We start from the raw sequence: 72089 nt of genomic DNA on the forward strand, positions 1-72089 counted from the left end.
TCCTGCGGCAGCAGCAGCCCGGGTAGAAATACAGCTCGCAGCCCAGGTTGAAGCAGACGCGGTCGCCCCTGGTGCCCAGCCCCGCGGGCATGGCCGGTGGCTCCCCGAGGCAAAGGAGGCTGAGGCGCTCAGTGGGCAGCGCGGGTGCGGGCCCAGGGCCTGGGGGCGGCGGGGATGACTTGGGGCCCACGGCGCTGGGGCCGGAGACGGAGGCAGGGCTGGGAGGGAGTTGCGTGGCTGGGGTGGCGCCAGGGTCTGGGCGGAGCCCAGACCGGCCCGCAGGTGGCACCACCCTCCGCGCCACTGGCCGCAATCTTGGGCATCCCCTGGCCCGCAGCCGCGGGCCTCTGCTGGAAGCCGTGGGACCACGCCCGAGGAGTTGGGGTCGTCGCCCCACAATGCCTCTTGCATACAAAGTTGAAATATTTTTAAAATTAAGAGATATGGAGCACAGAATGAGAAAACCTATCAAACCGAAAGTATTAGGAGCAGGTAGGAAATACTTTATATGAAAGTATCATGACTCTGCTTCTCCAATCCCTCTAGCCCAAGGCAAGAAACAGTATTTCCAATGTGTGCCCAGAAGAGTAAGTGACAAGAAATCTACATACAGAGTATAAAGTATAACTTCTTTATGGAAAACAGATATAATTATAAAACTTCCATGGGAAAAAGATGACTGAATAATGAATAACTGGACCAATAGATCAAAAAGAGAAAACAGAGAGCCTTGAATACCATCTTTGAAGTACTGAACACAGTCACTACTGCCCTGCACTTATCCAGAAAGATTAGCTGTCATTATTGACAGTGAAATGAAACCAAGAGATCTTCCTAAGAGGCAGGACATGATTTCAGAAGAATGAGAGGCAAAAATGAATGGTGAGTAGTAAATAAAATGCAAATTAAATCATCATCTATTTGAAATAATAAACCTAATGGCTAATTTGTGGGGCTGAATAAAAGAACTAAATTCTGAATAAAAGCAACTCCAAATCAGAAAAGCAGTGATTACACTTTAAGTATTCTAACAATCCCTACAGTCCTGAGGAAAGAAGTACAAATAATTTAAACTTTTACTTTATTTAGAAAAATCTGTATGGTAAATATTCCAAGATAATGACTAGTAATAGAAAGAGCAAATATGCATCCCCAAAAAGGAAAGGAGAAAAACTCCATACACTAAGAAACAAAATAATTGCTAAAATAACAATAGGAAAAATGGTCCCAGGCTAAGAAAACTAAAATTCTTAATTAGGTGGGAATAAATCTAAATATATTAATGATCATACTAAATATAAGTAGGTAAAATTTTCTCAAAATCACACAAATGGGTTCATTAGACAAAACTGAACATTTTTTAAAAAGCCATTAAAATACAAAGTGAAAACAAAAATGGCTGTGAAAATATTGAAGTAAAGGACTGAAAATATATTTCAGGAAAATATTTTAAAAAGAAAGTCACAATTACTATATCAGGCAAAACAGACTTTAAGGAAGACAAATATGTTTTGGGAAAAAATAATCAACGCATAATGACAAAACTTTTAGTCACTAGGAAGACAGGATCTCGACTTTATGCTCCAAGTTACCTGAAAATATTTAAATCAATTAAAGAACTAAGCTACTGCAAGAAATAAGTAAATCTAAAATCCTAATGGGAAACTTTATTGCAGATCTCTACTGAAAAGCCTTAAGCACAACAACTTAGAACCAAATAAAAGACAAATAAACAAATTCACATAAGTACTGTGTACATACATATAAAATATAGAGCACTTGAACCATTCAGTAATATTCACATTCTTCTCCAGCACTCCTCAAACCTTTAAAAATCCCTATCATGTGTTACACCATAAAGTATGCCCCCACAATATCACAGAGACCCTGTGTTTTTACTGGTGTTTCAATTTAGTGAAAACAAAAAAGATCATATATACTTCAAAATTATTAAATATTCCAACTAAAACATAGGTCAACATGGCTCCTCAATTAGGCTCTTCTAAAAAACAGAGTAAAAGCCTATTATTTCTAGCTTAAGAATAAATGCATTAAGATATATTTCATGTAAGAAATAGAAGTGTTAGAACTGAAGTAATGTGACCACAGGGGAATGGATTAGGATGACAAATGAAACTGATAAGGCTGTATTAGCCATTCTCTGCAACTTTACTTGTCAGTTCTGGGCACATATCCTATTGAGACCTTAAAATGATTTTTAATTTTTATTTATTTTTAATTGTTATTAATATGAAGAGTATATCTCATGTTTTTCATAGCTTTTCATAATTCTTTTTATAGAAAGCTTTTATTTAGTAAATATAAATTTCATAAGTACAACTTTGGGATTACAGCAGTTCTTCCACTTTCCCACCCCCAAGCCATCCCACCTCCTACTACCTCTCCCATACCATTTTTCATTAAGATTCATTTTTAAATTATCTTTATATATAGAAGTTCAACTCTATACTAAGTAAAGATTTCAACAGTTTGCACCCACACAGACACACGAAGTATAAGGTACCCTTTGAAGACTAGTTTTACCATTAATTCTCATAGTAAAACACATTAAGGACAGAGGTCCTACATGGGGAGCAAGTGCACAGTGATTCCCGTTGTTGATTTAACAACTGACACTCTTATTTATGACATCAGTGATCATCATAGGTATAATTCTAAGAAGATAACCATACTTCCCTCCCTTCCTCTTTTTACTCCATCATTCCACCTCTTTCCTTACTTTTTCTCCTTTAACTTTCACAAAAACATAATTTCAGTCCACTCTATAACTGTAGGCCTAAGGCACCAATAACCATAATATTGAAGAAGTCAAAAGTATAAAGATCACAGTTCCACAGGAGTATAAACAAGAGCTAAAAAACTACAATCAAATCATAAGATGTCCATTTTGTTCCTATACAATGTCTTTGTATTTTAACTGGTAAATTAAAAAAATTGAAAAGTATATATTGTTCTTCTATAGAAACCAAATGTAAGCCCCAATTTTTCTAATATTCTAATAAATTTAATTAGATTCACTCCAATTCCCCTCCTTAATGACAAGTGTCACTTTATTGTGGATGATTGAGCAAGAGTTGCAAAACCATACAATAAAACTTATAGATTGAGTTGATTATTTTATGGAATAGTGAATCTTGAATGAAAACTGTTAATATCAGATGACACAATTTTTTAGCTCACTTAATATCTGCCTTCCAGAACCTTCTCCCCTCTCCCAGAGGGTTTGTTAGCATCTGAAACTTCTAACTGGAGAGTAAATATCTTCTCGGATTAAGAATGCTCTGTTTATTGACCCAGCTTCCTGCCTCCTTTTTCTAATCATCACTGGATGGATCCTGGATTACTTGGGGACCTTTGGTTCTGATTCTTATTCAAATTTTGCCTCTATAGAATTTCTTTAAAAATGTTTCCCATGTCTCTCTCATCTGAAGACATCCTCAATCAATTGGTTCTTTCTGCCTTTTCCAGTATCCATTCTAGATAAACCTGTTGTTTCTAGTATGTATGTCAATAAAGGCATTTCAGTTTCATCCAATGTACCCAATACACTGTTACAGTAAGCCTTTGATAATCTCCCAAGATTTGTGTTCATTTTGGTTTTATCAAAACAACATTCTTGTGACTTTATTGAGGCGTCAAATGTTGATAAGTTTGTAACCAATCAAATTATCTTCTACCCATGAAAATAAAAGGCCAAATGTGATACCAAAAGGGGGTATTTCTACATACATGAGTGATTTTAGTTAATCACCTCTCTTTTTCTTATAAGTGATGAACAGGAAAGAAATGTATAACAGATATAGGTGGACATTCAAAGTTGAATTATTTTTCAAAAGAAGTTAGGATTAAACAACCAAGAAACACAACTCAGAGTCTTCCATATCAACATCATTGTGCTAAGCACTGTATGTGTAGGGGGAGGGTGGAGAGTGAAGACATTGGCCATTTGTACTTCATATGTTATCTTATAAAAGCTACAGTGGATGAACCTCTCCTAGAACATTTTTATGAGTATGTTTACTTGTAATCATGACAAGATAATTTCCTGGTTTAGGGTTAAGGCTTCGGTTAGGGTTAGGTCTAGGGCTTGGGTAGGACTAGGGCTAGGGTTAGGGTTAGGGCTAGGGCTAGCTCGATGTCTACAGTTAGCTGATTAGTGTTAGGGCTAGGGCTAGGGTTAGAGCTAGAGTTAGGGCTAGGGTTAGGCTTAGAGGTAGGGTTAGGGATAGGGTTATTGTTAACATGTGGGTTAGGGCTATAGCTAGGTCTAGGGCTAGGGTTAGGTTTAGTTTTAGGGGTAGGGCTAGGTCTAAGGCTAGGATTATGTTTAGGGCTAGTCCTAGGTGTAGGACTAGGGCTAAGGTTATTGTTAGGGCTCAGATAGTTTTAGGGCAAGGGGTAGTGCTAGGGCTAGACCTAGGGCTAGGGTTAGGGCTAGAGTTAGGGTTAGGCCTAGGGTTAGGGTTAGGGTTAGGGATAGAGATAGTGTTAGGTCTATATCTATGGATAGGGTTATGGCTAGGGTTAGGTTTAAGGCTATGGTTTGGGTTAGGGTTTGGGCTAGGTTTAGGGTTATAGTTAGGGCTAGGGACAGGTCTAGGGCTAGAGCTAGGGCTAGGTTAGGTCTAGGGCTAGGGTTTGGCCTAAAACTAGGGTTAGGTTTAGGGTTAGGGCTAGGACTAGGGCTAGGACTAGGGTTAGGGTTAGGGTTAGGGCTAGGCCTAGGGCTAGGTTTAGGGCAAGGGTTTGAGTATTGGTTAGGGTTAGGGCTAGGGATACAGATAGTGCTAGGGTTAGGGCTAGGGTTAGGTTTAGGGTGAGGGTTATGGTTAGGACTTGGTTTAGGGTTAGGGCTAGGGCTAGGAATTAGGCTAAGGATAGGGTTAGGGCTAGGGTTGGGGTTAGGGTTAGGGTTAGGGCTAGGGTTAGGTTTAGGGTGAGGGTTATGGTTAGGACTTGGTTTAGGGTTAGGGCTAGGGCTAGGAATAAGGCTAAGGATAGGGTTAGGGCTAGGGTTGGGGTTAGGGTTAGGGTTAGGGCTAGTGTTAGGTTTAAGGTTAGGGCTAGGGTTATGGTTAAGATTAGGCTAGGCCTAGGTCTAAGGCTAGGTTTAGTGTTATGGCTAGGCTAGAGATAGGGCTAGGTCTAGTGCTAGAGTTAGTTTTAGGGCTAGCATTAGGTTTATGTTTAGGGCTTGTGTTAGGGTTACTGTTAGGACTAGGCCAAATCTAGGGCTAGGGCTAGGGTTAGGGTGAGGGCTCGGATTAGTGTTAGGGCTAGAGCTATGTCTACGGCTAGGTCTAGGGCTAGGGTTATGGCTAGTTTTAGGTAAAGGGCTCGAGATAGGGCAGGGCTATGGTTAGAGTTAGGGCTAGGGCTGGGTTAGGACTAGGGCTCGAATTAGTGTTAGGGCTAGCACTAGGGCTACAGATAGGGCTAGGATTAGGGTTTGGGTTATGGTTAGGGCTAGGGCTAAGGCTAGGGTTAGGGTTAGGGTTAGCGCCAGGCCTAGTGCAAGGGCTAGTGCTAGGTTTAGGACTATGGTTTGGATTAGTGTTAGGGTTAGGGCTATGGCTAGGTTTATGGCTAGGGCTAGGGTTAGGTTTAGTGTTAGGACTAGGGCTAGGTTAGGGCTAGGGTTAGGTTTAGTGTTAGGGCTAGGGCACAGTCTAGGTCTAGGATTAGGGTTAGGGTTAGGGTTTGGGTTAGGGCTAGAAGTAGGTCTATTAATAGGGTTTGGGTTAGGGTTATGGCTGGGATTAGGGTTAGGATTAGGGCTAGTTTTAGAGTTAGGTTTGGCTGGCGCCATGGCTCAATAAGCTAATCCTCTGCCTGCAGCTTCAGCACTCCGGGTTCTAGTCTTGGTCGGGGCACCAGATTCTGTCCCAGTCTCTCCTCTTCCTGTCCAGCTCTCTGCTGTGGCCTGGGAGTGCAGTGGAGGATGGCCCAAGTCCTTGGGCTTTGCATACGCGTGGGAAGACAGGAGAAGCACCTGGCTCCTGGCTTTGGATCTGTGCAGTGGATTGGCCACAGCGTGCCGGCCTCAGCGGCCATTGGGGAGTGAACCAATGGAAAAAGGAAGACCTTTCTCTCTCTCTCTCTCTCTCTCTCACTGACCACTCTGCCTGTCAAAAAAAAAAAAAAACAATAAAGAGTTAGGGTTAGAGCTAGACTAGGTCTAAGGCTAGGGTTAGGGTTAGAGATAGGCCTAGGGCTATGGCTAGGGTTAGGGATAGGGTTAGGGTTCGGATTAGTGTTAGGTCTAGGGCTAGGGCTAGGGCTCAGGCTAGGTTTAGGGCTAGAGTTAGGGTTAGGGCTACGGCTAGGGCTAGGGTAAGGGCTCACGTTAGGGCTCGTGTTAGGGTTAGGTATAGGGTTAGTGTTAGGGTTAGGGTTAGGGTCAGGGTTAGGGCTAAGCTATGGCTAGGGCTAGGTTTATGGCTAGAGTTAGGTTTAGGGCTAGGGCTAGGGCTAGGATTAGGGCTAGTGTTAAGTTTAGGGTTAGGTTTAGCATTATAGTTGGTGCTAGGCTTAGAGTTAAGATAAGGTTAAAGCTGGGATTAGGGCTAGGTCTAGGCCTAGGGTTAGGATTAGGGTTAGCTGTAGGGCTAGTTCTAGGGTTAGGGTTAAGGTTAGGGTTTGGGCTAGTTTCAGGGCCTGGGATAGATCTAGGGTTAGGGTTAGGGTTAGGGTTAGGGTTAGGGTTAGGGTTAGAGTTTGAGTTTGAGTTAGTGCTAGGGCTATGGCTAGGGCTAGGTTAGGGCTAGGGCTAGAGCTAAGGCTAGGGTTAGGGTTTTGGTTAGTTCTTGTGGTAGGGCTTGGGCTATGGCTAGTGCTAGGTTTAGAGCTAGGGCTAGGGCTAAGGATAAGGCTAGGACTATGGCTATGGTCAGGGTTAGGCATAGCGTTAGGGTTAGAGTTAGGGCTAGGATTAGTTTTAGTGTTAGAGCTAGGACTAGGGCTAACCTTAGGGCTAGGGCTAGGGTTATTGTTAGGGTTAGGGCTAGGGCTAGCATAAGTGTTATGGTTAGTGTTAGGGTTAGGGTTAGGGCTAGGGCTAGGGCCAGGGCTACAACTATGGTTAGGTTTAGGATTAGGGCTTGAGTTAGGGTTAGGGCTAGGGCTAGGGCTAGGGCTAGGGCTAGGCTTAACATTAGGACTAGTGTTAAAGTTAGGGTTAGGGCTAGGGCTAGGACTAAGGCTAGGTTTAGGATTAGGGCTAGGCCTAGGGCTAGGGCTAGTGTTAGGTTTAGGTCTAGGGCTAGGATTAGGTTTAGGGCTAAGCCTAGTGCTAGGGTTAGTGTTTGGGCTAGGGTTAGGTTTAGGGCTAGGGTTAGGGTTAGGGTTAGGGTTAGGGTTAGGGCTAGGGCTAGGGCTAGTGTTACAGGAAGGTTTAGGGTTAGGGTCAGGGTTAGGGTCAGGGTTAGGGCTAGGGTTAGGGCTAGTCCTAGGGTTATGTTTAGGGATAGGGTTACTCTTAGGTTAAGGTTAGGTTTAGGGTAGGGCTAGGGCTAGGGTTAGGGTTAAGGTTACTGTTAGGGCTTGGGCTAAGGCCAAGGCAAGGGCTAGTGCTTGGGATAGAGTTCAGGTAAGGGTTAGCATTAGGGCTAGGCTTAGGGTTATTGTTAGGTTTAGGGATAGGGCTAGTGCTAGGCTTAGGGCTAGTTCTAGGCTTAGGGTAAGGTTAGGGTGACATTTAGTGTTAGGGCTAGGGTTAATGGTAGTGTAGTGTTAGGGTTACTGTTATGGTTGGTGTTATGACAAAGTCTTGGGCTGGGGCTATGCCTAGGGCTAGGATTAGCTTAGGGTTAGGGTTAGTGTTAGTTCTGGGCCTAGTGCTCGGGCTAGGGCAGGGTTAGGTCTAGGCCTAGGGCTATGTTTAGGGATAGGGTTACTCTTAGGGTTAAGGTTAGGTTTATGGTTATGTCTAGAGCTAAGTCTTGGGCTTGGGCTTTGGCTAGGGCTGGGGTTTGGGTTAGGGTTACCAAATGGTCTAGGGTTAGGGTTAGGATTAGGTTTAGGGTTAGGTTTAGGGATATGGTTTGGGGTAGGTCTAGGGATAGAGCTAGGGCTAGGTCTACATCTTGGGATAGTGTTAGACTTAGGGCTAGGGCTAAGTTTAGGGTTAGGTTTAGGGCTAGGGCTAGGTCTAGGTTTAGGTCTAGTATTGGGTTTGTGGTTCAGGTTCGGGTTCGGGTTAGGGTTAGCATTAGGTTTAGGATTAAGGCAAGGGCTAGGGATAGGAATAGGGCTATGGTTAGTGTTAGGGTTAGCATTATGGCTAGGACTAGGGCTAGGGATAGGTTTAAGGTTAGGTTTAGGGCTAGGGCTAGGGCAAGGAGAGGGCTTGGGATAAGGTAAGGGTTAGATTTAGGGTTAGGGTTAGGATCACTTCAAGGATTATGGCTAGGCTAGGGTTAGGGTTGGGGTAGCATTAGGGGTAGGATTAGGGCTAGGGTTAAGGTTGTTGTTAAGTTTAGGTCTAGGGCTAAGGCTAGGGCTAAGACTAGGGCTGGGGGTTAGGTTTAGTGTTAGGGCTAGGACTAGAGCTAGGCTTAGGATGTTATAGCTTTAGGGTTAAGTTTAGGGCTAGAGTTAGGTTTAAGGTTAGGGCTAGGGATTGCACTAGGGCTAGGGCTATTGTTATGGTTAGGGCTAGGGCAAGGTCTAGGTCTAGGGCTATGGCTAGGACTGGGGTTTGGGTTAGTGTTAGCAATCAGGCTAGGGTTAGGGTTAGGTTTGGGGTTAGGTTTAGGGTAAGGGTTTTGGCTAGACCTAGGGTTAGGGTACGGCTAGGTCTAGGTCTTGGGATAGTGTTAGGTTTAGGGCTAGGTCTAGGTCTATGGCTAGGGCTAGTATTAGGGTTAGGTTTAGGGCTAGAACTAGAGCTAGGTCTAGATTCAGTTCTAGTGTTAGGTTTGGGGTTAGGATTCAGGTTTGGGATAGGGTTAGCATTAAGGTTAGGGCTAGGGCTAAGGCTAGGGCTAGGAATAGGGCTAGGGTTAGTGTTAGGGTTAGGGTTCTGGTTAGGACTAGGGCTAGGTCTAGGGCTTGGATTAGGGATATGTTTCTGGATACGTTTAGGGCTAGGGCTAGAGCTAGGACTAGAGCTAGGGCTAGGGCTAAGGTAAGAGTTAGGTTTAGGGTTAGGGTTAGGACTACTTCTAGGATTAGGGCTAGGCTAGGGTTAGGTTAAGGTTAGGATTTTTCCATTTTTTGGTATCCTCTTCTATTTCTTTCTTTAAGATTTTGTAATTCTCATCGTAGAGATCTTTAATGTCCTGGTTAAGTTTATTCCAAGGTATTTGATTGTTTTTGTTGCTATTGTGAATGGGATTCATCTTAGAATTTCTTTCTCAGCCTAAGTCAACAACAGAAGTCACTGTGTACTTACTTCTCATGTGGGATCTGTTCTTAATGTGTTGTCCAATGTGAAGTAACACTAAATTAGTACTGAAACAGTATTTTTACACTTTGTGTTTCTGTGTGGGTGCAAACTGATGAAATCTTTACTTAATATATACTGAATCGATCTTCTGTATATGAAGATAATTGAAATTGAATCTTGATGTGAATGGAATGGGAGAGGGAGCAGGAGATGGGAGGGGTGCGAGACGGAGGGAAATTATGGGGGGGGAGCCAATGTAATCCATAAACTGTACTTTGGAAATTTATATTTACTAAATTAAAAAAAAGAATTTCTTTGTCAGCCATGGCATTGCCTGTGTATACAAAGGCTGTTGATTTTTGTGCATTGATTTTATATCCTGCTACTTTGCCAAACTCTTCTATGAGTTCCAGTAGTCTCTTAGTAGAGTTCTTTGGATCGCCTAAGTAAAGAATCATATCATCTGCAAAGAGGGATAGTTTGAGTTCTTCCTTCCCAATTTGTATCCCTTTAATTTCTTTTTATTGCCTCATAGCTCTGGCTAGAACTTCCAGAACTATATTGAATAGCAGTGGTGAGAGTGGGCATCCCTGTCTGGTACCAGATCTCAGTGGAAATGCTTCCAACTTTTCCCCATTCAATAGGATGCTGGCCGCGGGTTTTTCATAAATTGCTTTGATTATATTGAGGAATGTTCCTTCTATATCCAGTTTGCTTAGAGTTTTCATGATGAATGGGTGTTGTATTTTATCAAATGCTTTCTCGGCGTCTATTGAGATAATCATATGGTTTTTCTTCTGCAGTCTATTAATGTGGTGTATCACATGGATTGATTTGTGAACATTGAACCATCCCTGCATACCAGGGATAAATCCCACTTGGTCTGTATGGATGATCTTTCTGATGTGTTGTTGCATTCTATTGGCCAGTATGTCATTGAGGATTTTTGCATCTATGTTCATCAGGGATATTGGTCTGTAATTTTCTTTCAAAGCTACATCTTTCTCTGGCTTAGGAATTAAGGTGATGCTGGTTTCATAGAAAGAATTTGGGAGGACTCCCTCTTTTTTGATTGCTCTGAATAGTTTGAGAAGAATTGGAGTCAGTTCTTCTTTAAATGTCTGGAAGAATTAATCAGTGAATCCATCTGGTCCTGGGCTTTTTTTTGTTGGGAGGGCCTTTATTACTGTTTCAATTTCTGTCTCAGTTATGGGTCTCTTTAGGTTTTCTATGTCTTCCTGGTTCAATTTAGGTAGGTTGCATGTGTCCAGGAATCTATCCATTTCTGATAGGTTTCCCTGTTTGCTGGCATACAAGTCCTTGTAGTAATTTCTGATGATTCTTTTTATTTCTGTAGTGTCTGTTGTTACATTTTCTTTTTCATCTCTGATTTTATTGATTTGAGTCTTCTCTCTCTCTCTCTCTCTCTCTCTCTTAGTTAGTTGGGCCAATGGGGTGTCAATTTTGTTTATTTTTTCAAAAAACCAGCTCCTTGTTTGGCTGATTTTTTGTAATTTTTTTTTTTTGGATTCAAGCCTATTGATTTCTTCTCTGATTTTAATTATTACTCTTCTCTTGCTAGATTTGAGTCTGGTTTGCTGCAATTTTTCTAGATCCTTGAAATGCATTGAAAGCTCATTTATTTGGTGCCTTTCCAATTTCTTGATGTAGGCACCTATTGCTATAAATTTTCCTCTTAGCACTGCTTTTGCTGTATCCCATAAGTTTTGATATGTTGTTCCGTTGTCCTCATTTACTTCCAGGAAGTTTTTGGGATAATCGTAGGGTTAGGGCTATGGCTTTGGCTAGGATTAGGGTTAGTGTTAGGGCTAGGGTGAGTGCTAGTTCTAGTTCAAGTGCTAGGGCTAGGTTTAGGATTAGGGCAGGATTTGGGTTAAGGTTAGGTTTAGGGCTAGGGTTAGGGCTAGGGCTAGGGTTAGGCTTAAGGTTAGATTTAGGGCTAGTGGTAGGGCTAGGGCTAGGGTTAGGGCTAGGCCTAATGCTATGTATAGGGATAGTGTTACTGTTAGAGTTAATGTTAGGGCTTGGGTTAGGGTTGCTCCTAGGGCTAGGATTAAGGCTATGGCTAGGTGTAGGATTGGAGTTATGGTTTGGGTTATGCTTGGGATTACATTTAGTGCTAGGTCCAGGGATATGGCTAGGACTATGGTTAGTGTTAGTGTTAGGGTTACTGTTAGGGGTAGTTTAGTGCTAGGGCTAGGGCTACAGCTAGGGATAAGTAGGGGTAGGGGTAGGGGTAGGGGTAGGGGTAGGGCTAGGTCTATGGCTAGGTCTATGGTTAGTGTTAGTGTTAGGACTAGGGTTAGGGTTAAAGTTAGGGTTAGTGTTAGTGTTAGGGCCAGAACTAGAGCTAAATCTGGGGTTAGGGAAAGGGTTCAGACTAGGCTTAAGGCTAGGGTTAGGGTTAGGGTTAGGTTTAGGGCTAGGGTTAGGATTAGGGTTAGGGTTAGGGTTAGTGTTAGGGCTAGGGTTAGTGTTAGGGCTCCGGTTAGGTTAGGGCTAGGGCTAAGATTATGTCTAGTGCTAGGGTTAGGGTTAGTGTTAATGCTAAGGTGAGGCTTAGGGTTAGGGCTTGTGTTAAGTCCAGGGCTAGGGCTAGGAATAGGGTTAGGGCTAGGCCTAGGGCTGTGTTTAGGGATAGGGTTACTGTTAGGGTTAAGGTTTTGTTTGCAGTTAGGGTTAGTGCTAAGGGTAGGGTTAGCGTTAGGGCTATGGCTAGGGTAAGGGTTGGGTAGGATTTGGGTTATGCTTAGGGTTAGGTTTAGTGCTAGGGCCAGGACTATGGCTAGGGCTAGTGTTAGGGTTAGGTTTATGGCTAAGGCTAGTGTTAGATTTAGGATTAGGCTTAGTGTTATGGCTAGGGTTATGTTTAGGGCTGGGCTCGGGTTAGGGTTTGGGCTAGGGCTAAGATTACATCTAGGGCTAGGGTTACAGTTAGGGTTAGGGCTATGCTTAGTGTTAGGGTTAGGGCTAGGACTAGGGCTAAGCCTAGGCTAATGTTAGGGCTAGGGCTAGGCTAGGTCTAGGTCTAGGACCAGGATAGGGTGACAGTTAGGGCTAGGATAGGGCTAGGGTTAGGGCTATGACTAGGGCTAGGCCTAGGCCTAGGTTAGGGTTAGGTTTAGGGTTTAGGCTAAGGCTTGGGCTAGGGCTAAGGCTTGGGTTACAGTTAGGTTTAAGGTGAGGGCTAGGGCTAAGACTAAGTCTAGGGCTAGGGCTTTGGTTAGTGTTAGGGTTAGCATTTGCACTAGGCTTAGGTTTGGGGTTAGGGCTAGGACTAGGTTACAGCTAGGGGTAGGATTAGGGTTTTGGCTACAGCTAGGGCTAGGGTTAGAGCTAAGGTTAGTGTTTGGGTTAGGAGTAAGTTTTTGGTTAGGTTTAGGGGTAGGGCTAGGGCTTTAGCTAGGGCTAGGACTAGGACTAGGGCTACAGATAAGGTTAGGTTTAGGGTAAGGGCAAGGGTTAGTGTTTTGGCTAGGGTTAGGCTTAGGATTAGTGCTAGGGTTAGGGCTAGCATTGGGGTTGGGGTTAGGGTTGGGGTAGGGTTAGGGTTAGGCTTAGGGCTAGGGCTAGAGCAAGGGCCAGGGCTAGGGCTAGGGCTAGGGTTTGTGTTAGTTTTAGGGCTAGGGCTAGTGCTAAACTAGGGTGGGTCTAGGGTTATGGCTAGGGCTATGTCTAGGATTATGGTTAGGGTTATGCTAAGTTGTATGGCTAGGGCTAGGGTAGAGTTAGGGTTAGTGCTAGGGTTAGGTTTAGGGTTACGGTTAGGGTTAGGATTTCATCTAGGACTAGGGCTAGAACTAGGGCTATGATTAGGGTTAGGGTTAGTGCTAGGGTTAGGGTTAGGGTTAGGTCTAGGGCTAGGATTAGGCTTAGGGCTAGGGCTAGGGTTAGGGTTACGGCAAGGGCTAGTATTAGGGTTTGGGCTATGGCTAGGTATAGGGCTAAGGCTTCGGTAGTGTTAGGGTTAAGGTTAAGTCTAGGGTTAAGTCTAGGGCTATGCCCAGCCATACTATTAGGGTTAGCATTAGAGCTAGGCTTAGGGTAAGGGTTAGACTAAGGCTAGGGATAGGGTTAGGGTTAGGGCTACAGCTAGGGCTAGGTTTAGGGCTAAGTTTAGGGTTAGGGCTAGGGTTTGAGCTAGGCATAGGGTTAGGACTAGGGCTTGAGGTAGATCTTGGGCTGGGTCTAGGGTTACGGTTAAGTTTAGGATTATGGTAATGGCAAGGGTTAGGGTTTGGTCTAGGGTTAGATTTAAGGTTAGGTCTAGGTATAGGGATAGGTTTAGGGTTAGGGCTATGGCTATGGCTATGGTTAGGGTTAGGGTTAGAGTTTAGGGCTAGGATTAGTGCTCTTACTAGGTCAAGTGCTAAGGCTAGGGTTAGGGTTAATGTTAGGTTTATGGCTAGGGCTAGGGTTAGGGCTATGTTGAGGTCTAGGATTAGGGTTAGGGCTAGCCCTAGCCCTAGTGTTAGGGCTAGGGCTAGGGCTACGGCTTAGTTTGGGATTAGGGTTAGGGCTAGTTCTAGGGGTAGGGCTAGGTTTAGTTTAGTGTTAAGGCAATGGCTAGGGCTAGGAATAGGACTGGGCTAGTTCTAGAACTAGGGCTAGGGCTTGGGTTAGGGTTAGGTTTAGGGCTATGGTTAGGGTTAGGGTAGGCTAAGGGCTAGGCCTAGGGCTAGGGTTATGGTTAGGGTCAGTGTTAGGGCTAGGCTTAGGGTTAGGGCTAGAGCTAGGTCTAGGGTTAGGGTTAGCGTTAGGGTTAGGGTTAGGACTAGGGCTAGGGCTAGAGCTAGGATTAGGGTTATAGTTAGGTCTAGGGCCAGACTAGATCTATGGCTATCACTAGGGCTATGTTTAGGGTTATGGTAGGGTTAGTGTTAGGGTTATGGTAGCATTAGTGCTACGTTTAGGGCTAGGTCCAGTGCTAGGTTTAGGGCTAGGGCTAGGGCTAGGATTAGGGTTAGAGCTAGGATTAGGGTTAGGGTTAGGGCTAGAGTTAGGGCTAGGGCTAGGGCTAGGGTTAGGGATACAGTTAGGGCTAGGGCTAGAGCTAGTTCTAGGGCTAAGACTAGGGCTAGGTTTAGGGTTAATATAGGGTAGGGTTAGGGTTAGGTTTAGGGTTAGGGTTAGGGTAAGGATTAGTGCTAATGCTAGGTCTAAGGCTAGGGCTAAGGCTAGGGTTAGGGGTAGGCCTAGGTCTATGTTTAGGGATAGCATTACTAGTAGGGTTAATGTTAGGTTTAGGGTTAGTGTCAGTGCTAGGGCTAGGGTTAGGCCTAGGGCTATGGCTTTGTCTAGGGTTGGTGTTAGGGTTTGGGTTATACTTAGGGTTACGTTTAGTGCTAGGGCCAGGGCTATGGCTAAGGCTAGGGCTAGGGCTAGGGTTAGAGTTAGTGTTATGGTTAGGGTTAGGTCTAGGGCAAGGGCTTGGGCTAGGGTTAGTTTATGGTTAGTGTTTGCATAAGGGGTAGGGCTAGGGCAAGGGCTAGGGCTAGGGTTAGGTTAGGGTTAGGGTTTGCATAAGGGGTAGGGCTTTGTTTATGGCTAAGTCCAGGTCTAGGGTTAGGGTTAATGTTAGTGCCAGAGTTAGGGTTAGGGTTAAGTTTAGTGCTAGGGCTAGAGATAAAGCAAGGGCTGGGGCTAGGGTTAGGGCTAGGCCCAAGGCTAGGTCTAGCATATGGTTATGGTTATGGTTATGGTTATGGTTATGGTTATGGTTAGGGCTTGAGCTATATTTAGTGCTAAGGCTAGAGCTAGGATTAGGGTTACAGTCAGGGCTAGGGCAAGAGCTAGGTCTATGGCTAGGACTAGGGCTAGGGTTAGGGTTAGGGTAGTGTTAGTGTTAGGGTTAGGGTTTTTATTAGGGCTAATGCTAGGGCTAGAGCTAGGGCTAGGGCTAGGGCTTGGGCTATGGCTAGGGCTATGATTAGGTTTAGGGCTAGAGTTAGGGCTCGGTCTAGTGGTAGGTTTAGGGAAACATGGCTAGGGCTAGAGCTAGTTCTAGGGCTAGAAAAATCTAGGTTCAGGGTTAATGTAGGGTTATGGATAGGGTTGGGGTTATGGTTAGGGTTAGCATTAGTGTTAGGACTTTAGTTAGTGTTAGGGTTAGGGTTAGCATTAGGGGTAGGGCTAGGGCTAGGTCTAGTGCTAAGGTTAGGGCTAGAGCTAGAGCTAGGTCAAGGATTAGGATTATGGTTAGGGCTAGAGTTAGGGCTAGGTCTAGGTATAGGGTTGGTGATACAGTTAGGGGTAGGGCTAGAGATATTTCTAGGGCTAGGACTATGGCTAGGTTTAGGATTAATGTAGGGTTAGGGTTAGGGTTAGGGCTAGGACTAGTTCTAGGGCTAGGGTTAGTGTTATAGTTAGGGTTAGTGCTAGTGCTAGGTCTAGGGCTAGTGCTAAGTCTAGGCTTAGGGCAAGGCCTAGGACTATGTTTAGGGATAGCATTACTATTAGGGTTAGGGTTAGTGTTAGTGCTAGGGCTAGGGGTTAGGCCTAGGGCTATGGCTTTGTCTAGGGTTGGAGTTAGTTTTGGGTTATGCTTAGGGTTATGTTTAGTGCTAGGACCAGGGCTATCACTAAGACTAGGGTTAGGGTTACTATTAGGGCTAGGGTTAGGTTATGGTTAGGGTTTGGGTTTGGGGTAGGGCTAGTGCTAGGGCTATGGCTATGTCAAAGACTAGGTCTAGAGTTAGGGTTAGTGTTAGGGCTAGAGTTAGGGTTATGATTAGGCTTAGGGATAGGGCTAGACTAAAGCTAGGGCTAGGTTAAGGGCTAGGGCTAGGTTTAGTGTTATGGTTATACTTATGGTTAGGGTTATGGTTAGGAATAGAGTTAGGGCTAGGGTTAGGATTGGAATTAGGTTCAGATTAGGTTTATTGCTAGGACTAAGATTACATCTAGGGTTAGGGTTAGAGTTAGGGTTAGGGCTAGGGTTAGGGTTAGGGTTAGGGCAAGGTTTAGGTTTAGGTTTAGATCTAGTGTTAGGGTTAGGGCTAGGGTTAGTGTGAGAGTTAGTGTTAGTGTTAGGGCTATAGCTTGGGCTAGGGCAAGGCAAGGGTTAGGGCTATGGTTTCCATTAGGTTTAGGTTTAGGGCTAGAGCTAGGACTAAAGCTAGGGCTAGGGCTAGGTTTAGGGCCAGACCTAGGTCTAGGATTAGGTTTAGCATTAGGGTTAGTTTTATGGCTAGGACTAGCGTTAGGTTTATGGTTAGGGTTAGGTCTAGGGCTAGGGCTAGGTCTAGGTTTAGGGTTAGGGTTAGAGTTAGTGTTAAGGTTAGTGTTAGGGTTAGGGCTAGGTTTAGGGTTTGGGTTAGGACTAGGGCTAGGGCTAGGTCTAGGTCTAGGCTTAGAGCTATTGTTAGGGTTAGGTTTAGTGTTAGGGTTAGGGCTAGTGTTAGGTTTAGGGCTAGTGCTTGGACTAGGGCTAGCGCTAGGATTAGGGTTAGGGTTAGAATTAGGACTAGGGCTAGGTATTGGGCTAGGACTATGGCTAGGGCTGGGGTTCAGGTTAGGGATAGTGATCAGGCTAGGACTTGGTTTAGGTTTAGCATTAGGTTTAGAGTTAGGGTTAGAACTAGGGATAGGGATAGGGATAGTGTTAAGTTTAGGGCTAGGACTATGTCTATGGCTAGGACTAGGGCTAGGTTTAGGGTTAAATTTATGGCTAGGGTTATGATTAGGTTTAGGGCTAGGGCTAGGGTGAGGTTTAGGGTTAGGCCTAGGGCTACTTCTAGGGCTATGGCTAGGGCCAGGGTTAATGTTAATGTTAGGGCCTGGGCTAGGCCTAGGCCTAGTACTAGGGTTAGAGTTAGTTTTAGCATTAGTGTTAGGACTAAGGCTAGGGCTTGGTTTAGGTTTAGGGTTTGTCCTAAGTCTAGGGCTGTAGCTAGGGCTAAGTCTAGGCTTAGCACTAAGCCTAGGTCTAGGATTAGGGTTAGAGTTATTGTTAGGGCTAGGGTTATGGTTAGGGTTAGTGTTAGTGGTGGGGTTAGGCTTAGGGTTTGGTTATGGTTAGTGTTAGATCTAGGGCTAGGACTAGGGCTAGGCTTAAGGTTAGGGCTAGAATGAGGTCTAGGAGTAGGGTTAGGGTTAGGGAGATCTAGGGCTAGGGCTATTGCTAGGTTTAAGATTAGGGTTATGGCTAGTGCTAGGGCTACAAATAGGGCTAGGGCTAGTTCTAGAACTAGGGCTAGGGCTAGAGTTAGGGCTAGGGTCAGTGTTTGGGCTAGGCTTAGGGTTAGGGTTAGGCTTAGGGTTAGGGTTTGGGCTAGGGCTAGGGCTAGGGCTAGGTCTATGCTTAGTGTTAGGGCTAGGGTTAGGGTGAGGGTTAGGGATAGTGCTAGAGAAAGGGTTAGTCTTAGTGTTAGGGCTAGGGCTAGGGTTAGAGCTAAAGCTAGGGCTTCAGCTAGGGTTAGTGCTAGGGCTAGAGCTAGCATTAGGGTTACAGTTAGGGCTAGGGAAAGAGCTAGGTCTATGGCTAGGACTAGGGCTAGGGTTAGGGTTAGGGTGGTGTTAGTGTTAGGGTTAGGGTTAACATTAGGGCTAGGGCTAGGGCTAGGGTTAGGGCTAGGGCTAGGGCTTGGGCTATGGCTAGGGCTAGGATTAGGGTTAGGGTTTGGTTTGGAGTAGAGATAGGGCAAGTTCTATGGCTAAGTCTAGGTCTAGCATTAGTTAGTTAGGGTTAGTGTTAGGATCTGAGTTAGGGTTAGGGTTAGGGCTAGGGCTATGGCTAGGGCTAGAGCTAAAGCTAGGGCTAGTGCTAGGGTTAGGGCTAGGCCTTGGGCTAGTTTAGTGTTATGATTAGTTTTAGGGTTAGGTTTATGGCTATGGCTAGGGTTAGGGTTAGGATTAGGGTTACGTCTAGGTTTAGGGTTGGGCTAATGTTCAGATTAGATTTATTGCTAGGTCAAAGTTACGTCTAGGGTTAGGGTTAGAGTTAGGGTTAAGACTTGGGTTAGGGTAGGGATGCAGCAAGGGCTAGCATTGGGTAATGGCTATGGCTAGTGCTAGGTCTAAGGAAAGGGTTAATGCTAGGGTTAGGGTTAGGGCTAACGCTAGGATTATGTCTAGGGATAGGGATAGGGTTAGTGTTAGGGTTAGGGCTGGGGCTAGGGATAGTGATAGGGTTAGGGCTAAGTTTTGGGTTAGGGCTAGGGCTAGGATAAGGCTAGGGCTAGGGTTATTGCTAGGGCTAGGGTTAGGGTTAGGGTTAGGGCTGGGGCTAGGATTATGTCTAGGGCTATGGATAGGGGGTTGATGCTGGGATTAGTTTTAGTGTCAGGGGTAGTGTTAGGGTTAGGGTTATGGTTAGGGCTAGGGCTAGGGATAGAGATAGGGCTAGGGATAGGGATAGGGTTAGGGCCAGGTTTTGGGTAGGCCTAGGGTTAGGATAAGGCTAGACTAGGGTCAGTGCTAAGGCTAGGGTTACATTTACTGTTAGGGCTAGGCTTAGGTTTAGAGTTAGGGTTAGTGCAAGGGCTAGTGTTAGGCCTAGGGCTATTTTTAGGGTTAGGGTTGGTATTAGGGTTTGGGTTAAGCTTAGGGTTAGGTTTAGTGCTAGGACCAGGGTTATGGCTAGTGCTATTGTTAGGGTTAGGGATAGGTTTAGGTCTAGTTCTACAGCTAGGTCTAGGGCTAGGTTAGGTCTAGGGATAGTGTTAGGGTTAAGGCTAGGGCTAGGGCTAGGTCTAGGGCTAGGGCTAGGGCTAGGGTTAGGGTTAGGGTTATGTTTAGGTTTAGGGTTAGGGCTAGGGCTAGGGCTAGGAATAGGCTTATGGCTAGGGCTAGGTTAGGTCTAGGCCTAAGAATAGGATTGGGTTTATGGTTAGGGCTAAGGCTAGGGCAAGGGCTACAGCTAGGACTAGGGTTCATGTTAGGTTTATTGTTAGGGCTAGGGCTAGGGCTAGGGCTAGGGCTAGGGCTAGGGCTACAGCTAGGACTAGGGTTCAGGTTAGGTTTATGGTTAGGGCTAGGGCTAGGGCTTCAGCTAGGAATAGGTTTTGGGTTCATGTTAGTGTTAGTCTAGGGTTAGGTTACGGTTAGGGTTAAGGCTAGGGCTATGGTTAAGGTAGGGCTGGGTCTATATTTGGGCTAGTGTTAGGATTAGTGTTAGCATTAGGGCTAGGGTTAGGGTTTATGCCAGGGCTAGGGCTATGGTTAAGGCTTGGGTTAGGGTTAGGATTAAGGTTAGGTCTAGGTCTAAGGGTATGGCTAGGGCTAGGGCTTGGGTTAGGGTTAAGGTAAGGGTTAGCGTTAGCGTTAGGGCTAGGCTTAGGTTTAGGGTTAGGGCTAGGGCTAGGTCTACATCTAGGGATAGTGTTAGGGTTATGGCTACAGCTAGGGCTGTAGTTCTTAGGTTAGGGTTTGGTTTAGGGGTAGGGTTTGGGTTAGGATTAGGGCTAGGGCTAGGTCTTTAGCTATTGCTATGGTTAAGGTTAGGGTTAGGATAAGGGCAAGGGTTACTGTTTGGGTTATGGTTAGGCTGAGGATTAGGGCTAGGGCTAGGGCTAGCATTAGGGTTAGGTTTATAGCTATGGCTAGCATTAGATTTATTGTTAGGGTTAGTGTTAGGGTTAGGGTTAGGGTTAAGGTTAGGGCTAGGATTAGGGTTAGAGTTACCACAAGGGTAAGGTTTACTGTTATTGCTAGGTTTAGGGTTAGGGCAAAGGCTGGGGCAAGGGCTGTCACTTCTCGGCCTTTTGGCTAAGATCAAGTGTAGTAGGGCGAGGGATAGGGTTAGGGCTAGGGTTTGTGTTAGTTTTAGGGCTAGGGCTAGGGCTAGCACTAGGGCTAAAGCTATGTTAGGTCTTGGGTCATGGCTAGGCCTAGGACTAGGATTAGGGTTAGGGTTAGGTTTAGGGTTAGTTGTATGGCCAGGGCTAGGGTTAGGGTTAGGGTTAGGATTAGGTTTAGGGTTTTGTCTAGGACTAGGGCTAGAACTAGGGCTAGGAATACTGTTAGGGTTAGCGCTAGAGTTAGGGTTAGGGTTAGGGCTAGGGTTAGGCTTAGGGCTAGGGTTAGGCTTAGGGTTAGGGCTAGGGCTAGGGCTAGGGTTAGGGTTTCTTTTAGTGTTAGGCCTAGGGTTAGTGTTAGGCTTAGGATTAGGGTTAGTGTTATGGTTGGGGTTATGGCAAGGGCTAGGCCTAGGGCTAGGGCTAGGATTAAGGTTAGCATTATGACTAGGATAGGGCTAGGATTATTATTATGGTTAGGGCTAGGGCTAGGCTAGGGCTAGGTCTAGGGCCAAGGTTAGGTTTATAGTTAGGGCTAGGGTAAGGGCTAAGCCTAGGGCTACACCTAGGCCTAGGGTTAGGGTTAGGTTTAGGGTTAGGGCTAGGGCTAGGGCTAGGGCTAAGGCTATGGCTACAGCTAGGGCTAGGGTTCAGATTAGGGTGATTATTAGGTCTAGAGTTATGGTTAGTGTTAGGGTCAAGACTAGGGCTAGGCTTAGGGCTAGGGTTAGGGTTAGTGTTAGCGTTAGGGCTACAGTTAGAGTTCGGGCTATGGCTAGGGCTAGGGCTAAGGCTTGTGTTAGTGTTAGGGTTAAGGTTACGGCTAGTGCTAAGGCTAGGGTTAGGGTTAGGGCTAAGGCTAAGTCTGTGGCTAGGGAGACAGTTATTGTTAGCGATAGGTTTAGGGTTAGGGTTAGCCTTAGATCTAGGGTTAGAGTTAGGGTTATGCTAGGGCTAGGCTAGGGTTAGAGCTAGGTGTAGGGTTAGGGCTAGGTTTAGGGTTAGGGTTAGTGTTAGGACTAGGGTCAGGGTTCAGGCTAGGGCTAGGACTAGGGCTAGGACTAGGGCTTGGGTTAGCATTTGGGTTAGGGTTAGAGCTACAGCTGCAGCTAGGGCTAGGGCTTGGGTTAGTGTTGGGGTTAGGTTTAGGGTTAGCATTAGGGCTAGGCTTAGTGTTAGTGCTAGGGCTAGGTCTATGGCTAGGGCTAGGGTTAGGGTTAGGGCTAGAGCTAGGGCTGGGACTAGGGCTAAGGTTATGTTTAGGGTTAGGGTTAGGCTTAGGGCTAGGGCTAGACTAGGGCTAGGGCTAGGAGTATGGTTAGTGTTAGATTTTGGTTTAGGGCTAGGGTTAGGGTTAGGTCTAGGTTTAAGATTAGGTTTAGTGTTATGGTTTGGGTTATGGCAAGGGCTAGTGCTTGGGCTAGGGCTAAGATTAGTGTAAGGGTTATAGCTAGGGCTATGTCTAGCGCTAGGGGTGAGGTAAGGGTTATGGTTAGGGTAAGGGCTTGGGCTAGGCTGGTCTAGTGTTAGGGGTACAGTTAGGGTTAGGGCTAGAGCTAGTTCTAGGGCTAAGACTAGGGCTAGGTTTAGGGTTAGTGCAGGGTTAGGGTTAAGGTTAGAGCTAGGACTAGGGCTAGGGCTAGGGCTAGAGTTATGGTTAGGGTTAGGGTTAGGGTTAGTGCTAATGTTAGGTCTAGTCTAGGGCTAAGTCTAGGATTATGTCTATGCCTAGGGCTATGTTTAGGGATAGCGTTACTGTTAGGGTTAATGTTAGTGTTAGTGTTAGTGTTAGTGTTAGGGTTAGTGTTAGTGCTAGGGCTACGGTTAGGGCTAGGGTTATGGCTAGTGTTAATGTTGGGTTAGGGTTTGGATTATTCTTAGGGTTACGTTTAGTGCTAGGGCCAGGGCTATGGCTATGGCTAGGGTTAGGATTAGTGTTATGGTTAGGGTTAGGTCTAGGGTGAGCGCTAGAGCTAGGGTTAGGTTAAGGGTTAGAGTTTCAGTTAGGGATAGGCCTAGGGCTAGGGCTATGGCTAAGTCTAGGTCTAGAGTTAGGGTGTTAGGGCTAGAGTTAGGATTAGGGTTAGGACTAGGACTACAGATAAAACTAGGGCTAGGGCTAGAGTTAGGGCTAGGCCTAGGGCTAGGTTTAGCATTATGATTAGGGTTAGTGTTAGGGTTAGGGTTAGGTTTATGGCTAGGGCTAGGGTTTGGATTAGGGTTAGTAATCAGGTTAGAGCTAGGATTCGGGTTGGAGCTTGGGTTTGGATTAGGATTATTGCTAGGTTTAGGTTTAGGGTTAGAGCTAGGGCTAAAGCTAGGGATAGGTCTAGGGTTAGGGCCAGGCCTAGTTCTAGGATTAGGGTTAGGGTTAGGTTTAGTTTTATGGCTAGGGCTAGGGTTAGGTTTAGCATTATAGTTAGTGTTGTGGTTAGGGTTATTTCTACAGCTAGGCCTAGGCTTAGGTCTATGGTTATAGTTAAGATTAGTGTTATGTTTGGGGTTATGGCAAGGACTAGGGCTAGGATTTGGGTAAGGGTTATGGCTATGGCTAGTGCTAGGGATGGGGCAAGGGTTATGTTTAGGGTAAGGGCTAGGGTAGGCTGGTCTAGGGCTAGGGCTAGAACTAGTGCTAGGCCTAGGTATAGGATTAGGGTTAGGGTTAGGGTTAGTTTTATGGCTAGGGCTAGGGTAAGGTTTAGCATTAAAGTTAGGGTTATGGTAGGATTTTGTCTACGGCTAGGGCTACAACTAGGGCTAGGGTTAGGTCTAGGGTTACGGTTAGGATTAGTGTTATGTTTAGGGTTATGGCAAGGGCTAGGGCTGGGATTCTGGTAAGGGTTATGGCTATGGCTATGGCTAGCGCTAGGGATGGGGCAAGGATTATGTTTAGGGTAAGGGCTAGGGCTAGGTTGGTCTAGGGCTAGGGCTAGGACTAGTGCTAGGCCTAGGGCTATGGTTAGGGCTAGGAATAGGGTTAGGGCAGGGCTTAGGGTTCTGGTTAGGGCTATTGTTAGCCTTAGTGTTATGGTTAAGGCTAGGGTTAGTGTTAGGATTAGTGTTAGGTTTAGGGTTGAAGTTGGGACTAGGGCTAGAGCTACGGCTAGGGCTAGGGCTTGTGCTTGGCCTGGGGCTCCAGTTATGGCTAAGGCTAGGGTAGGTTTAGATTAGGGTTAGGTTTGGGGTAGGGTTCGGATTAGGGCTAGGGTTAGGGCTTGGCTAAGGTTAGTGTAATGGTTAGGGTTGTGGCTAGTGCTAGGGTTAGGGCTAGGGCTAGGATTAGGGTTAGGTTTAGAGTTAGGGCTAGGGCTAGAGCCAAATCTAGGGTAGGTCTAGGGTTAGGTCTAAGAATAGGATTAGGATTAGTGTTATGGTTAGTTTTATGGCTAGGGCTATGGTTAGATTTAGGGTTAGGGTTAGTGCTAGGGTTAGGCTTATGGTTAGGGTTAGGGTTAGGGTTAGGTCTAGGGCTAGGCCTAGGGCTAGGTTAAGGGTTAGGGTTAGGGTTAGCGCTACTGCTAGGATTAGAGCTATGGCTAGCGTTAGGGTTAGAATTAGGTTTAGAGTCAGGGTTAGGGCTAGAGCTCAGGTTAGGGTTAGGCTTAGGGTTAGGGCTAGGGCTTGGACTAGATCTATGGCTAGGGCTAGGGCTAGAATTATAGGGCTAGGGCTAGGGTTAAGGCTAGTATTAGGGTTAGGGATGGGGTTAGGTTTATGGTTAGGGCTAGGGATAGTGCTAGGGCTAGGGTTAAGGTTAGGGTTAGGTTTAGGGCTAGGCCTAGGGATAGGGTTAAGGCTAGTATTAGGTTTAAGGATAGAGTTAGGTTTACGGTTAGGGCTAGAGCTAGGGCTAGGGCTAGGGCTAAGGTTAAGGCTAGTATTAGGGTTAGGGCTGGAGTTAGGTTTACAGTTAGGGCTAGGGCTAGGGATAGTGTTAGTGCTAGGGCTAGGTTTGGGGTTAGGGTTAGGTTTAGGGCTAGGGCTAGGGTTAAGGCTAGTATTAGGTTTAGAGCTAGAGTTAGGTTTACAGTTAGGGCTAGGGCTAGGGTTAAAGCTACTATTAGGGTTAAGGCTGGAGTTAGGTTTATGGTTATGCTAGGGCTAGGGTTATGGTTAGGTTTAGGGCTAGGGCTAGGGCTAGGTCTAGATCTGGGTCTAGTCAGGGTTAATGTTAGGGTTGGTCTAGGGTAGGGTTAGTTTTTGGGTTAGGTTTAGGGATAGGGTAAAGTTAGGGCTTGGGTTAGGGTTAGGGTATGGTTTGCATCAGGGCTAGGCTTAGAGAGAGGGTTAGTGTTAGGGGTAGGGCTAGTGCTAAGCTTAGGGCTAGGTCTAGGTTTAGGGCTAGGGTTAGGTTTAGGTTTAGAATTATGGCTAGGTTTAGTGTTAGGCTTAGGATTAGGGTTAGTGTTATAGTTGGGGTTTGGCAAGGGCTATGGATAGGCCTAGGGCTAGGATTTGGGTTACGGTTATGGCTAGGGCTAGGAATAAGTCTAAGGGTAGGGCTAGGGCTGGGGCTAGTGTTTAGTGTTAGGGCTAGGCTTAAGTTTAGGGTTACAGTTAGGGCTAGGTCTAGGGCTCGGGTTAGGGTTAGGGTTAGGGCTAGGGCTAGGGCTAGGGCTAGGATTAAAGTTCAGGCTAGGGCTAGGGTTAGGGCCAGGGTTAAGGCTATGATTAGGTTTAGGATTAGGTTTAGGCTTAGAGCTATCTATGGCTAGGGCTAGGGCTTGGGTTAGGGTTAGGGTTAGGACTAGGGCTAGTGCTAGGTTTAGAGCTACATCTAGGGTTAGAGCTAGGGTTAGGGTTTCTTTTAGTGTTAGGGCTAGGGTTGGTGTTAGGCTGAGGATTAGGGTTAGTGTTATGATTGGAGTTATGGCAAGGGCTGGGCCTAGAGCTAGGGCTAGGATTAACATTAGGGTTAGAGTAGGGTAGGGCTAGGGCTAAGGATGCAGCAAGGGAAAGGTTTGAGTAAGGGCTATGGCTAATGCTAGGTCTAAGGATAGGGCTATGGCTAGGGTTAAGGTTAGGGTTAGGGTTAGGGCTAGGATTAGGGTGAGGGTTAGGGCTATGAATATGACTGGGTCTAGGGCAGAAATCCCACGTACGGTGTATGGCTACTCCCATGCTACACAAGACCCGTAAACTGAGTCTCCTACACTAAGGCTACAAAACTTCTGTAAACCTCCTCTCTCTATATCCAACTTACAGAAATCCTGTAAGCTGCATCTCCTACACTGAAGCTGCAGAAATCCCGCATAGTACATATGACTACTCCCATGCTACAGAACTCCCGTTAACAGAGTCTCCTACACTGAGGCTGCAGAACTCCTATAAGCTGCCTCTCTCCACATACAGCACACGGAACTCCAGTAAGCTGCATATAGTACACTCAGGCTAAAGAAAACCCACATACTGCGAATTCCCACTCCCAAGATACACAAATTGAATAAATTGAGTCTCCCACACTCAGGCTGCAGAACTCTTATAAACAGCCTCTCTGTATACCCAGCTTACAGAACTCCAGTAAGCTGCGTCTCCTACACTCAGGCTACAGAAAACCTGAAAACTGCGAATACCCACTCCCAAGCTACTGAACATCCATGAACTGTGTCTGCTACACTCAGGCTGCAGAACTCCTATAAATTGACTCTAGAGCTAGCTTACAGAACACCTGTAAGCTGTCTCCTACACTCAGGCTACAGAAATCCTGTAAACTGAGTCTCCTACACCCATGCGGCAGAACTCCTGCAAATTGCATCTCTCTACATCCATGTTACAGAATTCCTTTAAACTGTTTCTCCTACACTCATGCTACAGAAATCCCTCATAGTGTGTATGCCTAGTCAGAAACTACAGAACTCCCATAAACTGTGTCAACTACACTCAGGCTGCAGAAATCCTGCATACTGCATATGGCTAGTCCCATGCTACACAACTCCTGTAAACTGAGTCTCCTACACTCAGGTTGCAGAACTCCTGTAAAATGCCTCTCCCTACATCCAGCTTACAGAAGTCCTGTAAGCTGCACCTCCTACACACATGCTACAGAAATCCAGCATACTAAGTATGCCTATTCCCAAGCTAAACAACTCTCATCAACTGTTTCTACTGCATTCAGGCTGCAGAACTCCTGTAAACTGCCTCGCTCTAGAGCTAGGTTACACAACACCTCTAAGCTATGTGTCCTACACTCAGGCTACAGAAAAACTGCATACTGCATATGAGTGGGCTCAAATTCTCCTTCAGTCTCCCACTGGGTTGCCAAAGTTATGGAATTGTAGCATCTCTGGAGAGTACTCACGTGAATTCTGTGAGTTCTCTCCCCCACCGTCTCTTTTTTCACAGTCTCAGTTCAGTAGCACCACAAATTTACTAGGTCCTAATCTCCTGTTAATTCGCCCCGCCCAGAGTCAGGTTTTTCTGCTAGGCTCAGGGCCGGTGCAGACCTGAGGTCGCTCTGCTTATGACGTATGTCCAAGATGGCGCCTGCTCTTTGTCTTGCTCGCCCTTGAGAGGTGAGCGGAGAGAGAGAAACCCGTGTCCGTACAAGTCACCTTTTTTTCTCTCTCTCTCTCTCTTCCAGTTAGCCTGGTGAACTTTCCCCCCCAGGGGTCATTCCCTCTAGTCTCCTCTTTCCGCTTGCCTGCCGGTGTCTTGGGCTATTGAGGTTCGGCTCACCTCGCGTTCCAGCGCTGGTGTGTTAAGTCTGCTGCTGCTGTCCCAAACTGTGGGCTCCCACGCTCTCCACGCAGGTCCACTGTGAATCACTTGTTCCGGAAGAGTTTCTTCTGCTGTTTCCTCCTCTACTCTTCCTTGAACCTGTAGTATCTCCACTTTTATTAAACTATCTCTCCGGACTATCAGTGTGGTCCCGTTCTATTCCACCATCTTGCCTCCTCCCTCCGGACTTTATCCTTTTGAATGCATTTTAGCATGTAACTTTTTGGTTTCTGCCAGCAAACGCTAATTGGTTCCACAGGGAGTCAAATCCTCCACACATTCGAGTTTTCTAGTCATAAAGCTTCAGAAACCTGAGAATACATGTCATTTCTTTTGTAAACATGACATTCCATCCACTGGCCTAACAGAAAGATTGTGCTTTTCTCCAAAACCACTTTGACGGTGATTTTTTGGTTCAATTTCGCCCAAATTCCACAACACTTTGTCCGAATATGCCTGGACGAAAGCAGAAATATCTGGTGTGTTGTGGCAATCTCACTCCCAGGTCTTGCTACAGCCTCTGTGTTTGTGTTTTCTGGGCTTTATCTGCTTTCTTGACGGTTTTGAATGCATTTTAGCATGTAACTTTTTGTTTTCTGCCAGAAAACACTAATTGGTTCCACATGGAGTCTAATCCTCCACACATTCATATTTTCTAGGCCAAAAGCTTCAGAAACATGAGAAAACATGCTATGTCTGTTTGTGAACATGACATTCCATCCACGGGCCGAACAGAAAGATTGTGCATTTTTCAAAACAACTTTGATGGTGATTTTTTGGTTCAATTTCACCTGAATTCCACAACACTTTGTCCAGATATGCCTGGACGAAAGCAGAAATATCCGGTGTGTTATGGCTATCTCACTCCCAGATCATTCTACAGCCTCTGTGTTTGTTTGTGTTTTCTGGGCTTTCTCTACGGCCTTTATCCTTTTGAATGCATTTTAGCATGTAACTTTTTGTTTTCTGCCGGCAAACGCTAATTGGTTCCACATGGAGTCAAATCCTCCACACATTCGTGTTTTCTAGGAAGAAAGCTTCAGAAACCCGAGAAAACATGCTATTTCTGTTTCTAAACATGAAATTCCATCCACTGGCCTAACAGAAAGATTTTGCATTTTTCCAAAACCACTTTGACGGTGATTTTTTGGTTAAATTTCACCCGAATTCCACAACACTTTGTCCGGATATGCCTGGACGAAAGCAGAAATATCCGGTGTGTTGTGGCTATCTCACTCCCAGGTCTTGCTACAGCCTCTGTGTTTGTTTGTGTTTTCTGGGCTTTTTCTGCGGACTTTATCCTTTTGAATGCATTTTAGCATGTAACTTTTTCTTTTCTGCCAGCAAACGCTAATTGGTTCCACATGGAGTCAAATCCTCCACACATTCGAGTTTTCTAATAAGAAAGCTTCAGAAACCCAAGAAAACATGCTATTTCTGTTTGTAAATGTGACACAGCGTACACACTTTCAGAACAGAAAGAGTGTGCTTTTCTCCAAAACCATACATCATAAGCAGAGCGACCTCAGGTCTGCACCGGGCCTGAGCCTAGCAGAAAAACCTGACTCTGGGTGGGGCGAATTAACAGGAGATTAGGACCTAGTAAATTTGTGGTGCTACTGAACTGAGACTGTGAAAAAAGAGACGGTGGGGGAGAGAACTCACAGAATTCACGTGAGTACTCTCCAGAGATGCTACAATTCCATAACTTTGGCAACCCAGTGGGAGACTGAAGGAGAATTTGAGCCCACTCTGAGGGCAGAACAGATTCCCTGTGTGGTCCTTGGGAAAGAGCTTCCGATCTCTGACTCCTGTGGGTATATCATTTGCATGCTAGCTACCCTCAACTTCATTCAGCTGTGCGGAATTACTTTCCTTTTGAATCAAAAAAAGAAAGAGAGAGAGAGAGAGATCTATCACACCTAACCTGGGAGTGTCACCTTTGGCACACCAAACAGAGCTCTCAGGCCACACCCATCTCAAGCCTCTAAGGCTCCATCAAAAACAGACAGTCCACTTAATCTAGAGTCATAGTATAACAAGAAAAAGCACCACAGTGAAGAAACCAAATATCTCCAATATGCCAAATAACAAACGCAAAAACTGAGATAATAGAAACAAGGAAGTCACCATGATGCCCGCAAATAAAAAAGACATCCCAATTCAAGATTATGAAGATGATGAGATAGAAGAAATGCAAGAAGCAGATCTCAAAAAATTGATAAGAACATTAAGAAGTTCTCAAAAACAAATTCTTGAACTACAGAAATCCTTAATGGACAAGATAGAAAATCTCTCTCATGAAAATGAAATATTAAGGAGGAATCAAAATGAAACAAAACAACTAGTACAACAGGAAACTGTGATAGTGATGAGAAATTATAATGAAGTGAAGAATTCAATAGATCAAATGAAAGACACAATAGAGAGCCTTACAAACAGAATGGGTGAAGCAGAAGAGAGAATATTGGACTTAGAAGACAGAGATCAGGAAAGGATACAGTCAGACCAAAGAAAAGAAGAGGAAATAAGAAATCTAAAACATATTGTCGGGAATCTTCAGGATACTATTAAAAAACCCAACATTCAGGTTCTAGGAGTTCCTGAAGGCATGGAGAGGGAGAAAGGATTAGAAGACCTTTTTAGTGAGATATTGGCAGAAAATTTCCCAGGTTTGGAGAAGGACAGAGAAATCCTAGTACAGGAAGCTCACAGAACCCCTAATAAACACGACCAAAAGAGATCCTCACCACGACACGTTGTAATTAAACTCTCTACAGTGAAACATAAAGAAAAGATCCTAAAATGTGCAAGAGAGAAAAGTCAAATTACTCTCAGAGAATCTCCAATCAGACTCACAGCTGACTTCACATCAGAAACCCTACAAGCTAGGAGGGAATGGCGAGATATAGCCCAGGTACTAAGAGAGAACAACTGCCAGCCCAGAATATTATATCCTGCAAAGCTATCATTTGTGAATGAAGGTGAAATAAAGACTTTTCATAGCAAACAGGAATTGAAAGAATTTGTTGCCACTCATCCAGCCCTGCAAAAGATGCTTAAAGATGTGTTGCACACAGAAACACAGAAACACGGTCATCAATATGAAAGAAGGTAAAGGAAGGAAACCTCACAGCAAAAGATCACAGGGAATTCAAAGCATATATTAGAACTTATCTTTGGCAAATGGCAGGGCAAAGTTACCACTTATCATTAGTCACATTGAAGGTTAATGGCCTGAACTGTCCAGTTAAAAGACACCGATTGGCTGATTGGGTTAAGGAACAAAACCCATCTATTTGCTGCTTACAAGAAACGCATCTTTCCAACAAAGATCAAAAAAGACGGAAAGTGAAAGGCTGGAACAAGATATACCATGCCAACAGAAATGAAAAAAGAGTGGGCGTAGCCATCTTAATATCGGACAATATAAACTTTACCACAAAAACTGTTAAGAGTGACAAAGAGGGACACTATATAATGATTAAGGGATCAATACAACAAGAAGATATAACAATTATCAATGTATATGCACCTAACTACAGGGCACAGGTTTATCTAAAAGATTTGTTAATGGACTTAAAGGGAGACTTAGACCCCAATACCATAGTACTGGGGGACTTCAATTCTCCACTCTCAGAAATAGATCAACAGGACAGAAGATCAACAAGGACACAGTAGATTTAAACAACACTATAGCCCAAATGGATCTAACAGATATATACAGAACTTTCAATCCTCAGCTAAAGATTTTACATTCTTCTCAGCAGTACATGGAACCTTCTCTAGGATTGACCACATACTAGGCCATAAGGCAAGTCTCAGCAAATTCAAAAGAATTAGAATCATACCATGCAGCTTCTCAGACCATAAAGGAATGAAGTTGGAAATTAGCAACTCAGGAATCCCTAGATCATACACAAACACATGGAGATTGAACAACATGCTCCTGAATGAACAATGGGTCATAGAAGAAATTAAAAGAGAAATCAAAAATTTTCTGGAAGTAAATGAGGATAACAGCACAACATACCAAAACTTATGGGACGCAGCAAAAGCAGTGTTAAGAGGAAAGTTTATATCAATAGGTGCCTACATCAAGAAATTGGAAAGGCACCAAATAGATGAGCTTTCAATTCACCTCAAGGATCTAGAAAACCTACAGCAAACCAGACCCAACTCTAGTAGGAGAAGAGAAATAATTAAAATCAGAGAAGAAATCAACAGGATTGAATCCAAAAACACATTACAAAAAATCAGCCAAACGAGGAGCTGGTTTTTTGAAAAAATAAACAAAATTGACACCCCATTGGCCCAACTAACTAAAAAAAAGAAGAGAAAAGACTCAAATCAATAAAATCAGAGATGAAAAAGGAAACGTAACAACAGACACTACAGAAATAAAAAGAATCATCAGAAATTACTACAAGGACTTGTATGCCAGCAAACAGGGAAACCTATCAGAAATGGATAGATTCCTGGACACATGCAACCTACCTAAATTGAACCAGGAAGACATCAAAAACCTAAACACACCCATAACTGAGACAGAAATTGAAACAGTAATAAAGGCCCTCCCAACAAAGAAAAGCCCAGGACCTGATGGATTCACTGCTGAATTCTTCCAGACATTTAAAGAAGAACTGACTCCAATTCTTCTCAAACTATTCAGAACAATCGAAAAAGTGGGAGTCCTCCCAAATTCTTTCTATGAAGCCAGCATCACCTTAATGCCTAAGCCGGAAAGAGATGCGGCACTGAAAGAGAATTACAGAGCAATATCCTTGATGAATATAGATGCAAAAATCCTCAATAAAATTCTCGCCAATAGAATGCAACAACACATCAGAAAGATCATCCACCCAGACCAAGTGGGATTTATCCCTGGTATGCAGGGATGGTTTAATGTGCACAAAACACTCAATGTGATACACCACATTAACAGACTGCAGAAGAAAAACCATATGATTATCTCAATAGACGCCGAGAAAGCATTTGATAAAATACAACACCCATTCATGATGAAAAGTCTAAGCAAACTGGGTTTGGAGGGAACATTCCTCAATACAATCAAAGCAATCTATGAAAAACCCACAGCCAACATCCTATTGAATGGGGAAAAGTTGGAAGCATTTCCACTGAGATCTGGTACCAGACAGGGATGCCCACTCTCACCACTGCTATTCAATATAGTTCTGGAAGTTCTAGCCAGAGCTATGAGGCAATAAAAAGAAATTAAAGGGATACAAATTGGGAAGGAAGAACTCAAACTATCTCTCTTTGCAAATGATATGATTCTTTAGGGGACCCAAAGAACTCTACTAAGAGACTATTGGAACTCATAGAAGATTTTGGCAAAGTAGCAGGGTATAAAATCAATGCACAAAAATCAACAGCCTTTGTATACCCAGACAATGCCTTGGCTGAGGAAGAACTTCTAAGATCAATCCCATTCACAATAGCTACAAAAACAATCAAATACCTTGGAATAAACTTAACCAAGGACGTTAAAGATCTCTACGATGAAAATTACAAAACCTTAAAGAAAGAAATAGAAGAGGATACCAAGAAATGGAAAAATCTTCCATGCTCATGGATTGGAAGAATCAATATCATCAAAATGTCCATTCTCCCAAAAGCAATTTATAGATTCAATGTAATACCAATCAACATACCGAAGACCTTCTTCTCAGATCTGAAAAAATGGTGCTGAAATTTATATGGAGGCACAAGAGACCTCGAATAGCTAAAGCAATCTTGTACAACAAAAACAAAGCCGGAGGCATCACAATACCAGATTTCAGGACATACTACAGGGCAGTTGTAATCAAAAAAGCATGGTACTGGTACAGAAACAGATGGATAGACCAATGGAACAGAATTGAAACACCAGAAATCAACCCAAACATCTACAGCCAACTTATATTTGATCAAGGATCTAAAACCAATTCCTGGAGCAAGGACAGTCTATTCAATAAATGGTGCTGGGAAAACTGGATTTCCACGTGCAGAAGCATGAAGCAAGACCCCTACCTTACACCTTACACAAAAATCCACTCAACGTGGATTAAAGACCTAAATCTACGACCTGCCACCTTCAAGTTATTAGAGAACATTGGCGAAACCCTTCAAGATATTGGCACAGGCAAAGAATTTCTGGAAAAGACCCGGGAGTCACAGGCAGTCAAAGCCTAAATCAACTATTGGGATTGCATCAAATTGAGAAGTTTCTGTACTGCAAAAGAAACAGTCAGGAGAGTGAAGAGACAACCAACAGAATGGGAAAAAATATTTGCAAACTATGCAACAGATAAAGGGTTAATAACGAGAATCTACAAAGAGATCAAGAAATTCCACAACATCAAAACAAACAACCCACTTAAGAGATGGGCCAAGGACCTCAATAGACATTTTTCAAAAGAGGAAATCCAAATGGCGAACAGGCACATGAAAAAATGTTCAAGGTCACTAGCAATCAGGGAAATGCAAATCAAAACCACAATGAGTTTTCACCTCGCCCCGGTTAGAATGGCTCACATACAGAAATCTACCAACAACAGATGCTGTTGAGGATGTGGGGGAAAAGGGACACTAACCCACTGTTGGTGGGAATGCAAACTGGTCAAGCCACTATGGAAGTCAGTCTGGAGATTCCTCAGAAACCTGAAGATAACCCTACCGTTCGACCCAGCCATCCCACTCCTTGGAATTTACCCAAAGGAATTTAAATTGGCAAACAAAAAAGCACCCTAATGTTTATTGCAGCACAATTCACAATAGCCAAGACCTGGAACCAACCTAAATGCCCATCAATGGTAGACTGGATAAAGAAATTATGGGATATGTACTCTTTAAAATACTATACTGCAGTAAGAAACAATGAAATCCAGTCATTTGCAATAAAATGGAGGAATCTGGAACACATCATGCTGAGTGAAATAAGCCAGTCACAAAGGGACAAATACCATATGTTCTCCCTGATCGGTGACAACTGACTAAACACCAAAAAGGAAACCTGTTGAAGTGAAATCGACCCTATGAGAAAGGGTGACCTGATCAGCATAGCCAGACTGTTAATGGAGAACTTAATACATTATCCCTCTTAGTAGTTTTTTTTGTCTGTTCTACTTAATATGACTGGTTTAATTCTGTAATTAATAGTTATTCTTAAGTGTTGAAAATTAACTGAAATGTGATCCCTGTTAAACATAAGAGTGGGCATAAGAGAGGGAAGAGATGTACAATTTGGAACATGCTCAAATTGACTTGCCCCAAATGGTAGAGTTAGAAACATACCAGGGGACTCCAATTTAATCTCATCAAGGTGGCATGTACCAATGCCATCTCACTAGTCCAAGTGATCAATTTCAGTTCACAATTGATCATAATGAAAGGACTAAGAGTCAAATGGAGCACATAAACAAGTCTAGTACCTGCTAATAGTAACCGATAGAATAAATAAAGGGGAGAGTGATCCAACATGGGAAGCGAGATACTCAGCAGACTCATAGAATGGCGGATGTCCTAAATAGCATTCTGGCCTCAGAATCAGCCCTAAAGGCATTCCGATCTGGCTGAAAAGCCCGTGAGAGTATTTCAGGCATGGAAAGCCAAGACACTCTGGCAAAAAAAAAAAAAAAAAAAAAACAAAAAACAAACAAAAAAAACCCAAAACCTAAATGAAAGATGTCTGTGAGTGAGATCCCAGTGGAAAGAACAGGTCTTCAAAGAAGGAGGTACCTTTCTCTGAAGGGAGGAGAGAACCTCCACTTTGACTATGACCATGTCTAAACAAGATAAGAGTTCGAGAACTCAAGGGGCTTCCATAGCCTTGGTAACTCATGACTGGTGCATAGGGAGATTACTGATGCCATAGACAGGAGTGTCAATTTGTAAAGTCAACAACAGGAGTCACTGTGCACTTACTCCTCATGTAGGATCTCTGTCCTTAATGTGCTGTACACTGAGGCTTAATGCTATAACGAGTACTCAAACAGTATATTTCACTTTGTGTTTCTATGGGGGGCAAACGATTGAAATCTTTACTTAATGTACACTAAACTGATCTTCTGTTAAACAAAAAGAAGAAATTATCAATTCCCAACTTGACTCTCACTGGGATTAAACATGACAATAGGTCTGATCTGATTTCATCATCATTTAAAAAATCATCTATTATTTTTCACTTTATGTTTCTGTGTGGGAGCAAACTGTTGAAATCTTTATTTAATGTATGCTCAACTGATCTTCTGTATATAAAGAGAATTGAAAATGAATCCTCATGTGAATGGAAGGGGAGAGGGAATGGGAAAGAGGAGGGTTGCGGGTGGAAGGGACGTTATGGGGGGACAGCATTGTAATCCGTAAGCCGCACTTTGGAAATTTATATTCATTAAATAAAAGTTAAAAAAAAGAAAAAAAATTATAAAGTAGGTAGAAAAAGCCCAGAAAACAAAAAGAAACACAGAGGATGTAGGAAAATCTGGGAGTGAGATAGCCACAACACACTGGATATTTCTGCTTTCCTCCAAGCATATCCGGACAGAGTGTTGTGGAATTCGGGTGAAATTTAACCAAAAAATCACCATCAAAGTGGTTTTGGAAAAATACACAATCTTTCTGTTCCGAAAGTGTGTATGCTGTGTCACATTTACAAACAGAAATAGTATGTTTTCTCGGGTTTCTGAAGCTTTCTGCCTAGAAAACTCTAATGTGTAGAGGATTTGACTCCATGTGGAACCAATTAGCGTTTGCCAGCAGAAAACAAAAAGTTACGTGCTACAATGCATTCAAAAGGATAAAGTTTATAGAAAAAGTCCAGAAAACACAAACAAACACATTGGCTGTAGCGAAATCTACGATTGAGTTAGCCACAACACACCGGATATTTCTGCTGCCTCCAGCATATCCGGACAAAGTGTTGTGGAATTCGGGTGAAATTTAACCAAAGAATCACCATCAAAGTGGTTTTGGAGAAAAGTACAATCTTTCTGTTCAGCAAATGTGTACGCTATGTCACGTTTATAAACAGAAATACCATGTTTTCTCGGGTTTCTGAAGCTTTCTGCCTAGAAAACTCGAATGTGTGGACTAATTGACTCCATGTGGAACCAGTTAGTGTTTGCTGGCAGAAAACAAAATGTTACATGCTAAAATGCATTGAAAACCATCTAGTACGTAGAGAAAGCCCAAAAAACACAAACAAACAGAGAGGCTGTAGCAAGATCTGGGAGTGAGGTAGCACAACACACTGGATATTTCTGCTTTCATCAGGCACATCTGGACAAAGTGTTTTGGTTTTTGGGTCAAATATAGCAAAATATCACCGTCAATATGGTTTCGCAAAAAATGCACAATCTTTCTGTTCGGCCGGTGGATGGAATGTGATGTTTACAAACAACAATAGCATGTTTTCTCAGGTTTCTGAAGCTTTCTACCTAGAAAACACGAAAGTGTGGAGGATTTGACTCCATGTGGAACCAATTAGCGTTTGCCGGCTGAAAACAAAAAGTTACATGCTAAATTGCATTCAAAAGGAAAAAGGCCGTAGATATAGCCCAGAAAACACAAACAGACAGAGAGGCTGTAGGAAGAACTGCGATTGAGATAGCCACAACACACCGGATATTTCCACTTTCCTCCAGGCATATCCGGACAAAGTGTTGTGGAATTCGGGTGAAATTTAACCAAAGAATCACCATCAAAGTGGTTTTGGAGAAAAGCACAATCTTTCTGTTCAGCAATTGTGTACACTATGTCACGTTTATAAACAGAAATACCATGTTTTCTCGGGTTTCTGAAGCTTTCTGCCTAGAAAACTCGAATGTGTGGACTAATTGACTCCATGTGGAACCAGTTAGTGTTTGCTGGCAGAAAACAAAACGTTACATGTTAAATGCATTCAAAACAGTCCAGAACGTAGATAAAGCCCAGAAAACAGAAACAAACAGAGAGGCTGTAGCAAAATCTGGGAGTGAGATAGCACAACACACTGAATATTTCTGCTTTCATCCAGGCACATCTGGACAGAGTGTTGTGGAATTTGGGTGAAATATAACCAAAAATCACCGTCAAAGTGGTTTTGCAAAAAATGCACAATCTTTCTGCTCGGCCAGTGGATGCAATGTGATGTTTACAAATAAAAATATGAACGAAATCCAGTCATTTGCAACAAAATGGAGGAATCTGGAACACATCATGCTGAGTGAAGTAAGCCAGTCCCAAAGGGACAAATACCATATGTTCTCCCTGATCGGTGACAACTGACTGAGCACCAAAAAGGAAACCTCCTGAAGTGAAATGGACACTATTTGAAATGGTGACTTGATCAGCATAGCCCTGACTGCTAATGGACAACTTAATACATTACCCATCATAGTATTTTTTTTGTCTGTTCTACTTAATATGACTGGTTTAATTCTGTAATTATCACACAGTTATTCTTAAGTGTTGAAAATTAACTGAAATGTGATCCCTGTTAAACATAAAAGTGGGAATAAGAGAGGGAAGAGATGTATAATTTGGGGCATGCTCGGGCTGACTTGCCCCAATTGGTAGAGTTGGAAACATACCAGGGGATTCCAATTCAATCCCATCAAGGTGGCATGTGCCAATGCCATCTCACTATTCCAAGTGATCAATTTCAGTTCACAATTGATCATAATGAAAGGACTAAGAGTCAAAGGGAGAACATAAACAAGTCTAGTATCTGCTAACACTAACCGATAGAATAAATAAAGGGGAGAGTGATTCAACATGGGAAGTGAGATACTCAGCAGACTCATAGAATGGCGGATGTCCTAAATAGCACTCTGGCCTCAGAATCAGCCCTAAAGGCACTCGGATCTGGCTGAAAAGCCCATGAGAGTATTTCAGGCATGGAAAGCCAAGACACTCTGGCAAAAAGATCTCTGTGAGTGAGATCCCAGTGGAAAGAACAGGTCTTCAAAGAGGGAGGTGCCTTTCTCTGAAGGGAGGAGAGAACCTCCACTTTGACTATGACCGTGTCTAAACAAGATAAGAGTCGGAGAACTCAAGGGGCTTCCACAGCCTTGGAAACTCATGACTGGTGCATAGGGAGATTACTGATGCCATAAACCGGAGTGTCAATTTGTAAAGTCAACAACAGGAGTCACTGTGCACTTACTCCTCATGTAGGATCTCTGTCCTTAATGTGCTGTACACTGAGGCTTAATGCTATAACGAGTACTCAAACAGTATATTTCACTTTGTGTTTCTATGGGGGGCAAACGATTGAAATCTTTACTTAATGTACACTAAACTGATCTTCTGTAAAAAAAAAAAGAAATTATCAATTCCCAACTTGACTCTCACTGGGATTAAACATGACAATAGGTCTGATCTGATTTCATCATCATTTTAAAAAAATCATCTATTATTTTTCACTTTATGTTTCTGTGTGGGAGCAAACTGTTGAAATCCTTACTTAAGGTATACTAAGCTGATCTTCTGTATATTAAGATAATCGAAAATGAATCTTATGTGAATGGAAGGGGAGAGGGAGTGGGAAAGGTGAGGGTTGTGGGTGGGAGGGACGGTATGGGGGGGAAAGCCACTGTAACCCATGAGTCGTACTTTGGAAATTTATATTCATTAAATAAAAGATGAAAAAAAAACAAATTAAAATAGCGCGTTTTCTCGGGTTTCTGAAGCTTTCTACCTAGAAAACTCAATGTGTGGAGGATTTTACCCCATGTGGAACCAATTAGCGTTTGCCGGTAGAAAACAAAAAGTTACGTGCTAAATTGCTTTCAAAAGGAAAAAGGCCATAGATATAGCACAGAAAACACAAACAAACAGAGAGGCTGTAGCAGGACCTACGAGAGAGATAGCCACAACACACTGGATATTTCTGCTTTCCTCCAGGCATATCCGGACAGAGTGTTGTGGAATTCGGGTGAAATGTAACCAAAGAATCACAATCAAAGTGGTTTTGGAGAAAAGCACAATCTTTCTGTTCAGCAATTGTGTACGCTATGTCACGTTTATAAACAGAAATACCATGTTTTCTCGGGTTTCTGAAGCTTTCTGCCTAGAAAACACGAATGTGTAGAGGAATTGACTCCATGTGGAACCAGTTAGTGTTTGCCCGCAGAAAACAAAAAGTTACATGCTACAATGCATTCGAAAGGATAACGTTTGTAGAAAAAGTCCAGAAAACACAAACAAAAACAGAGGCTGTAGCGAGATCTGTGATTGAGTTAGCCACAACACACCAGATATTTCCACTTTCCTCCAGGCATATCCGGACAAAGTGTTGTGGAATTCGGGTGAAATTTAACCAAAAAATCACCATCAAAGTGGTTTTGGAAAAGTACACAATCTTTCTGTTCGGCAAGTGTGTCCTATGTCACGTTTACAAACGGACATAGCATGTTTTCTCGGGTTTTCGAAACTTTCTGCCTAGAAAACACGAATGTGTAGAGGAATTGACTCCATGTGGAACCAATTAGCGTTTGCCAGCAGAAAACAAAAAGTTACATGCTACAATGCATTCGAAAGGATAATGTTTGTAGAAAAAGTCCAGAAAACACAAACAAAAACAGAGGCTGTAGCGAGATCTGTGATTGAGTTAGCCACAACACACCGGATATTTCCACTTTCCTCCAGGCATATCCGGACAAAGTGTTGTGGAATTCGGGTGAAATTTAACCAAAAAATCAGCATCAAAGTGGTTTTGGAGAAAAGCACAATATTTCTGTTCAGCAATTGTGTACGCTATGTCACGTTTACAAACGGACATAGCATGTTTTCTCGGGTTTCTGAAGCTTTCTGCCTAGAAAACACGAATGTGTAGAGGAATTGACTCCATGTGGAACCAATTAGCGTTTGCCCGCAGAAAACGAAAAGTTACATGCTACAATGCATTCGAAAGGATAACGTTTGTAGAAAAAGTCCAGAAAACACAAACAAAAACAGAGGCTGTAGCGAGATCTGTGATTGAGTTAGCCACAACACACCGGATATTTCCACTTTCCTCCAGGCATATCCGGACAAAGTGTTGTGGAATTCGGGTGAAATTTAACCAAAAAATCAGCATCAAAGTGGTTTTGGAAAAATACACACTCTTTCTGTTCGGCAAGTGTGTCCTATGTCACGTTTACAAACGGACATAGCATGTTTTCTCGGGTTTCTGAAGCTTTCTGCCTAGAAAACACGAATGTGTAGAGGAATTGACTCCATGTGGAACCAATTAGCGTTTGCCGGCAGAAAACAAAAAGTTACATGCTACAATGCATTCGAAAGGATAACGTTTGTAGAAAAAGTCCAGAAAACACAAACAAAAACAGAGGCTGTAGCGAGGTCTGTGATTGAGTTAGCCACAACACACCGGATATTTCCACTTTCCTCCAGGCATATCCGGACAAAGTGTTGTGGAATTCGGGTGAAATTTAACCAAAAAATCAGCATCAAAGTGGTTTTGGAAAAGTACACAATCTTTCTGTTCGGCAAGTGTGTCCCATGTCACGTTTACAAACGGACATAGCATGTTTTCTCGGGTTTCTGAAGCTTTCTGCCTAGAAAACACGAATGTGTAGAGGAATTGACTCCATGTGGAACCAATTAGCGTTTGCCAGCAGAAAACAAAAAGTTACATGCTACAATGCATTCGAAAGGATAACGTTTGTAGAAAAAGTCCAGAAAACACAAACAAAAACAGAGGCTGTAGCGAGATCTGTGATTGAGTTAGCCACAACACACCGGATATTTCCACTTTCCTCCAGGCATATCCGGACAAAGTGTTGTGGAATTCGGGTGAAATTTAACCAAAAAATCAGCATCAAATTGGTTTTGGAGAAAAGCACAATATTTCTGTTCAGCAATTGTGTACGCTATGTCACGTTTACAAACGGACATAGCATGTTTTCTCGGGTTTCTGAAGCTTTCTGCCTAGAAAACACGAATGTGTAGAGGAATTGACTCCATGTGGAACCAATTAGCGTTTGCCCGCAGAAAACGAAAAGTTACATGCTACAATGCATTCGAAAGGATAACGTTTGTAGAAAAAGTCCAGAAAACACAAACAAAAACAGAGGCTGTAGCGAGATCTGTGATTGAGTTAGCCACAACACACCGGATATTTCCACTTTCCTCCAGGCATATCCGGACAAAGTGTTGTGGAATTCGGGTGAAATTTAACCAAAAAATCACCATCAAAGTGGTTTTGGAAAAATACACACTCTTTCTGTTCGGCAAGTGTGTCCTATGTCACGTTTACAAACGGACATAGCATGTTTTCTCGGGTTTCTGAAGCTTTCTGCCTAGAAAACACGAATGTGTAGAGGAATTGACTCCATGTGGAACCAATTAGCGTTTGCCGGCAGAAAACAAAAAGTTACATGCTACAATGCATTCGAAAGGATAACGTTTGTAGAAAAAGTCCAGAAAACACAAACAAAAACAGAGGCTGTAGCGAGATCTGTGATTGAGTTAGCCACAACACACCGGATATTTCCACTTTCCTCCAGGCATATCCGGACAAAGTGTTGTGGAATTCGGGTGAAATTTAACCAAAAAATCAGCATCAAAGTGGTTTTGGAAAAGTACACAATCTTTCTGTTCGGCAAGTGTGTCCCATGTCACGTTTACAAACGGACATAGCATGTTTTCTCGGGTTTCTGAAGCTTTCTGCCTAGAAAACACGAATGTGTAGAGGAATTGACTCCATGTGGAACCAATTAGCGTTTGCCCGCAGAAAACAAAAAGTTACATGCTACAATGCATTCGAAAGGATAACGTTTGTAGAAAAAGTCCAGAAAACACAAACAAAAACAGAGGCTGTAGCGAGATCTGTGATTGAGTTAGCCACAACACACCGGATATTTCCACTTTCCTCCAGGCATATCCGGACAAAGTGTTGTGGAATTCGGGTGAAATTTAACCAAAAAATCAGCATCAAAGTGGTTTTGGAAAAATACACAATCTTTCTGTTTGGCAAGTGTGTCCTATGTCACGTTTACAAACGGACATAGCATGTTTTCTCGGGTTTCTGAAGCTTTCTGCCTAGAAAACACGAATGTGTAGAGGAATTGACTCCATGTGGAACCAATTAGCGTTTGCCCGCAGAAAACGAAAAGTTACATGCTACAATGCATTCGAAAGGATAACGTTTGTAGAAAAAGTCCAGAAAACACAAACAAAAACAGAGGCTGTAGCGAGATCTGTGATTGAGTTAGCCACAACACACCGGATATTTCCACTTTCCTCCAGGCATATCCGGACAAAGTGTTGTGGAATTCGGGTGAAATTTAACCAAAAAATCACCATCAAAGTGGTTTGGGAAAAATACACACTCTTTCTGTTCGGCAAGTGTGTCCTATGTCATGTTTACAAACGGACATAGCATGTTTTCTCGGGTTTCTGAAGCTTTCTGCCTAGAAAACACGAATGTGTAGAGGAATTGACTCCATGTGGAACCAATTAGCGTTTGCCCGCAGAAAACGAAAAGTTACATGCTACAATGCATTCGAAAGGATAACGTTTGTAGAAAAAGTCCAGAAAACACAAACAAAAACAGAGGCTGTAGCGAGATCTGTGATTGAGTTAGCCACAACACACCGGATATTTCCACTTTCCTCCAGGCATATCCGGACAAAGTGTTGTGGAATTCGGGTGAAATTTAACCAAAAAATCAGCATCAAAGTGGTTTTGGAAAAATACACAATCTTTCTGTTTGGCAAGTGTGTCCTATGTCACGTTTACAAACGGACATAGCATGTTTTCTCGGGTTTCTGAAGCTTTCTGCCTAGAAAACACGAATGTGTAGAGGAATTGACTCCATGTGGAACCAATTAGCGTTTGCCCGCAGAAAACGAAAAGTTACATGCTACAATGCATTCGAAAGGATAACGTTTGTAGAAAAAGTCCAGAAAACACAAACAAAAACAGAGGCTGTAGCGAGATCTGTGATTGAGTTAGCCACAACACACCGGATATTTCCACTTTCCTCCAGGCATATCCGGACAAAGTGTTGTGGAATTCGGGTGAAATTTAACCAAAAAATCACCATCAAAGTGGTTTGGGAAAAATACACACTCTTTCTGTTTGGCATGTGTGTCCTATGTCATGTTTACAAACGGACATAGCATGTTTTCTCGGGTTTCTGAAGCTTTCTGCCTAGAAAACACGAATGTGTAGAGGAATTGACTCCATGTGGAACCAATTAGCGTTTGCCCGCAGAAAACGAAAAGTTACATGCTACAATGCATTCGAAAGGATAACGTTTGTAGAAAAAGTCCAGAAAACACAAACAAAAACAGAGGCTGTAGCGAGATCTGTGATTGAGTTAGCCACAACACACCGGATATTTCCACTTTCCTCCAGGCATATCCGGACAAAGTGTTGTGGAATTCGGGTGAAATTTAACCAAAAAATCAGCATCAAAGTGGTTTTGGAAAAGTACACAATCTTTCTGTTCAGCAAGTGTGTCCCATGTCACGTTTACAAACGGACATAGCATGTTTTCTCGGGTTTCTGAAGCTTTCTGCCTAGAAAACACGAATGTGTAGAGGAATTGACTCCATGTGGAACCAATTAGCGTTTGCCGGCAGAAAACAAAAAGTTACATGCTAAAATGCATTCGAAAGGATAAAGTTTGTAGAAAAAGTCCAGAAAACACAAACACACACAGAGGCTGTAGCGAGATCTGTGATTGAGTTAGCCACAACACACCGGATATTTCCACTTTCCTCCAGGCATATCCGGACAAAGTGTTGTGGAATTCGGGTGAAATTTAACCAAAAAATCACCATCAAAGTGGTTTTGGAGAAAAGCACAATATTTCTGTTCAGCAATTGTGTACGCTATGTCACGTTTACAAACGGACATAGCATGTTTTCTCGGGTTTCTGAAGCTTTCTGCCTAGAAAACACGAATGTGTAGAGGAATTGACTCCATGTGGAACCAATTAGCGTTTGCCCGCAGAAAACGAAAAGTTACATGCTACAATGCATTCGAAAGGATAAAGTTTGTAGAAAAAGTCCAGAAAACACAAACAAACACAGAGGCTGTAGCGAGATCTGTGATTGAGTTAGCCACAACACACCGGATATTTCCACTTTCCTCCAGGCATATCCGGACAAAGTGTTGTGGAATTCGGGTGAAATTTAACCAAAAAATCAGCATCAAAGTGGTTTTGGAAAAATACACAATCTTTCTGTTTGGCAAGTGTGTCCTATGTCACGTTTACAAACGGACATAGCATGTTTTCTCGGGTTTCTGAAGCTTTCTGCCTAGAAAACACGAATGTGTAGAGGAATTGACTCCATGTGGAACCAATTAGCGTTTGCCCGCAGAAAACGAAAAGTTACATGCTACAATGCATTCGAAAGGAAACGTTTGTAGAAAAAGTCCAGAAAACACAAACAAAAACAGAGGCTGTAGCGAGATCTGTGATTGAGTTAGCCACAACACACCGGATATTTCCACTTTCCTCCAGGCATATCCGGACAAAGTGTTGTGGAATTCGGGTGAAATTTAACCAAAAAATCACCATCAAAGTGGTTTGGGAAAAATACACACTCTTTCTGTTCGGCAAGTGTGTCCTATGTCATGTTTACAAACGGACATAGCATGTTTTCTCGGGTTTCTGAAGCTTTCTGCCTAGAAAACACGAATGTGTAGAGGAATTGACTCCATGTGGAACCAATTAGCGTTTGCCCGCAGAAAACAAAAAGTTACATGCTACAATGCATTCGAAAGGATAAAGTTTGTAGAAAAAGTCCAGAAAACATAAACAAAAACAGAGGCTGTAGCGAGATCTGTGATTGAGTTAGCCACAACACACCGGATATTTCCACTTTCCTCCAGGCATATCCGGACAAAGTGTTGTGGAATTCGGGTGAAATTTAACCAAAAAATCAGCATCAAAGTGGTTTTGGAAAAATACACAATCTTTCTGTTTGGCAAGTGTGTCCTATGTCACGTTTACAAACGGACATAGCATGTTTTCTCGGGTTTCTGAAGCTTTCTGCCTAGAAAACACGAATGTGTAGAGGAATTGACTCCATGTGGAACCAATTAGCGTTTGCCCGCAGAAAACGAAAAGTTACATGCTACAATGCATTCGAAAGGATAACGTTTGTAGAAAAAGTCCAGAAAACACAAACAAAAACAGAGGCTGTAGCGAGATCTGTGATTGAGTTAGCCACAACACACCGGATATTTCCACTTTCCTCCAGGCATATCCGGACAAAGTGTTGTGGAATTCGGGTGAAATTTAACCAAAAAATCACCATCAAAGTGGTTTGGGAAAAATACACACTCTTTCTGTTTGGCATGTGTGTCCTATGTCATGTTTACAAACGGACATAGCATGTTTTCTCGGGTTTCTGAAGCTTTCTGCCTAGAAAACACGAATGTGTAGAGGAATTGACTCCATGTGGAACCAATTAGCGTTTGCCCGCAGAAAACGAAAAGTTACATGCTACAATGCATTCGAAAGGATAACGTTTGTAGAAAAAGTCCAGAAAACACAAACAAAAACAGAGGCTGTAGCGAGATCTGTGATTGAGTTAGCCACAACACACCGGATATTTCCACTTTCCTCCAGGCATATCCGGACAAAGTGTTGTGGAATTCGGGTGAAATTTAACCAAAAAATCAGCATCAAAGTGGTTTTGGAAAAGTACACAATCTTTCTGTTCAGCAAGTGTGTCCCATGTCACGTTTACAAACGGACATAGCATGTTTTCTCGGGTTTCTGAAGCTTTCTGCCTAGAAAACACGAATGTGTAGAGGAATTGACTCCATGTGGAACCAATTAGCGTTTGCCGGCAGAAAACAAAAAGTTACATGCTAAAATGCATTCGAAAGGATAAAGTTTGTAGAAAAAGTCCAGGAAACACAAACACACACAGAGGCTGTAGCGAGATCTGTGATTGAGTTAGCCACAACACACCGGATATTTCCACTTTCCTCCAGGCATATCCGGACAAAGTGTTGTGGAATTCGGGTGAAATTTAACCAAAAAATCACCATCAAAGTGGTTTTGGAGAAAAGCACAATATTTCTGTTCAGCAATTGTGTACGCTATGTCACGTTTACAAACGGACATAGCATGTTTTCTCGGGTTTCTGAAGCTTTCTGCCTAGAAAACACGAATGTGTAGAGGAATTGACCCCATGTGGAACCAATTAGCGTTTGCCGGCAGAAAACAAAAAGTTACATGCTACAATGCATTCGAAAGGATAACGTTTGTAGAAAAAGTCCAGAAAACACAAACAAAAACAGAGGCTGTAGCGAGGTCTGTGATTGAGTTAGCCACAACACACCGGATATTTCCACTTTCCTCCAGGCATATCCGGACAAAGTGTTGTGGAATTCGGGTGAAATTTAACCAAAAAATCAGCATCAAAGTGGTTTTGGAAAAGTACACAATCTTTCTGTTCGGCAAGTGTGTCCCATGTCACGTTTACAAACGGACATAGCATGTTTTCTCGGGTTTCTGAAGCTTTCTGCCTAGAAAACACGAATGTGTAGAGGAATTGACTCCATGTGGAACCAATTAGCGTTTGCCAGCAGAAAACAAAAAGTTACATGCTACAATGCATTCGAAAGGATAACGTTTGTAGAAAAAGTCCAGAAAACACAAACAAAAACAGAGGCTGTAGCGAGATCTGTGATTGAGTTAGCCACAACACACCGGATATTTCCACTTTCCTCCAGGCATATCCGGACAAAGTGTTGTGGAATTCGGGTGAAATTTAACCAAAAAATCAGCATCAAAGTGGTTTTGGAAAAGTACACACTCTTTCTGTTTGGCAAGTGTGTCCCATGTCACGTTTACAAACGGACATAGCATGTTTTCTCGGGTTTCTGAAGCTTTCTGCCTAGAAAACACGAATGTGTAGAGGAATTGACTCCATGTGGAACCAATTAGCGTTTGCCCGCAGAAAACGAAAAGTTACATGCTACAATGCATTCGAAAGGATAACGTTTGTAGAAAAAGTCCAGAAAACACAAACAAAAACAGAGGCTGTAGCGAGATCTGTGATTGAGTTAGCCACAACACACCGGATATTTCCACTTTCCTCCAGGCATATCCGGACAAAGTGTTGTGGAATTCGGGTGAAATTTAACCAAAAAATCACCATCAAAGTGGTTTTGGAGAAAAGCACAATATTTCTGTTTGGCAAGTGTGTCCTATGTCACGTTTACAAATGGACATAGCATGTTTTCTCGGGTTTCTGAAGCTTTCTGCCTAGAAAACACGAATGTGTAGAGGAATTGACTCCATGTGGAACCAATTAGCGTTTGCCCGCAGAAAACGAAAAGTTACATGCTACAATGCATTCGAAAGGATAACGTTTGTAGAAAAAGTCCAGAAAACACAAACAAAAACAGAGGCTGTAGCGAGATCTGTGATTGAGTTAGCCACAACACACCGGATATTTCCACTTTCCTCCAGGCATATCGGGACTAAGTGTTGTGGAATTCGGGTGAAATTTAACCAAAAAATCAGCATCAAAGTGGTTTTGGAAAAATACACACTCTTTCTGTTCAGCAATTGTGTACGCTATGTCACGTTTACAAACGGACATAGCATGTTTTCTCGGGTTTCTGAAGCTTTCTGCCTAGAAAACACGAATGTGTAGAGGAATTGACTCCATGTGGAACCAATTAGCGTTTGCCCGCAGAAAACGAAAAGTTACATGCTACAATGCATTCGAAAGGATAACGTTTGTAGAAAAAGTCCAGAAAACACAAACAAAAACAGAGGCTGTAGCGAGATCTGTGATTGAGTTAGCCACAACACACCGGATATTTCCACTTTCCTCCAGGCATATCCGGACAAAGTGTTGTGGAATTCGGGTGAAATTTAACCAAAAAATCAGCATCAAAGTGGTTTTGGAAAAATACACAATCTTTCTGTTTGGCAAGTGTGTCCTATGTCACGTTTACAAACGGACATAGCATGTTTTCTCGGGTTTCTGAAGCTTTCTGCCTAGAAAACACGAATGTGTAGACGAATTGACTCCATGTGGAACCAATTAGCGTTTGCCCGCAGAAAACGAAAAGTTACATGCTACAATGCATTCGAAAGGATAAAGTTTGTAGAAAAAGTCCAGAAAACACAAACAAAAACAGAGGCTGTAGCGAGATCTGTGATTGAGTTAGCCACAACACACCGGATATTTCCACTTTCCTCCAGGCATATCCGGACAAAGTGTTGTGGAATTCGGGTGAAATTTAACCAAAAAATCAGCATCAAAGTGGTTTTGGAAAAGTACACAATCTTTCTGTTCGGCAAGTGTGTCCCATGTCACGTTTACAAACGGACATAGCATGTTTTCTCGGGTTTCTGAAGCTTTCTGCCTAGAAAACACGAATGTGTAGAGGAATTGACTCCATGTGGAACCAATTAGCGTTTGCCCGCAGAAAACAAAAAGTTACATGCTACAATGCATTCGAAAGGATAACGTTTGTAGAAAAAGTCCAGAAAACACAAACAAAAACAGAGGCTGTAGCGAGATCTGTGATTGAGTTAGCCACAACACACCGGATATTTCCACTTTCCTCCAGGCATATCCGGACAAAGTGTTGTGGAATTCGGGTGAAATTTAACCAAAAAATCAGCATCAAAGTGGTTTTGGAAAAATACACAATCTTTCTGTTTGGCAAGTGTGTCCTATGTCACGTTTACAAACGGACATAGCATGTTTTCTCGGGTTTCTGAAGCTTTCTGCCTAGAAAACACGAATGTGTAGAGGAATTGACTCCATGTGGAACCAATTAGCGTTTGCCCGCAGAAAACGAAAAGTTACATGCTACAATGCATTCGAAAGGATAACGTTTGTAGAAAAAGTCCAGAAAACACAAACAAAAACAGAGGCTGTAGCGAGATCTGTGATTGAGTTAGCCACAACACACCGGATATTTCCACTTTCCTCCAGGCATATCCGGACAAAGTGTTGTGGAATTCGGGTGAAATTTAACCAAAAAATCACCATCAAAGTGGTTTGGGAAAAATACACACTCTTTCTGTTCGGCAAGTGTGTCCTATGTCATGTTTACAAACGGACATAGCATGTTTTCTCGGGTTTCTGAAGCTTTCTGCCTAGAAAACACGAATGTGTAGAGGAATTGACTCCATGTGGAACCAATTAGCGTTTGCCCGCAGAAAACGAAAAGTTACATGCTACAATGCATTCGAAAGGATAACGTTTGTAGAAAAAGTCCAGAAAACACAAACAAAAACAGAGGCTGTAGCGAGATCTGTGATTGAGTTAGCCACAACACACCGGATATTTCCACTTTCCTCCAGGCATATCCGGACAAAGTGTTGTGGAATTCGGGTGAAATTTAACCAAAAAATCAGCATCAAAGTGGTTTTGGAAAAATACACAATCTTTCTGTTTGGCAAGTGTGTCCTATGTCACGTTTACAAACGGACATAGCATGTTTTCTCGGGTTTCTGAAGCTTTCTGCCTAGAAAACACGAATGTGTAGAGGAATTGACTCCATGTGGAACCAATTAGCGTTTGCCCGCAGAAAACGAAAAGTTACATGCTACAATGCATTCGAAAGGATAACGTTTGTAGAAAAAGTCCAGAAAACACAAACAAAAACAGAGGCTGTAGCGAGATCTGTGATTGAGTTAGCCACAACACACCGGATATTTCCACTTTCCTCCAGGCATATCCGGACAAAGTGTTGTGGAATTCGGGTGAAATTTAACCAAAAAATCACCATCAAAGTGGTTTGGGAAAAATACACACTCTTTCTGTTTGGCATGTGTGTCCTATGTCATGTTTACAAACGGACATAGCATGTTTTCTCGGGTTTCTGAAGCTTTCTGCCTAGAAAACACGAATGTGTAGAGGAATTGACTCCATGTGGAACCAATTAGCGTTTGCCCGCAGAAAACGAAAAGTTACATGCTACAATGCATTCGAAAGGATAACGTTTGTAGAAAAAGTCCAGAAAACACAAACAAAAACAGAGGCTGTAGCGAGATCTGTGATTGAGTTAGCCACAACACACCGGATATTTCCACTTTCCTCCAGGCATATCCGGACAAAGTGTTGTGGAATTCGGGTGAAATTTAACCAAAAAATCAGCATCAAAGTGGTTTTGGAAAAGTACACAATCTTTCTGTTCAGCAAGTGTGTCCCATGTCACGTTTACAAACGGACATAGCATGTTTTCTCGGGTTTCTGAAGCTTTCTGCCTAGAAAACACGAATGTGTAGAGGAATTGACTCCATGTGGAACCAATTAGCGTTTGCCGGCAGAAAACAAAAAGTTACATGCTAAAATGCATTCGAAAGGATAAAGTTTGTAGAAAAAGTCCAGAAAACACAAACACACACAGAGGCTGTAGCGAGATCTGTGATTGAGTTAGCCACAACACACCGGATATTTCCACTTTCCTCCAGGCATATCCGGACAAAGTGTTGTGGAATTCGGGTGAAATTTAACCAAAAAATCACCATCAAAGTGGTTTTGGAGAAAAGCACAATATTTCTGTTCAGCAATTGTGTACGCTATGTCACGTTTACAAACGGACATAGCATGTTTTCTCGGGTTTCTGAAGCTTTCTGCCTAGAAAACACGAATGTGTAGAGGAATTGACTCCATGTGGAACCAATTAGCGTTTGCCCGCAGAAAACGAAAAGTTACATGCTACAATGCATTCGAAAGGATAAAGTTTGTAGAAAAAGTCCAGAAAACACAAACAAACACAGAGGCTGTAGCGAGATCTGTGATTGAGTTAGCCACAACACACCGGATATTTCCACTTTCCTCCAGGCATATCCGGACAAAGTGTTGTGGAATTCGGGTGAAATTTAACCAAAAAATCAGCATCAAAGTGGTTTTGGAAAAATACACAATCTTTCTGTTTGGCAAGTGTGTCCTATGTCACGTTTACAAACGGACATAGCATGTTTTCTCGGGTTTCTGAAGCTTTCTGCCTAGAAAACACGAATGTGTAGAGGAATTGACTCCATGTGGAACCAATTAGCGTTTGCCCGCAGAAAACGAAAAGTTACATGCTACAATGCATTCGAAAGGAAACGTTTGTAGAAAAAGTCCAGAAAACACAAACAAAAACAGAGGCTGTAGCGAGATCTGTGATTGAGTTAGCCACAACACACCGGATATTTCCACTTTCCTCCAGGCATATCCGGACAAAGTGTTGTGGAATTCGGGTGAAATTTAACCAAAAAATCACCATCAAAGTGGTTTGGGAAAAATACACACTCTTTCTGTTCGGCAAGTGTGTCCTATGTCATGTTTACAAACGGACATAGCATGTTTTCTCGGGTTTCTGAAGCTTTCTGCCTAGAAAACACGAATGTGTAGAGGAATTGACTCCATGTGGAACCAATTAGCGTTTGCCCGCAGAAAACAAAAAGTTACATGCTACAATGCATTCGAAAGGATAAAGTTTGTAGAAAAAGTCCAGAAAACATAAACAAAAACAGAGGCTGTAGCGAGATCTGTGATTGAGTTAGCCACAACACACCGGATATTTCCACTTTCCTCCAGGCATATCCGGACAAAGTGTTGTGGAATTCGGGTGAAATTTAACCAAAAAATCAGCATCAAAGTGGTTTTGGAAAAATACACAATCTTTCTGTTTGGCAAGTGTGTCCTATGTCACGTTTACAAACGGACATAGCATGTTTTCTCGGGTTTCTGAAGCTTTCTGCCTAGAAAACACGAATGTGTAGAGGAATTGACTCCATGTGGAACCAATTAGCGTTTGCCCGCAGAAAACGAAAAGTTACATGCTACAATGCATTCGAAAGGATAACGTTTGTAGAAAAAGTCCAGAAAACACAAACAAAAACAGAGGCTGTAGCGAGATCTGTGATTGAGTTAGCCACAACACACCGGATATTTCCACTTTCCTCCAGGCATATCCGGACAAAGTGTTGTGGAATTCGGGTGAAATTTAACCAAAAAATCACCATCAAAGTTGTTTGGGAAAAATACACACTCTTTCTGTTCGGCAAGTGTGTCCTATGTCATGTTTACAAACGGACATAGCATGTTTTCTCGGGTTTCTGAAGCTTTCTGCCTAGAAAACACGAATGTGTAGAGGAATTGACTCCATGTGGAACCAATTAGCGTTTGCCCGCAGAAAACGAAAAGTTACATGCTACAATGCATTCGAAAGGATAACGTTTGTAGAAAAAGTCCAGAAAACACAAACAAAAACAGAGGCTGTAGCGAGATCTGTGATTGAGTTAGCCACAACACACCGGATATTTCCACTTTCCTCCAGGCATATCCGGACAAAGTGTTGTGGAATTCGGGTGAAATTTAACCAAAAAATCAGCATCAAAGTGGTTTTGGAAAAGTACACAATCTTTCTGTTCAGCAAGTGTGTCCCATGTCACGTTTACAAACGGACATAGCATGTTTTCTCGGGTTTCTGAAGCTTTCTGCCTAGAAAACACGAATGTGTAGAGGAATTGACTCCATGTGGAACCAATTAGCGTTTGCCGGCAGAAAACAAAAAGTTACATGCTAAAATGCATTCGAAAGGATAAAGTTTGTAGAAAAAGTCCAGGAAACACAAACACACACAGAGGCTGTAGCGAGATCTGTGATTGAGTTAGCCACAACACACCGGATATTTCCACTTTCCTCCAGGCATATCCGGACAAAGTGTTGTGGAATTCGGGTGAAATTTAACCAAAAAATCAGCATCAAAGTGGTTTTGGAAAAATACACAATCTTTCTGTTTGGCAAGTGTGTCCTATGTCACGTTTACAAACGGACATAGCATGTTTTCTCGGGTTTCTGAAGCTTTCTGCCTAGAAAACACGAATGTGTAGAGGAATTGACTCCATGTGGAACCAATTAGCGTTTGCCCGCAGAAAACGAAAAGTTACATGCTACAATGCATTCGAAAGGATAACGTTTGTAGAAAAAGTCCAGAAAACACAAACAAAAACAGAGGCTGTAGCGAGATCTGTGATTGAGTTAGCCACAACACACCGGATATTTCCACTTTCCTCCAGGCATATCCGGACAAAGTGTTGTGGAATTCGGGTGAAATTTAACCAAAAAATCACCATCAAAGTGGTTTGGGAAAAATACACACTCTTTCTGTTCGGCAAGTGTGTCCTATGTCATGTTTACAAACGGACATAGCATGTTTTCTCGGGTTTCTGAAGCTTTCTGCCTAGAAAACACGAATGTGTAGAGGAATTGACTCCATGTGGAACCAATTAGCGTTTGCCGGCAGAAAACAAAAAGTTACATGCTAAAATGCATTCGAAAGGATAAAGTTTGTAGAAAAAGTCCAGGAAACACAAACACACACAGAGGCTGTAGCGAGATCTGTGATTGAGTTAGCCACAACACACCGGATATTTCCACTTTCCTCCAGGCATATCCGGACAAAGTGTTGTGGAATTCGGGTGAAATTTAACCAAAAAATCAGCATCAAAGTGGTTTTGGAAAAATACACAATCTTTCTGTTTGGCAAGTGTGTCCTATGTCACGTTTACAAACGGACATAGCATGTTTTCTCGGGTTTCTGAAGCTTTCTGCCTAGAAAACACGAATGTGTAGAGGAATTGACTCCATGTGGAACCAATTAGCGTTTGCCCGCAGAAAACGAAAAGTTACATGCTACAATGCATTCGAAAGGATAACGTTTGTAGAAAAAGTCCAGAAAACACAAACAAAAACAGAGGCTGTAGCGAGATCTGTGATTGAGTTAGCCACAACACACCGGATATTTCCACTTTCCTCCAGGCATATCCGGACAAAGTGTTGTGGAATTCGGGTGAAATTTAACCAAAAAATCACCATCAAAGTGGTTTGGGAAAAATACACACTCTTTCTGTTCGGCAAGTGTGTCCTATGTCATGTTTACAAACGGACATAGCATGTTTTCTCGGGTTTCTGAAGCTTTCTGCCTAGAAAACACGAATGTGTAGAGGAATTGACTCCATGTGGAACCAATTAGCGTTTGCCCGCAGAAAACGAAAAGTTACATGCTACAATGCATTCGAAAGGATAACGTTTGTAGAAAAAGTCCAGAAAACACAAACAAAAACAGAGGCTGTAGCGAGATCTGTGATTGAGTTAGCCACAACACACCGGATATTTCCACTTTCCTCCAGGCATATCCGGACAAAGTGTTGTGGAATTCGGGTGAAATTTAACCAAAAAATCAGCATCAAAGTGGTTTTGGAAAAGTACACAATCTTTCTGTTCAGCAAGTGTGTCCCATGTCACGTTTACAAACGGACATAGCATGTTTTCTCGGGTTTCTGAAGCTTTCTGCCTAGAAAACACGAATGTGTAGAGGAATTGACTCCATGTGGAACCAATTAGCGTTTGCCGGCAGAAAACAAAAAGTTACATGCTAAAATGCATTCGAAAGGATAAAGTTTGTAGAAAAAGTCCAGAAAACACAAACACACACAGAGGCTGTAGCGAGATCTGTGATTGAGTTAGCCACAACACACCGGATATTTCCACTTTCCTCCAGGCATATCCGGACAAAGTGTTGTGGAATTCGGGTGAAATTTAACCAAAAAATCACCATCAAAGTGGTTTTGGAGAAAAGCACAATATTTCTGTTCAGCAATTGTGTACGCTATGTCACGTTTACAAACGGACATAGCATGTTTTCTCGGGTTTCTGAAGCTTTCTGCCTAGAAAACACGAATGTGTAGAGGAATTGACTCCATGTGGAACCAATTAGCGTTTGCCCGCAGAAAACGAAAAGTTACATGCTACAATGCATTCGAAAGGATAACGTTTGTAGAAAAAGTCCAGAAAACACAAACAAAAACAGAGGCTGTAGCGAGATCTGTGATTGAGTTAGCCACAACACACCGGATATTTCCACTTTCCTCCAGGCATATCCGGACAAAGTGTTGTGGAATTCGGGTGAAATTTAACCAAAAAATCAGCATCAAAGTGGTTTTGGAAAAATACACAATCTTTCTGTTTGGCAAGTGTGTCCTATGTCACGTTTACAAACGGACATAGCATGTTTTCTCGGGTTTCTGAAGCTTTCTGCCTAGAAAACACGAATGTGTAGAGGAATTGACTCCATGTGGAACCAATTAGCGTTTGCCCGCAGAAAACGAAAAGTTACATGCTACAATGCATTCGAAAGGATAACGTTTGTAGAAAAAGTCCAGAAAACACAAACAAAAACAGAGGCTGTAGCGAGATCTGTGATTGAGTTAGCCACAACACACCGGATATTTCCACTTTCCTCCAGGCATATCCGGACAAAGTGTTGTGGAATTCGGGTGAAATTTAACCAAAAAATCACCATCAAAGTGGTTTGGGAAAAATACACACTCTTTCTGTTCGGCAAGTGTGTCCTATGTCATGTTTACAAACGGACATAGCATGTTTTCTCGGGTTTCTGAAGCTTTCTGCCTAGAAAACACGAATGTGTAGAGGAATTGACTCCATGTGGAACCAATTAGCATTTGCCCGCAGAAAACAAAAAGTTACATGCTACAATGCATTCGAAAGGATAAAGTTTGTAGAAAAAGTCCAGAAAACACAAACAAAAACAGAGGCTGTAGCGAGATCTGTGATTGAGTTAGCCACAACACACCGGATATTTCCACTTTCCTCCAGGCATATCCGGACAAAGTGTTGTGGAATTCGAGTGAAATTTAACCAAAAAATCAGCATCAAAGTGGTTTTGGAAAAATACACAATCTTTCTGTTTGGCAAGTGTGTCCTATGTCACGTTTACAAACGGACATAGCATGTTTTCTCGGGTTTCTGAAGCTTTCTGCCTAGAAAACACGAATGTGTAGAGGAATTGACTCCATGTGGAACCAATTAGCGTTTGCCCGCAGAAAACGAAAAGTTACATGCTACAATGCATTCGAAAGGATAACGTTTGTAGAAAAAGTCCAGAAAACACAAACAAAAACAGAGGCTGTAGCGAGATCTGTGATTGAGTTAGCCACAACACACCGGATATTTCCACTTTCCTCCAGGCATATCCGGACAAAGTGTTGTGGAATTCGGGTGAAATTTAACCAAAAAATCACCATCAAAGTGGTTTGGGAAAAATACACACTCTTTCTGTTCGGCAAGTGTGTCCTATGTCAGGTTTACAAACGGACATAGCATGTTTTCTCGGGTTTCTGAAGCTTTCTGCCTAGAAAACACGAATGTGTAGAGGAATTGACTCCATGTGGAACCAATTAGCGTTTGCCCGCAGAAAACAAAAAGTTACATGCTACAATGCATTCGAAAGGATAAAGTTTGTAGAAAAAGTCCAGAAAACACAAACAAAAACAGAGGCTGTAGCGAGATCTGTGATTGAGTTAGCCACAACACACCGGATATTTCCACTTTCCTCCAGGCATATCCGGACAAAGTGTTGTGGAATTCGGGTGAAATTTAACCAAAAAATCAGCATCAAAGTGGTTTTGGAAAAATACAGAATCTTTCTGTTTGGCAAGTGTGTCCTATGTCACGTTTACAAACGGACATAGCATGTTTTCTCGGGTTTCTGAAGCTTTCTGCCTAGAAAACACGAATGTGTAGAGGAATTGACTCAATGTGGAACCAATTAGCGTTTGCCCACAGAAAACGAAAAGTTACATGCTACAATGCATTCGAAAGGATAACGTTTGTAGAAAAAGTCCAGAAAACACAAACAAAAACAGAGGCTGTAGCGAGATCTGTGATTGAGTTAGCCACAACACACCGGATATTTCCACTTTCCTCCAGGCATATCCGGACAAAGTGTTGTGGAATTCGGGTGAAATTTAACCAAAAAATCACCATCAAAGTGGTTTGGGAAAAATACACACTCTTTCTGTTCGGCAAGTGTGTCCTATGTCATGTTTACAAACGGACATAGCATGTTTTCTCGGGTTTCTGAAGCTTTCTGCCTAGAAAACACGAATGTGTAGAGGAATTGACTCCATGTGGAACCAATTAGCGTTTGCCCGCAGAAAACGAAAAGTTACATGCTACAATGCATTCGAAAGGATAACGTTTGTAGAAAAAGTCCAGAAAACACAAACAAAAACAGAGGCTGTAGCGAGATCTGTGATTGAGTTAGCCACAACACACCGGATATTTCCACTTTCCTCCAGGCATATCCGGACAAAGTGTTGTGGAATTCGGGTGAAATTTAACCAAAAAATCAGCATCAAAGTGGTTTTGGAAAAGTACACAATCTTTCTGTTCAGCAAGTGTGTCCCATGTCACGTTTACAAACGGACATAGCATGTTTTCTCGGGTTTCTGAAGCTTTCTGCCTAGAAAACACGAATGTGTAGAGGAATTGACTCCATGTGGAACCAATTAGCGTTTGCCGGCAGAAAACAAAAAGTTACATGCTAAAATGCATTCGAAAGGATAAAGTTTGTAGAAAAAGTCCAGAAAACACAAACACACACAGAGGCTGTAGCGAGATCTGTGATTGAGTTAGCCACAACACACCGGATATTTCCACTTTCCTCCAGGCATATCCGGACAAAGTGTTGTGGAATTCGGGTGAAATTTAACCAAAAAATCACCATCAAAGTGGTTTTGGAGAAAAGCACAATATTTCTGTTCAGCAATTGTGTACGCTATGTCACGTTTGCAAACGGACATAGCATGTTTTCTTGGGTTTCTGAAGCTTTCTGCCTAGAAAACACGAATGTGTAGAGGAATTGACTCCATGTGGAACCAATTAGCGTTTGCCGGCAGAAAACAAAAAGTTACATGCTAAAATGCATTCGAAAATGTAAAGTTTGTAGAAAAAGTCCAGAAAACACAAACAAACACAGAGGCTGTAGCGAGATCTGTGATTGAGTTAGCCACAACACACTGGATATTTCCACTTTCCTCCAGGCATATCCGGACAAAGTGTTGTGGAATTCGGGTGAAATTTAACCAAAAAATCAGCATCAAAGTGGTTTTGGAGAAAAGCACAATATTTCTGTTCGGCAATTGTGTACGCTATGTCACTTTTACTAACGGCAATAGCATGTTTTCTCGGGTTTCTGAAGCTTTCTGCCTAGAAAACACGAATGTGTAGAGGAATTGACTCCATGTGGAACCAATTAGCGTTTGCCGGCAGAAAACAAAAAGTTACATGCTAAAATGCATTCGAAAATGTAAAGTTTGTAGAAAAAGTCCAGAAAACACAAACAAAAACAGAGGCTGTAGCGAGATCTGTGATTGAGTTAGCCACAACACACCGGATATTTCCACTTTCCTCCAGGCATATCCGGACAAAGTGTTGTGGAATTCGGGTGAAATTTAACCAAAAAATCAGCATCAAAGTGGTTTTGGAAAAATACACACTCTTTCTGTTCGGCAAGTGTGTCCCATGTCACGTTTACAAACGGACATAGCATGTTTTCTCGGGTTTCTGAAGCTTTCTGCCTAGAAAACACGAATGTGTAGAGGAATTGACTCCATGTGGAACCAATTAGCGTTTGCCGGCAGAAAACAAAAAGTTACATGCTACAATGCATTCGAAAGGATAACGTTTGTAGAAAAAGTCCAGAAAACACAAACAAAAACAGAGGCTGTAGCGAGGTCTGTGATTGAGTTAGCCACAACACACCGGATATTTCCACTTTCCTCCAGGCATATCCGGACAAAGTGTTGTGGAATTCGGGTGAAATTTAACCAAAAAATCAGCATCAAAGTGGTTTTGGAAAAGTACACAATCTTTCTGTTCGGCAAGTGTGTCCCATGTCACGTTTACAAACGGACATAGCATGTTTTCTCGGGTTTCTGAAGCTTTCTGCCTAGAAAACACGAATGTGTAGAGGAATTGACTCCATGTGGAACCAATTAGCGTTTGCCCGCAGAAAACGAAAAGTTACATGCTACAATGCATTCGAAAGGATAACGTTTGTAGAAAAAGTCCAGAAAACACAAACAAAAACAGAGGCTGTAGCGAGATCTGTGATTGAGTTAGCCACAACACACCGGATATTTCCAGTTTCCTACAGGCATATCGGGACTAAGTGTTGTGGAATTCGGGTGAAATTTAACCAAAAAATCAGCATCAAAGTGGTTTTGGAAAAATACACACTCTTTCTGTTCGGCAAGTGTGTCCCATGTCACGTTTACAAACGGACATAGCATGTTTTCTCGGGTTTCTGAAGCTTTCTGCCTAGAAAACACGAATGTGTAGAGGAATTGACTCCATGTGGAACCAATTAGCGTTTGCCGGCAGAAAACAAATGTTACATGCTACAATGCATTCGAAAGGATAACGTTTGTAGAAAAAGTCCAGAAAACACAAACAAAAACAGAGGCTGTAGCGAGGTCTGTGATTGAGTTAGCCACAACACACCGGATATTTCCACTTTCCTCCAGGCATATCCGGACAAAGTGTTGTGGAATTCGGGTGAAATTTAACCAAAAAATCAGCATCAAAGTGGTTTTGGAAAAGTACACAATCTTTCTGTTCGGCAAGTGTGTCCCATGTCACGTTTACAAACGGACATAGCATGTTTTCTCGGGTTTCTGAAGCTTTCTGCCTAGAAAACACGAATGTGTAGAGGAATTGACTCCATGTGGAACCAATTAGCGTTTGCCCGCAGAAAACGAAAAGTTACATGCTACAATGCATTCGAAAGGATAACGTTTGTAGAAAAAGTCCAGAAAACACAAACAAAAACAGAGGCTGTAGCGAGATCTGTGATTGAGTTAGCCACAACACACCGGATATTTCCACTTTCCTACAGGCATATCGGGACTAAGTGTTGTGGAATTCGGGTGAAATTTAACCAAAAAATCAGCATCAAAGTGGTTTTGGAAAAATACACACTCTTTCTGTTCGGCAAGTGTGTCCCATGTCACCTTTACAAACGGACATAGCATGTTTTCTCGGGTTTCTGAAGCTTTCTGCCTAGAAAACACGAATGTGTAGAGGAATTGACTCCATGTGGAACCAATTAGCGTTTGCCAGCAGAAAACAAAAAGTTACATGCTACAATGCATTCGAAAGGATAACGTTTGTAGAAAAAGTCCAGAAAACACAAACAAAAACAGAGGCTGTAGCGAGATCTGTGATTGAGTTAGCCACAACACACCGGATATTTCCACTTTCCTCCAGGCATATCCGGACAAAGTGTTGTGGAATTCGGGTGAAATTTAACCAAAAAATCAGCATCAAAGTGGTTTTGGAAAAGTACACACTCTTTCTGTTTGGCAAGTGTGTCCCATGTAACGTTTACAAACGGACATAGCATGTTTTCTCGGGTTTCTGAAGCTTTCTGCCTAGAAAACACGAATGTGTAGAGGAATTGACTCCATGTGGAACCAATTAGCGTTTGCCCGCAGAAAACGAAAAGTTACATGCTACAATGCATTCGAAAGGATAACGTTTGTAGAAAAAGTCCAGAAAACACAAACAAAAACAGAGGCTGTAGCGAGATCTGTGATTGAGTTAGCCACAACACACCGGATATTTCCACTTTCCTCCAGGCATATCCGGACAAAGTGTTGTGGAATTCGGGTGAAATTTAACCAAAAAATCAGCATCAAAGTGGTTTTGGAAAAATACACACTCTTTCTGTTCGGCAAGTGTGTCCTATGTCACGTTTACAAATGGACATAGCATGTTTTCTCGGGTTTCTGAAGCTTTCTGCCTAGAAAACACGAATGTGTAGAGGAATTGACTCCATGTGGAACCAATTAGCGTTTGCCGGCAGAAAACAAAAAGTTACATGCTACAATGCATTCGAAAGGATAACGTTTGTAGAAAAAGTCCAGAAAACACAAACAAAAACAGAGGCTGCAGCGAGATCTGTGATTGAGTTAGGCACAACACACCGGATATTTCCACTTTCCTCCAGGCATATCCGGACAAAGTGTTGTGGAATTCGGGTGAAATTTAACCAAAAAATCAGCATCAAAGTGGTTTTGGAAAAATACACAATCTTTCTGTTCGGCAAGTGTGTCCTATGTCACGTTTACAAACGGACATAGCATGTTTTCTCGGGTTTCTGAAGCTTTCTGCCTAGAAAACACGAATGTGTAGAGGAATTGACTCCATGTGGAACCAATTAGCGTTTGCCGGCAGAAAACAAAAAGTTACATGCTACAATGCATTCGAAAGGATAACGTTTGTAGAAAAAGTCCAGAAAACACAAACAAAAACAGAGGCTGTAGCGAGATCTGTGATTGAGTTAGCCACAACACACCGGATATTTCCACTTTCCTCCAGGCATATCCGGACAAAGTGTTGTGGAATTCGGGTGAAATTTAACCAAAAAATCACCATCAAAGTGGTTTTGGAAAAGTACACACTCTTTCTGTTCGGCAAGTGTGTCCCATGTCACGTTTACAAACGGACATAGCATGTTTTCTCGGGTTTCTGAAGCTTTCTGCCTAGAAAACACGAATGTGTAGAGGAATTGACTCCATGTGGAACCAATTAGTGTTTGCCCGCAGAAAACGAAAAGTTACATGCTACAATGCATTCGAAAGGATAACGTTTGTAGAAAAAGTCCAGAAAACACAAACAAAAACAGAGGCTGTAGCGAGATCTGTGATTGAGTTAGCCACAACACACCGGATATTTCCACTTTCCTCCAGACATATCGGGACTAAGTGTTGTGGAATTCGGGTGAAATTTAACCAAAAAATCAGCATCAAAGTGGTTTTGGAAAAATACACACTCTTTCTGTTCGGCAAGTGTGTCCCATGTCACGTTTACAAACGGACATAGCATGTTTTCTCGGGTTCCTGAAGCTTTCTGCCTAGAAAACACGAATGTGTAGAGGAATTGACTCCATGTGGAACCAATTAGCGTTTGCCCGCAGAAAACGAAAAGTTACATGCTACAATGCATTCGAAAGGATAACGTTTGTAGAAAAAGTCCAGAAAACACAAACAAACACAGAGGCTGTAGCGAGATCTGTGATTGAGTTAGCCACAACACACCGGATATTTCCACTTTCCTCCAGGCATATCCGGACAAAGTGTTGTGGAATTCGGGTGAAATTTAACCAAAAAATCAGCATCAAAGTGGTTTTGGAAAAGTACACAATCTTTCTGTTCGGCAAGTGTGTCCCATGTCACGTTTACAAACGGACATAGCATGTTTTCTCGGGTTTCTGAAGCTTTCTGCCTAGAAAACACGAATGTGTAGAGGAATTGACTCCATGTGGAACCAATTAGCGTTTGCCCGCAGAAAACGAAAAGTTACATGCTACAATGCATTCGAAAGGATAACGTTTGTAGAAAAAGTCCAGAAAACACAAACAAACACAGAGGCTGTAGCGAGATCTGTGATTGAGTTAGCCACAACACACCGGATATTTCCACTTTCCTCCAGGCATATCCGGACAAAGTGTTGTGGAATTCGGGTGAAATTTAACCAAAAAATCAGCATCAAAGTGGTTTTGGAAAAATACACAATCTTTCTGTTTGGCAAGTGTGTCCTATGTCACGTTTACAAACGGACATAGCATGTTTTCTCGGGTTTCTGAAGCTTTCTGCCTAGAAAACACGAATGTGTAGAGGAATTGACTCCATGTGGAACCAATTAGCGTTTGCCCGCAGAAAACGAAAAGTTACATGCTACAATGCATTCGAAAGGATAACGTTTGTAGAAAAAGTCCAGAAAACACAAACAAAAACAGAGGCTGTAGCGAGATCTGTGATTGAGTTAGCCACAACACACCGGATATTTCCACTTTCCTCCAGGCATATCCGGACAAAGTGTTGTGGAATTCGGGTGAAATTTAACCAAAAAATCAGCATCAAAGTGGTTTGGGAAAAATACACACTCTTTCTGTTCGGCAAGTGTGTCCCATGTCATGTTTACAAACGGACATAGCATGTTTTCTCGGGTTTCTGAAGCTTTCTGCCTAGAAAACACGAATGTGTAGAGGAATTGACTCCATGTGGAACCAATTAGCGTTTGCCCGCAGAAAACAAAAAGTTACATGCTACAATGCATTCGAAAGGATAACGTTTGTAGAAAAAGTCCAGAAAACACAAACAAAAACAGAGGCTGTAGCGAGATCTGTGATTGAGTTAGCCACAACACACCGGATATTTCCACTTTCCTCCAGGCATATCCGGACAAAGTGTTGTGGAATTCGGGTGAAATTTAACCAAAAAATCAGCATCAAAGTGGTTTTGGAAAAATACACAATCTTTCTGTTTGGCAAGTGTGTCCTATGTCACGTTTACAAACGGACATAGCATGTTTTCTCGGGTTTCTGAAGCTTTCTGCCTAGAAAACACGAATGTGTAGAGGAATTGACTCCATGTGGAACCAATTAGCGTTTGCCCGCAGAAAACGAAAAGTTACATGCTACAATGCATTCGAAAGGATAACGTTTGTAGAAAAAGTCCAGAAAACACAAACAAACACAGAGGCTGTAGCGAGATCTGTGATTGAGTTAGCCACAACACACCGGATATTTCCACTTTCCTCCAGGCATATCCGGACAAAGTGTTGTGGAATTCGGGTGAAATTTAACCAAAAAATCACCATCAAAGTGGTTTGGGAAAAATACACACTCTTTCTGTTCGGCAAGTGTGTCCTATGTCATGTTTACAAACGGACATAGCATGTTTTCTCGGGTTTCTGAAGCTTTCTGCCTAGAAAACACGAATGTGTAGAGGAATTGACTCCATGTGGAACCAATTAGCGTTTGCCCGCAGAAAACGAAAAGTTACATGCTACAATGCATTCGAAAGGATAACGTTTGTAGAAAAAGTCCAGAAAACACAAACAAAAACAGAGGCTGTAGCGAGATCTGTGATTGAGTTAGCCACAACACACCGGATATTTCCACTTTCCTCCAGGCATATCCGGACAAAGTGTTGTGGAATTCGGGTGAAATTTAACCAAAAAATCAGCATCAAAGTGGTTTTGGAAAAGTACACAATCTTTCTGTTCAGCAAGTGTGTCCCATGTCACGTTTACAAACGGACATAGCATGTTTTCTCGGGTTTCTGAAGCTTTCTGCCTAGAAAACACGAATGTGTAGAGGAATTGACTCCATGTGGAACCAATTAGCGTTTGCCGGCAGAAAACAAAAAGTTACATGCTAAAATGCATTCGAAAGGATAAAGTTTGTAGAAAAAGTCCAGAAAACACAAACACACACAGAGGCTGTAGCGAGATCTGTGATTGAGTTAGCCACAACACACCGGATATTTCCACTTTCCTCCAGGCATATCCGGACAAAGTGTTGTGGAATTCGGGTGAAATTTAACCAAAAAATCACCATCAAAGTGGTTTTGGAGAAAAGCACAATATTTCTGTTTAGCAATTGTGTACGCTATGTCACGTTTACAAACGGACATAGCATGTTTTCTCGGGTTTCTGAAGCTTTCTGCCTAGAAAACACGAATGTGTAGAGGAATTGACTCCATGTGGAACCAATTAGCGTTTGCCGGCAGAAAACAAAAAGTTACATGCTAAAATGCATTCGAAAGGATAAAGTTTGTAGAAAAAGCCCAGAAAACACAAACAAACAGAGGCTGTAGCGAGATCTGTGATTGAGTTAGCCACAACACACCGGATATTTCCACTTTCCTCCAGGCATATCCGGACAAAGTGTTGTGGAAAATGGGTGAAATTTAACCAAAAAATCAGCATCAAAGTGGTTTTGGAAAAATACACAATCTTTCTGTTCAGCAATTTTGTACGCTATGTCACGTTTGCAAACGGACATAGCATGTTTTCTCGGGTTTCTGAAGCTTTCTGCCTAGAAAACACGAATGTGTAGAGGAATTGACTCCATGTGGAACCAATTAGCGTTTGCCGGCAGAAAACAAAAAGTTACATGCTACAATGCATTCGAAAGGATAAAGTTTGTAGAAAAAGTCCAGAAAACACAAACAAACACAGAGGCTGTAGCGAGATCTGTGATTGAGTTAGCCACAACACACCGGATATTTCCACTTTCCTCCAGGCATATCCGGAAAAAGTGTTGTGGAATTCGGGTGAAATTTAACCAAAAAATCAGCATCAAAGTGATTTTGGAGAAAAGCACAATATTTCTGTTCGGCAGTTGTGTACGCTATGTTACGTTTACAAACGGACATAGCATGTTTTCTCGGGTTTCTGAAGCTTTCTGCCTAGAAAACACGAATGTGTAGAGGAATTGACTCCATGTGGAACCAATTAGCGTTTGCCGGCAGAAAACAAAAAGTTACATGCTACAATGCATTCGAAAGGATAAAGTTTGTAGAAAAAGTCCAGAAAACACAAACAAACACAGAGGCTGTAGCGAGATCTGTGATTGAGTTAGCCACAAAACACCGGATATTTCCACTTTCCTCCAGGCATATCCGGACAAAGTGTTGTGGAATTCAGGTGAAATTTAACCAAAAAATCAGCATCAAAGAGGTTTTGGAAAAATGCACAAACTTTCTGTTCGGCAATTGTATCCTATGTCACGTTTACAAACGGACATAGCATGTTTTCTCGGGTTTCTGAAGCTTTCTGCCTAGAAAACACGAATGTGTAGAGGAATTGACTCCATGTGGAACCAATTAGCGTTTGCCGGCAGAAAACAAAAAGTTACATGCTAAAATGCATTCGAAAGGATAAAGTTTGTAGAAAAAGTCCAGAAAACACAAACAAACACAGAGGCTGTAGTGAGATCTGTAATTGAGTTAGCCACAACACACCGGATATTTCCACTTTCCTCCAGGCATATCCGGACAAAGTGTTGTGGAATTCGGGTGAAATTTAACCAAAAAATCAGCATCAAATTGGTTTTGGAGAAAAGCACAATATTTCTGTTCAGCAATTGTGTACCCTATGTCACGTTTACAAACGGACATAGCATGTTTTCTCGGGTTTCTGAAGCTTTCTGCCTAGAAAACACGAATGTGTAGAGGAATTGACTCCATGTGGAACCAATTAGCGTTTGCCGGCAGAAAACAAAAAGTTACATGCTAAAATGCATTCGAAAGGATAAAGTTTGTAGAAAAAGTCCAGAAAACACAAACAAACACAGAGGCTGTAGCGAGGTCTGTGATTGAGTTAGCCACAACACACCGGATATTTCCACTTTCCTCCAGGCATATCCGGACAAAGTGTTGTGGAATTCGGGTGAAATTTAACCAAAAAATCAGCATCAAAGTGGTTTTGGAGAAAAGCACAATATTTCTGTTCGGCAATTGTGTACGCTATGTCACTTTTACTAACGGACATAGCATGCTTTTCTCGGGTTTCTGAAGCTTTCTGCCTAGAAAACACGAATGTGTAGAGGAATTGACTCCATGTGGAACCAGTTAGTGTTTGCCGGAAGAAAACAAAAAGTTACATGCTAAAATGCATTCGAAAGGATAAAGTTTGTAGAAAAAGTCCAGAAAACACCAACAAACACAGAGGCTGTAGCGAGATCTGTGATTGAGTTAGCCACAACACACCGGATATTTCCACTTTCCTCCAGGCATATCCGGACAAAGTGTTGTGGAATTCGGGTGAAATTTAACCAAAAAATCACCATCAAAGTGGTTTTGGAAAAATACACAATCTTTCTGTTCGGCAATTGTGTACGCTATGTCACGTTTACAAACGGACATAGCATGTTTTCTCGGGTTTCTGAAGCTTTCTGCCTAGAAAACACGAATGTGTAGAGGAATTGACTCCATGTGGAACCAGTTAGTGCTTGCCGGAAGAATACAAAAAGTTACATGCTAAAATGCATTCGAAAGGATAAAGTTTGTAGAAAAAGTCCAGAAAACACAAACAAACACAGAGGCTGTAGCGAGATCTGTGATTGAGTTAGCCACAACACACCGGATATTTCCACTTTCCTCCAGGCATATCCGGACAAAGTGTTGTGGAATTCGGGTGAAATTTAACCAAAAAATCAGCATCAAAGTGGTTTTGGAAAAATACACACTCTTTCTGTTCGGCAAGTGTGTACGCTATGTCACGTTTACAAACGGACATAGCATGTTTTCTCGGGTTTCTGAAGCTTTCTGCCTAGAAAACACGAATGTGTAGAGGAATTGACTCCATGTGGAACCAATTAGTGTTTGCCGGCAGAAAACAAAAAGTTACATGCTAAAATGCATTCGAAAGGATAAAGTTTGTAGAAAAAGCCCAGAAAACACAAACAAACAGAGGCTGTAGCGAGATCTGTGATTGAGTTAGCCACAACACACCGGATATTTCCACTTTCCTCCAGGCATATCCGGACAAAGTGTTGTGGAAAATGGGTGAAATTTAACCAAAAAATCAGCATCAAAGTGGTTTTGGAAAAATACACAATCTTTCTGTTCAGCAATTTTGTACGCTATGTCACGTTTGCAAACGGACATAGCATGTTTTCTCGGGTTTCTGAAGCTTTCTGCCTAGAAAACACGAATGTGTAGAGGAATTGACTCCATGTGGAACCAATTAGCGTTTGCCGGCAGAAAACAAAAAGTTACATGCTACAATGCATTCGAAAGGATAAAGTTTGTAGAAAAAGTCCAGAAAACACAAACAAACACAGAGGCTGTAGCGAGATCTGTGATTGAGTTAGCCACAACACACCGGATATTTCCACTTTCCTCCAGGCATATCCGGACAAAGTGTTGTGGAATTCGGGTGAAATTTAACCAAAAAATCAGCATCAAAGTGATTTTGGAGAAAAGCACAATATTTCTGTTCGGCAGTTGTGTACGCTATGTTACGTTTACAAACGGACATAGCATGTTTTCTCGGGTTTCTGAAGCTTTCTGCCTAGAAAACACGAATGTGTAGAGGAATTGACTCCCTGTGGAACCAATTAGCGTTTGCCGGCAGAAAACAAAAAGTTACATGCTACAATGCATTCGAAAGGATAAAGTTTGTAGAAAAAGTCCAGAAAACACAAACAAACACAGAGGCTGTAGCGAGATCTGTGATTGAGTTAGCCACAACACACCGGATATTTCCACTTTCCTCCAGGCATATCCGGACAAAGTGTTGTGGAATTCAGGTGAAATTTAACCAAAAAATCAGCATCAAAGTGGTTTTGGAAAAATGCACAAACTTTCTGTTCGGCAATTGTATCCTATGTCACGTTTACAAACGGACATAGCATGTTTTCTCGGGTTTCTGAAGCTTTCTGCCTAGAAAACACGAATGTGTAGAGGAATTGACTCCATGTGGAACCAGTTAGTGCTTGCCGGAAGAATACAAAAAGTTACATGCTAAAATGCATTCGAAAGGATAAAGTTTGTAGAAAAAGTCCAGAAAACACAAACACACACAGAGGCTGTAGTGAGATCTGTAATTGAGTTAGCCACAACACACCGGATATTTCCACTTTCCTCCAGGCATATCCGGACAAAGTGTTGTGGAATTCGGGTGAAATTTAACCAAAAAATCAGCATCAAATTGGTTTTGGAGAAAAGCACAATATTTCTGTTCAGCAATTGTGTACGCTATGTCACGTTTACAAACGGACATAGCATGTTTTCTCGGGTTTCTGAAGCTTTCTGCCTAGAAAACACGAATGTGTAGAGGAATTGACTCCATGTGGAACCAATTAGCGTTTGCCGGCAGAAAACAAAAAGTTACATGCTAAAATGCATTCGAAAGGATAAAGTTTGTAGAAAAAGTCCAGAAAACACAAACAAACACAGAGGCTGTAGCGAGATCTGTGATTGAGTTAGCCACAACACACCGGATATTTCCACTTTCCTCCAGGCATATCCGGACAAAGTGTTGTGGAATTCGGGTGAAATTTAACCAAAAAATCAGCATCAAAGTGGTTTTGGAGAAAAGCACAATATTTCTGTTCGGCAATTGTGTACGCTATGTCACTTTTACTAACGGACATAGCATGTTTTCTCGGGTTTCTGAAGCTTTCTGCCTAGAAAACACGAATGTTTGGAGGAATTGACTCCATGTGGAACCAGTTAGCGTTTGCCAGCAGAAAACAAAAAGTTACATGCTAAAATGCATTCGAAAGGATAAAGTTTGTAGAAAAAGTCCAGAAAACACAAACAAACAGAGGCTGTAGCGAGATCTGTGATTGAGTTAGCCACAACACACCGGATATTTCCACTTTCCTCCAGGCATATCTGGACAAAGTGTTGTGGAATTCGGGTGAAATTTAACCAAAAAATCAGCATCAAAGTGGTTTTGGAGAAAAGCACAATCTTTCTGTTCGGCAATTGTGTACGCTATGTCACGTTTACAAACGGACATAGCATGTTTTCTCGGGTTTCTGAAGCTTTCTGCCTAGAAAACACGAATGTGTAGAGGAATTGACTCCATGTGGAACCAGTTAGTGCTTGCCGGAAGAATACAAAAAGTTACATGCTAAAATGCATTCGAAAGGATAAAGTTTGTAGAAAAAGTCCAGAAAACACAAACAAACACAGAGGCTGTAGCGAGATCTGTGATTGAGTTAGCCACAACACACCGGATATTTCCACTTTCCTCCAGGCATATCCGGACAAAGTGTTGTGGAATTCGGGTGAAATTTAACCAAAAAATCAGCATCAAAGTGGTTTTGGAAAAATACACACTCTTTCTGTTCGGCAAGTGTGTACGCTATGTCACGTTTACAAACGGACATAGCATGTTTTCTCGGGTTTCTGAAGCTTTCTGCCTAGAAAACACGAATGTGTAGAGGAATTGACTCCATGTGGAACCAATTAGTGTTTGCCGGCAGAAAACAAAAAGTTACATGCTAAAATGCATTCGAAAGGATAAAGTTTGTAGAAAAAGCCCAGAAAACACAAACAAACAGAGGCTGTAGCGAGATCTGTGATTGAGTTAGCCACAACACACCGGATATTTCCACTTTCCTCCAGGCATATCCGGACAAAGTGTTGTGGAAAATGGGTGAAATTTAACCAAAAAATCAGCATCAAAGTGGTTTTGGAAAAATACACAATCTTTCTGTTCAGCAATTTTGTACGCTATGTCACGATTGCAAACGGACATAGCATGTTTTCTCGGGTTTCTGAAGCTTTCTGCCTAGAAAACACGAATGTGTAGAGGAATTGACTCCCTGTGGAACCAATTAGCGTTTGCCGGCAGAAAACAAAAAGTTACATGCTACAATGCATTCGAAAGGATAAAGTTTGTAGAAAAAGTCCAGAAAACACAAACAAACACAGAGGCTGTAGCGAGATCTGTGATTGAGTTAGCCACAACACACCGGATATTTCCACTTTCCTCCAGGCATATCCGGACAAAGTGTTGTGGAATTCGGGTGAAATTTAACCAAAAAATCAGCATCAAAGTGATTTTGGAGAAAAGCACAATATTTCTGTTCGGCAGTTGTGTACGCTATGTTACGTTTACAAACGGACATAGCATGTTTTCTCGGGTTTCTGAAGCTTTCTGCCTAGAAAACACGAATGTGTAGAGGAATTGACTCCCTGTGGAACCAATTAGCGTTTGCCGGCAGAAAACAAAAAGTTACATGCTACAATGCATTCGAAAGGATAACGTTTGTAGAAAAAGTCCAGAAAACACAAACAAACACAGAGGCTGTAGCGAGATCTGTGATTGAGTTAGCCACAACACACCGGATATTTCCACTTTCCTCCAGGCATATCCGGACAAAGTGTTGTGGAATTCAGGTGAAATTTAACCAAAAAATCAGCATCAAAGAGGTTTTGGAAAAATGCACAAACTTTCTGTTCGGCAATTGTATCCTATGTCACGTTTACAAACGGACATAGCATGTTTTCTTGGGTTTCTGAAGCTTTCTGCCTAGAAAACACGAATGTGTAGAGGAATTGACTCCATGTGGAACCAATTAGCGTTTGCCGGCAGAAAACAAAAAGTTACATGCTAAAATGCATTCGAAAGGATAAAGTTTGTAGAAAAAGTCCAGAAAACACAAACAAACACAGAGGCTGTAGTGAGATCTGTAATTGAGTTAGCCACAACACACCGGATATTTCCACTTTCCTCCAGGCATATCCGGACAAAGTGTTGTGGAATTCGGGTGAAATTTAACCAAAAAATCAGCATCAAATTGGTTTTGGAGAAAAGCACAATATTTCTGTTCAGCAATTGTGTACGCTATGTCACGTTTACAAACGGACATAGCATGTTTTCTCGGGTTTCTGAAGCTTTCTGCCTAGAAAACACGAATGTGTAGAGGAATTGACTCCATGTGGAACCAATTAGCGTTTGCCGGCAGAAAACAAAAAGTTACATGCTAAAATGCATTCGAAAGGATAAAGTTTGTAGAAAAAGTCCAGAAAACACAAACAAACACAGAGGCTGTAGCGAGATCTGTGATTGAGTTAGCCACAACACACCGGATATTTCCACTTTCCTCCAGGCATATCCGGACAAAGTGTTGTGGAATTCGGGTGAAATTTAACCAAAAAATCAGCATCAAAGTGGTTTTGGAGAAAAGCACAATATTTCTGTTCGGCAATTGTGTACGCTATGTCACTTTTACTAACGGACATAGCATGTTTTCTCGGGTTTCTGAAGCTTTCTGCCTAGAAAACACGAATGTTTGGAGGAATTGACTCCATGTGGAACCAGTTAGCGTTTGCCAGCAGAAAACAAAAAGTTACATGCTAAAATGCATTCGAAAGGATAAAGTTTGTAGAAAAAGTCCAGAAAACACAAACAAACAGAGGCTGTAGCGAGATCTGTGATTGAGTTAGCCACAACACACCGGATATTTCCACTTTCCTCCAGGCATATCTGGACAAAGTGTTGTGGAATTCGGGTGAAATTTAACCAAAAAATCAGCATCAAAGTGGTTTTGGAGAAAAGCACAATCTTTCTGTTCGGCAATTGTGTACGCTATGTCACGTTTACAAACGGACATAGCATGTTTTCTCGGGTTTCTGAAGCTTTCTGCCTAGAAAACACGAATGTGTAGAGGAATTGACTCCATGTGGAACCAATTAGCGTTTGCCGGCAGAAAACAAAAAGTTACATGCTACAATGCATTCGAAAGGATAAAGTTTGTAGAAAAAGTCCAGAAAACACAAACAAACACAGAGGCTGTAGCGAGATCTGTGATTGAGTTAGCCACAACACACCGGATATTTCCACTTTCCTCCAGGCATATCCGGACAAAGTGTTGTGGAATTCGGGTGAAATTTACCAAAAAATCACCATCAAAGGGGTTTTGGAAAAATACACAATCTTTCTGTTCGGCAATTGTATCCTATGTCACGTTTACAAACGGACATAGCATGTTTTCTCGGGTTTCTGAAGCTTTCTGCCTAGAAAACACGAATGTGTAGAGGAATTGACTCCATGTGGAACCAATTAGCGTTTGCCTGCAGAAAACCAAAAGTTACATGCTAAAATGCATTC

General features: G+C 42.4%; 1 protein-coding gene across 1 annotated transcript in view; it reads right to left on the reverse strand.

Annotated features, from left to right (window-relative positions):
* LOC100338299 (dystrophia myotonica WD repeat-containing protein) overlaps window positions 1-411 on the reverse strand; it is a 1986-nt gene extending 1575 nt beyond the window's left edge. Inside the window, 2 exon segments of the mRNA XM_008253310.3 lie at window positions 1-234; window positions 237-411. The exon segment at window positions 1-234 is cut by the window's left edge and continues 705 nt beyond it. Coding sequence (XP_008251532.3) covers window positions 1-234; window positions 237-411 — 409 coding nt within the window.
* Between the last annotated feature and the right edge of the window lie 71678 nt (window positions 412-72089).

Source organism: Oryctolagus cuniculus, chromosome 8 (genome assembly GCF_964237555.1).
Source record: "Oryctolagus cuniculus chromosome 8, mOryCun1.1, whole genome shotgun sequence".
Classification (NCBI taxonomy): Eukaryota; Metazoa; Chordata; class Mammalia; order Lagomorpha; family Leporidae; genus Oryctolagus; species Oryctolagus cuniculus.